Below are 63,265 nucleotides of genomic sequence, written 5' to 3'. Positions count from 1 at the left end.
TACCGGGTCTTTATCGTCCATCTGCAAACCTGCCATGTGTCCTGTACCCCTAAATGAGTGGGATGGGTTCTGCGGGTGGTTACTGGTTATGGTCAGAAACCATCGGCTGGTGCTGGTTTATCTTGTTCAGGTTGAGCAGAACTGAATCTGAACCTTTGGAACTGGACCAGTCAAAGGAAGCGTTAGCTCCTGGCAGCTAGGAGGGCTAAAGGTTTTGTTTACTTCCAGGACATTTTCAAGAGAAACTGACTTTATTCCGACCCAAAAACATTTGTCAAACAGTCACCTGAGATGGTAAAACGTTGCTAAGGCAGCTGTTAGGCAACAAGTCAGCAACTTTACAGAAATCACTCTTACTTACTTGTAGGAAGCAGCAGCTCTGTTCTAACAGCAGGAAGCTTCTATGAGCAGAACCTGGTCAGCATCAGCTGATTAACAGCCAATCACAGAGCAGCTCCTTTGCTCAGACTGCAGCCAGGCTTAAGCCGGTCTGAGCAGCAGAACAAAGCTGCTGGGAAGAGCAACTTTGCTGCATCTCAGTATCTCAGTCATAGACAATCTAAAGCTCTACATCTGGTTTATAGGCCTCAAATTAATTATTTATTACAATTTTTTTGAAAATATAGGTTTTCTGCCAATCATTTCCCATCACAGCCAGAGCATGGGAGCGGAGCGGGATTCCCGCTCAGGAGGAAGTTCGCTCATTTACTCCGCCGCTCAAAGTTGCGACAATTCTAATATTTCTTATTAATTGTCGAAAAAAATCGCATTTAAATTGGATCATAAAAGTTTACAAATTTTATAATCCAACATTTTTAATTGAGGTGAGCTCCGCTCCGCTCACATGCTCTGATCACAGCGAAGCCGCCTCCCCCCTCTGGGTAACACCCATTTTATAGGACTACCATATCAGTCCCGACCTCGAACCTCCAAAAAACAGATTTTTCTACCTAGAAGCTAGCTAGAAAAGAAACATAGCTGCTCTGTGCAGATTATCAGCTAAAATATCTGGTTGGTCTGAACTTTCCTGATCTGCCTGACATCACCGCCGCTCCCTGATCCATTGACAGTGCGGGCGCAGCGTGGTTAGCGTAGATGCTTCATGGAGGGGGCCTTCTGATGTCATTAATTATCACTCAGAGACGCATTAATCAAAGGATAAACGACTATTATACCACTTCTATAAAGGCACTTTAAGGGGGGGGGGGGGGGGGGGGTGCTGCTCTTCATTCACTGCAGCTCTGGGGCCTAATGGCCGACACGAAGCACAAATAAAGGAAGTAGGTTTAAACATAATTTTTCCTATGACACAAAAATTAATATTTAGAATAATTTAATGACCTGCAAGGTTTATGCAGATATGGCTGAACTTTTCTTTGCCTGATAGTCTGTGTTCCTGCTGCTGATCATCATCGTCATCATCATCATCATTACAGACTTAGGCTTTAGGACTGATGGATCAGTGTTATCATTTAATCAGATCATATCTAACGAGTTAATTAATGGTTTTATTTGCTACATAAATGGAATTTTTTTATTTGTCTTTGATGTTTATCTGGTTTAATGGAGACGATATTAGGAAATGAATAATTTGGTCACTTTTTAATGTTGATGATGTCATTATTTCCCCATTAAAAAGCTGACTGCAAAAAATCTTAGGGTTTCCATTTTGATCTTTAATGTTTTAACTTTAAAAACTGTATTTAGAAAAAAATGGAGTCAAATTAACATTTTAAATTCTAAAGGTAAAATTTAGTGAAAATAACAGGGAATGAAGGACCTTCAAAGGTTTGTAGATTAAGTGAGTCAAAATAGTTTTTACAAGCGACTAAAGTAATTTTAAAAACTGCATTTTGATCAAAACTAATCCTGATAATCCTATTATTAACATTTGAATTATACTATTAAATATTCCCCTAATGAAGGATTACTGGATTATTCCAGCAGCCCTGATTGGTCCGTTCCTCTGCTGCAGACGCTGCTGTCTGCTGATTGGTTGTTACAGCTGCGAAAAGCTAAGAGCAGAACTCAGCAGGTCCAGATGTTAGCGCTGACCCGGGTCAGGTCTTACAGGTCCAGATGTTAGCGCTGACCTGTAAGACCTGACCTGGGTCAGCGCCAACATCTGGACCTGTAAGACCTGACCCGGGTCAGGGCTAACATCTGGACCTGTAAGACCTGACCCGGGTCAGCGCCAACATCTGGACCTGTAAGACCTGACCCAGGTCAGGGCTAACATCTGGACCTGTAAGACCTGACCCGGTTCAGTGCTAACATCTGGACCTGTAAGACCTGACCCGGTTCAGTGCTAACATCTGGACCTGTAAGACCTGACCCGGTTCAGCGCTAACATCTGGACCTGTAAGACCTGACCCGGGTCAGCGCCAACATCTGGACCTGTAAGACCTGACCCAGGTCAGGGCCAACATCTGGACCTGTAAGACCTGACCCGGTTCAGTGCTAACATCTGGACCTGTAAGACCTGACCTGGGTCAGCGCCAACATCTGGACCTGTAAGACCTGACCCGGGTCAGGGCTAACATCTGGACCTGTAAGACCTGACCCGGGTCAGCGCCAACATCTGGACCTGTAAGACCTGACCCAGGTCAGGGCTAACATCTGGACCTGTAAGACCTGACCCGGTTCAGTGCTAACATCTGGACCTGTAAGACCTGACCCGGTTCAGTGCTAACATCTGGACCTGTAAGACCTGACCCGGTTCAGCGCTAACATCTGGACCTGTAAGACCTGACCCGGGTCAGCGCCAACATCTGGACCTGTAAGACCTGACCCAGGTCAGGGCCAACATCTGGACCTGTAAGACCTGACCCGGTTCAGTGCTAACATCTGGACCTGTAAGACCTGACCTGGGTCAGCGCCAACATCTGGACCTGTAAGACCTGACCCAGGTCAGGGCCAACATCTGGACCTGTAAGACCTGACCCAGGTCAGGGCCAACATCTGGACCTGTAAGACCTGACCCGGTTCAGTGCTAACATCTGGACCTGTAAGACCTGACCCGGTTCAGCGCTAACATCTGGACCTGTAAGACCTGACCCAGGTCAGGGCCAACATCTGGACCTGTAAGACCTGACCCGGTTCAGTGCTAACATCTGGACCTGTAAGACCTGACCCGGTTCAGTGCTAACATCTGGACCTGTAAGACCTGACCCGGTTCAGCGCTAACATCTGGACCTGTAAGACCTGACCCAGGTCAGGGCCAACATCTGGACCTGTAAGACCTGACCCGGTTCAGTGCTAACATCTGGACCTGTAAGACCTGACCCAGGTCAGGGCTAACATCTGGACCTGTAAGACCTGACCCAGGTCAGGGCTAACATCTGGACCTGTAAGACCTGACCCGGGTCAGCGCCAACATCTGGACCTGTAAGACCTGACCCGGTTCAGTGCTAACATCTGGACCTGTAAGACCTGACCCAGGTCAGGGCTAACATCTGGACCTGTAAGACCTGACCCGGGTCAGGTCTTACAGGTCCAGATGTTAGCCCTGACCCGGGTCAGCGCCAACATCTGGACCTGTAAGACCTGACCCGGTTCAGTGCTAACATCTGGACCTGTAAGACCTGACCCAGGTCAGGGCTAACATCTGGACCTGTAAGACCTGACCCAGGTCAGGGCTAACATCTGGACCTGTAAGACCTGACCCGGGTCAGCGCCAACATCTGGACCTGTAAGACCTGACCCGGTTCAGTGCTAACATCTGGACCTGTAAGACCTGACCCAGGTCAGGGCTAACATCTGGACCTGTAAGACCTGACCCGGGTCAGGTCTTACAGGTCCAGATGTTAGCACTGACCCGGGTCCCAGTCCAAACCTAGAGCGACTCTCCAGACATGAGGAAACCCGAGTCGGGCAAGGCTCCTCAGAACCTGGATCTGTTGGATCTCGGCAGTTTAACCCTTACAGTTCTGGTCCAGACTGCAAAGATTCTCGGTTTGTTTTCTGCAGATCCAGTTCTGCAGCTTCCTGCCTCACAGAGAAAACTAGAACAGGATCTTTAGGACGAACATTTCCTCAGCAGCTGTTTCACTGGTTTGCATGCCTTCAACAGGGAAACTGTCAGGAAATGCCACATTTTGTAGAGCAGTGCAGCAGAGCGTGTACAGGACTCTATTTTTAAGACTTGTCGTCTCATAGAAGGTTTCATCTATGAGGACGGCAGATTTATCATGATTTATGCATCTTTTTCTCATTTTGTTCTTTCAGTTTCTTCTTAGGCTGATTTTTGTAATGCTTGATCTTGTTGCTGTCCCACAGGGAGGGAAGGGTTCGGTTCGGTTCTGGGATTATTGTGATTGTCTTCTAGTGATGATTCTAAATAAATAGAAAATAAAGAACCTTTGGATTATGCTGATGTGTTCTGTTCCAAACCAGTTTCCTCAGACGCGGCTGCAGAGCAGTGAGGGTGACTCTGCATCAGAACCAACAGCTGCATGAAACACAATGATGACCCATTGTATGCTCATTGGTTCTGTTTAACACTTTATTTCTTTGCCATCTTTGTCGTTAAACAGCCACACCCAATGTCAGCCATTAATAAGCCCGTTGGTCGCCACTGATAGCCAATGATACTGTTAGCAAACAAAGGGGAAGGAGGCAGGCATTTAAAGGGTTAAAAACAAATCACACAGCATTCCCCTATACGTCATAAATTCATAGCCTTTTCCCTTCAACCTTCTGGTGCTCGTGATGAAGAGGCCATGATGACCTTGTTTCCATGCAGACATTGAACGCAGCACAGATAATGACTGAAAATAAAGACGACATCGTCTGTGCTTAACAGAATAAATCTTATTTCTCAGCTTCCAGCCTTCATCTCACCTTTTTTCACATTATGGGATTTTAAACACTTGGTTAAAGCACAGATTCCAGTGATGAGCGGATTAAAAATGGGATTATCATCTTGGATCAGATGTTATCTACATGTGTGAGTGAGAAACAGATCCAGAAAGGAGGCAGAGATCAGAACCCTTAACTGTTTGAACTGGTTCAGATTAGTGAATAAAAATCATTACTGGTCCATAAAGACGCCGACCAGCAGAACCAGTTTAAGGTCTGAGACATCCACTTCAACCCCTCCAGTTTGTGAAGACCAGATTATTGGGATAATGTGAAGCAGCTTCCTGTTTACTGATCAGAGGAGATCTGATTGGTTCACGTTGTTTTTTTACATAAAGCTGAAACCAAACATGAAAGAAAGTTAAAGCAGCTTCTGGTTCTGCTGCTTTCAGGGGGAGGGGGTGCATCGCCATCAGTCCTCCTCTTTGGACGTCTCCATGACGACGGCCGCCTCCTCTTGGAAGCAGCGCCTGAAGAAGTTGAGCATGGATGTTAGCATGTAGCGCTCGCTCTCTACGCTGATGATGCGGTGACCTTCATCAGGGAAGATCTGGGCAGAAGGACCAAAATACCACGTTTATTCAAAGCTTCAATCAAGCTCAGAGTCGCTTCATCAGAGTCAGACGCTGAAATGATGAACATCTGCAGAAGCAGAGCCTCAGATTCACCTGCAGGGTGTAGCTAACGTTCAGCGCCGACAGCAGCTGGAGCAGCTCTGCTGAATGCTGGAAGTGAACGGCAGCTGGAAGAGAAGAGATGCAGAGAGAGATTAGCCTGCAGAGGATCATTCATTCATTCATTCATTAGTTTATTCATTCATTCATTTATTCATTAAGTCATTCATTTATTCATTGGTTAATTAATTAATTAATTAATTAATTCATTTATTCATTCAGTCATTCATTTATTCATTGGTTAATTAATTAATTAATTAATTAATTTATTCATTCAGTCATTCATTTATTCATTGGTTAATTAATTAATTAATTCATTTATTCATTAGTTAATTAATTAATTCATTCATTTGTTCATTCATTAGTTTATTAATTAATTCATTCATTCATTCATTAGTTCATTCATTCATTTATTAGTTTATTCATTCATTCATTCATTCATTAATCATTCATTTATTTATTCATTCATTTATTCTTTCATTTACTCATTAATTTATTCATTTGTTCATTTATTAATCCGTTTATTCATTTATTAATTTATTCATTCATTCATTCAGGTTTACCCAGAAAAAACAAAGACTAAAAATGGAAACAGCTGATTCATCCGTTCATATTTCCTTATTTTTTGCTCCGACTGTAAAATAAACGATTTAGAATAAAATTCTTAAGTTAATCAGAATAAAAAATCAAAAGAAATAACTTGATTAAACAGCAGAATAAACACATTAACCCACATATAGAGGAAAAGTAAACAAAAAGGAACAAAAAGGAAACGCTGAATAAAAACTAAAATAAAATAAAAAGATAAATTAAACTAGTTTAAATGAGGCTGAAATGCTAAAATGTTTTTAATTATCTGATAAACTGATAAAGTAAAAGATCATTTAAACAGTTTTTAAACCAGTTTGAGGAACAAAGATCTGGAAAACAGCAGGAACCCCAGAGGGAAACTCGATGGAAGGAAAACATCAACCGGACAGAAAACCTGGATTCTGCAGAACAACAGGAGACCAGGACCAAGAACTGTGCAACCATTAGTCTCACCGTCCGCCGTGCCGTGGACAATCAAGAAGCCTTGTGGACTCGCCGCGGTGACGTCCCTCAGGAGACCGGAGATCTGCCGCAGACAGAGAACCGCCCAGTTTCCTTCTGGTGGAGCTCCCAGCTTCTGCTTCCCTCTAATGAACCAGACTACATCCTCATCACAGCGATGTGGTCCGCCGCGCGTAAAGATGGCGTCTTATTGAAACGGTGAGGAACATCATCAGAGATGCTGTCAGTGATCAGACGAACACATCAGCAGAGCTAGCTTAGGCTGCTATATGCTGGGTTTAACGCGTTTTTCCAGATAATTGAAAGATTAAACTGATCAGACGCTTTATTTGATGATAAGATCTGCAGACATCATGTCAACCATCAGCAGACTTCCTTTAACTTTACACCAATATCTCGTTTTCAGGACGCCATATTTCCAGGTCTATAACCAAACCTGCTGTGAAACACGGAGCTTTAAAAGCTTTCAGACTTTCTCTGGTGTTTGAGGACGGCTGGTTTATAAAATACGTCAGAAACTTTGTATAAATCGCATCCAATAATAGCGACTTTCTCTGTATGTCGTTTAAAGGAAAAGTTTGGCTCATATTCAGAATCCAAACTTCTGAAAGTTCTTTAAATCTGAAATGATTCCATCCTGTTCAATAAATGATCAGTGTTTTTAATTCAGAGTAATTTTCATGTGAATGTGCTTTACTGGAGGCATCCATGTTTGTCAAAGAACACTACTGCCACCTACTGGTTAGTGACATTGTCACGGTGCGGTATCGGCTGTTGATCAAGTCCCAGTGCTGTATCTGGTGTTTGTCACAACGCGCTATTATCCAAGTCATCTTGAAAACATTCTTCTTCCAAATGTTGGCTACATATTACGGGTTTTTTCTCTGGCCAGAAGTTCGATGGCAAATCCTCCCTCTTCAAGTTGGCGATCCAACGACCAACCCGTCCGTGGAGGATCAGGAATCAGAAAGGTGGAATAACTCTTTTTTTCACTTTTACCCGATGTATTCCAGCATCCAGCTGCCATGCACGTGGGCATTGTCAGTTTCACTATAGCTCTGGTGAATTTCAATGGTGAAGTCCTCTGGAAATCTTCAATAATTGTTGTTGATTGCAGATGTGTCTAGTAGTTCCCATTGATTTAGCTTGGAAAGCGGGGAGAATGGCGCTAGGCTTACCGCACCGTGACGTCACTGCTGGAAGATGGCAGGAGGGAGGGGCTACTTTATTTGGGCAAAAATGGCCGCTCCCAGACTCAATGATCGCGATGAAAATAATTTTTTTCATTTACTGATTAACACTAAAGTAATTTTATTACTGCGAACGTCTTAGTTTCAGGTATAAATAATGATCCAATGATTATTCCTGCTGATCGGACTTTTCCTTTAAATGTAAACAAGTAGCACTAAATTGGTGACTTAGAAACGACGCTGTCAAGGAACGCTATGGACAGCAGAAACATGCAAGAGGAGGAGAGTTTAGTGTCGGAGGCCGTGGATGAGTCTCCTCCGTTCTCCATTTTTTATTTAGAGGAGGAAAGCGGGGACGAAGATGTTGTGGAAGAAGACGCCAGGGCGGCAGAAGCTTGGTTTGGTGTAGAAGGCTTCCAGCCGTCCATGTTTGAGCCCTTGCCTCGCAACGCTGCCAGTTCTGTTAGCTCTACGCCTGCCGAAGACACAGACGTCCATCCCCGTGAACACTGGGACGCAACTCAATGGGAAAGGAAAGGATTCTGGTTTCAACCGTTGCGTATATTACTGCGACACATGAATCAAGATGCTATGACTGAAGACATTTGATTGACAGATGACCGTTGATATATGATTGGCCGAATTTAGGTGTTCAGGCTGACGTAGAACTAACTGGCCTGCAGGAGATAACGGAAAAAAAAAACATTTTAAGACAGGATTTTTTTTACATAGAAATTTCTAACTTTTGGGACAATATGGTCTGATAAAGAGAACATTTATATACATGTTTAAACCAGAATGATTTGACACTTAAATATTTTTCTATGACTCTAGATGTAAATTGTCTTGCTTCATTAGCAACGTGTCTCGTTTACCTCCGTATTTTAAGTAAAAATTACTTATTTAGATTTAAGTTTTTTTCAGTGTGTTTGATGGTTCCTTCGCCTTCATTTGTTGCGGACGGATGAGGTCATCACCGAGCGCACCCAGAACGGGTCCGCTAGCTCCAGCAGATCCAGACAGAACCCAGGTCTGCCTGGACCTGGACCTGCAGAGCGGTTCTCACTACCCGACTCAGGATGCATTAGAAAGGAAGCAGAAGGAAACCCAGAACCCACTTTGGTAGAAGATGTTCCAGCAGAACCTCCACAAACTGAACAAAGTCCTACCTGGTAGCTGAGATGTTGTTTGACAGGGAAGCCAAAGTACCTCTCAGATCCGGCGGATCCTGTGGGAGTCCAACAGAACCTCATAAAATCATTCCGTTCAGTTTTTCCTCTCAAACCATCAACTTCAACAACAGGAACTAAAAACATGAAATCTGTCATTTCTGCAGCTTCTGGTTCCCTGAACCACAAACCTCTCAGTGAGCCAGAAGATCTGGGAGCTTTAATTTGAAAGTCCAGGTCAGAACCACTTCCTGTTTGTTTCTAATATGAGCAACAGCCTGCAGTCTGCAGAACCTTAAACCTGGTTCCAATCAGAGCCGATCAGGTAATCTGCAGCTTGTGATATCATCAATCAGAGCGAGAACGTGTGAAAGAAATGATGATATGAAAGCAGGGGACGGGTCCGACTTGCTGCGACCTGTTAGCCTTCAGGTTCTGGTGCTGCTCGCCCTCCCAGTTTGGAACTGGGAGGAAGAAAAACTTGTTTCCTCCTCTGATTCTTTCATTTTCCTCACTTCCTCTTCCTACTTGAGGTGTTTGGTTGTGTTAGCAGCTGCAGAGGCTGCTCCTCACCGTAGAGCCTCCAGTTAGTGATTGGAGCCACGGCGACGCCACATTTGATCTGTGAGCTGTGAGACAGGAGCAGGAGGGAGGACAGGAACCCCCCATACGCCTAGATAAAAAAACATCAGCTTAGAACAAAGAACCATAAAAGGTTCTGATTACCTCAGGATGTTCCTCACCTTCCCATAAACTCCAACTCTGCTGCCGTCAACGAAGGGAAGTGTCACCAGCTGCCTGAGAACGAAATGATAGATGAGAAATTATTAGTGGACAGAAAGGAAGAACCTAAGAACGAGCCTGACATCACTGCTGGGAAGCTGCAGCATCCTGGGAGCAGAGAACAGGCTGAGAACACGCAGAGAACACGCTGAGAACAGGCTAAGAACAGGCTGAGAACATGCAGAGAACAGGCTGAGAACACGCAGAGAACACCCAGAGAACAGGCTGAGAACAGGCAGAGAACAGGCTGAGAACAAGCTGAGAACACGCAGAGAACAGGCTGAGAACACGCAGAGAACAGGCTAAGAACAGGCTGAGAACAGGCTGAGAACACGCTGAGAACATGCAGAGAACAGGCTGAGAACACGCTGAGAACACGCAGAGAACAGGCTGAGAACACGCTGAGAACACGCTGAGAACACGCAGAGAACAGGCTGAGAACACGCAGAGAACAGGCTGAGAACACGCAGAGAACAGGCTGAGAACACGCAGAGAACAGGCTGAGAACAGGCTGAGAACAGGCTGAGAACAGGCTGAGAACAGGCTGAGAACACGCTGAGAACACGCAGAGAACAGGCTGAGAACAGGCTGAGAACACGCTGAGAACACGCAGAGAACAGGCAGAGAACAGGCTGAGAACACGCAGAGAACACGCTGAGAACAGGCTAAGAACAGGCTGAGAACATGCAGAGAACAGGCTGAGAACACGCAGAGAACACCCAGAGAACAGGCTGAGAACAGGCAGAGAACAGGCTGAGAACATGCAGAGAACAGGCTGAGAACACGCTGAGAACACGCTGAGAACAGGCAGAGAACAGGCTGAGAACAGGCAGAGAACAGGCTGAGAACATGCAGAGAGCAGGCTGAGAACACGCAGAGAACAGGCTAAGAACAGGCTGAGAACAAGCTGAGAACACGCAGAGAACAGGCTGAGAACACGCAGAGAACAGGCTAAGAACAGGCTGAGAACAGGCTGAGAACACGCTGAGAACATGCAGAGAACAGGCTGAGAACACGCTGAGAACACGCAGAGAACAGGCTGAGAACAGGCTGAGAACACGCTGAGAACACGCTGAGAACACGCAGAGAACAGGCTGAGAACACGCAGAGAACAGGCTGAGAACACGCAGAGAACAGGCTGAGAACACGCAGAGAACAGGCTGAGAACAGGCTGAGAACAGGCTGAGAACACGCAGAGAACAGGCTGAGAACAGGCTGAGAACAGGCTGAGAACACGCTGAGAACACGCAGAGAACAGGCTGAGAACAGGCTGAGAACACGCAGAGAACACGCTAAGCCGGAGAACCCTGGGAGCAGAGAACACACTGACATACAGTAAATCTTTATTTTCCACATGTAACTAAAATGCCGCCTGCTTCCTGTTTGTTGTGTTTTTTCTCCCGTCTTTCCTTAAAGAAGTTTGCAGCTGCTGTGTCATCCATCCATCTTTAGTGACTGTTGATGCTCAGAGATCAAGGTTAATAAAACCAGCCAGTAAAGGGTTCATAGATCTTCTATCCTGCTGCATGAAAATGAAGAAAACAACCAAACTTGTTCTATCATCTCCATCAAAGTCCAGAAGTTTGTCCAACCTTCAACCTTCCCTGCAGGAAGAACCGCCTCATCAAGTCACAGGTTTTGTACATATTTGGGCCCTGGGGGCCCCTGGGGGCCTCCTTCAGAATGGACCATGGGAACCTACTCCAGCGCTGCCATCTGGTCCTGAACATCAGCCGTCCCCAGGTTCTGATGGACCGCCCGGCCCCTCCTGTCCACTCGGGCCACGACGACTCGGTCCAAAGTGACGAGCACCGAGTCCCAGTCCAGAGCGAAACGGTCGTTCACATCTTGGCCACCAGGGGCGCTGTCTCTACAGACAAACATGTTCAACAGGAAACATTTTAAACAAAGAGAATCTGATCAAAGACACAGAGAAATGTTTCTAATAGGAGGGTAAATGAATCCGTTTCTAAGATTAACACTGAAATCGCTTTGAAACCACTTTGAAACCGCTTTGAGCTTTAGTTTGTTTAAACTTTTAAAGACTTTGGGTTTGAAAGGAAGGACGTACAGGAGGAGTAAAACCGGATGCTTCAGCGTTTCATCCAGGTCTCTGGGAACCATCAGCTCCACACCGAGTCCTGCAGAACAACCCAGAAGGATCACCAAGAAGCGGGAAAAAAGAAAGAACATCCCGTTAAGTTCCTGGTTCTGCTATAGCAGTTAAAACACAAAGTAATCCCACCCTGTCAGTCATTACTAAACCACGATTTATTTCCAGGTATTTCAAATATTATACAATACTTTATGTCATTCCGTCATGAACATAAGACTAGAACTCAAAATGAGACAATGATTAGTATCAGATCCCAAATATCCTACTAAGTGTTCAGCCTGTATTGCACCTGTATTGGCCTAGTCAAAGTCAAGCCCTTGATCTAGACCAGGGGTGGGTAGTTCTAGTTCCTGAGGGTGGCCATCATGCAACTCTTAGATGTGCCTTCGGTTCAACACACCTGAATCAGGTAATTAGATGATTGAGAGGAGTCTGGAAGAACCGACTCCATCCTGAGGAGGCAACTCAACCATTTGACTCAGGTTTGTTAAACCAAGGATGGATCTGAAAGTTGCAGGATACCGGCCCCCAGGAACTGGAATTGCCCGCCTCTGATCTAGTAAAAGCGCTGCTTCCAGTGGTTTAGCTGATAACTTTATTCATAAAGAACTTTACAAATCAACCGACGAGAATAAAGGCTATAAAAACAGAAAGAGGTGAAGGAGTTTCCCTTCCGTTGGTTGATCAAGCAGATGCTCCGGTCCGGTTCTTACCAGATCCGGTTCTTTGCAGGATTCTCCGCTCCCTCCTCGGTACGGTTCTGTCAGTCAGAGCTCTCCTCAGCTCCACATTCGTCTCCACAGCCAGACATCCTGCTGAGTTCAGGACAGAAACCAATCAGTTGTACGGCTGCTAATCCTGGAGATAGAATCCTGGATCTTTCTGCGGTTCTGAAACGGTTGCTGATTGCAGCGTGTTGCAGCAGATCCGCCGCCGACCACGCATGATGCAAGGCAGGGAAAGAGGAGGACGTACCGCTCATGTCCTGCAGCCTGTGGAGGGTGGTCTGAGGTATTCCAGGTCCTGGAGACAAGATGACGGCAGGAGGTCTTAGAGGCAGATCTCAGAAATACATAAAAATGATATTTCTGTAGTTTAAAATGTGTGAAATGATCTATTTATTTCTTTTGAGGCTGAGAAGCAGTTCATCCTGTATGTTTCTGTCCTTTCCTCTGTTGTTTGGGTTTTTTCTCTGCATGCATTGATCATTTCTGATGATGATGGGGGGGGCACCGGCCCTGCCGTGCTCTCCAGGCCGCCCCGGGCAGCCCTCTGCTCAGACAAACTTTCCTTTCTTCTGTTTCTAGATTTATTATCAGGCAGTTTTTCTCCTTTAGATTTTATGAAACTTTTACTTAAAGTTCAACTTAGATTCTTAACGCATTGAGCTTTTACAGAATTAAAACAGTTAAGAGTTTCTATCAATAAGATCAAACAGTTTTTATGATTTTCTAACCCAGATAAATTGTAAGTATGTTTGCAGCTCAGCTGATTTTCTATGGTTTTTACTAAACTGATCCTCATCGTGTCGCGTTCCATTCAGAATCTGAGTATTTTTTATCACCTATCATTTGGTTTGGGCTTGTTTCTAAGCCCTTGAGGCTTTCATGCATTCATCCTTCAGACAGAAGCTGAGCCTCAGACTCTGAATTCAGCGCCGTCTCTTTAATTCAGAATCAATGAAAACATCCAGAGGAAATAAAGCTATAGTGAACGTTCACAGACGTCCTGGTTGGGAATGATTGGGTTTGTACCTCTGCAGTTGAGGAGAACATGTTGATGGTCTGGACTGAGCTCAGCGTCATAGAAGCTGCAGTTGGGTTTAAAAAGAGAGCAGCTCAGACAATCTCTATGGAAAGGATGCTCCTCGGACAGCCTGTTGGAGGAGAACAAACAGCTGAGATCAGATCAATCCCCCCATTAAACCCCGATGCTAGGCAAGGGTTAAACCTAATCCTAGTGGTCTAGATTAGGTTAAACCCAATTCTAGCACTCTAGATGAGAGTTAAACCCAATCCTAACAGTCTAGATGAGGGTTAAACCCAATCCTAACAGTCTAGATTAGGGTTAAGCCCAATCCTAACAGTCTAGATGAGGGTTAAACCCAATCCTAACAGTCTAGATTAGGGTTAAGCCCAATCCTAGCAGTCTAGATTAGGGTTTAACCCAATTCTAACAGTCTAGATTAGGGTTAAACACAATCCTAGCGGTCTAGATTAGGGTTAAACCCAATCCTAGCAGTCTAGATCTGTGTTAAACCCAATCCTACCGGTTTAGATCTGTGTTAAACCCAATCCTATCGGTCTAGATTAGGGCTAAACCCCATCCTAGCGGTCTAGATCTGTGTTAAATCCAATCCTAGCAGTCTAGATTAGGGTTAAACCCAATCCTAACAGTCTAGATGAGGGTTAAACCCAATCTTAACAGTCTAGATTAGGGTTAAACCCAATCCTAGCAGTCTAGATTAGGGTTAAACCCAATTCTAACAGTCTATATTAGGGTTAAACACAATCCTAGCGGTCTAGATTAGGGTTAAACCCAATCCTAGCAGTTTAGATCTGTGTTAAACCCAATCCTAGCAGTCTAGATTAGGGTTAAACCCAATCCTAGCGGTCTAGATTAGGGCTAAACCCCATCCTAGCGGTCTAGATCTGTGTTAAACCCAATCCTAGCGGTCTAGATCTGGGTTAAACCCAATCCTACCAGTGTAGATTAGGGTAAACCCAATCCTAGCGGCCTAGATGAGGGTTTATCCTAATCCTAGTGGTCTAGATTAGGGTAAACCCAATCCTAGCAGTCTAGATGAGGGTTAAAGCCTTTCAGATGTTTTTCCTTCATCTTAAGGTTTGGCGTTTTTATAAAATATTTTCTGCATTTCTTTATGTTCAGGCTGTTGTTTCCATCTCTGGTGTTTTTCTGAGTGGATCTATAAAACTAGCCTGACTCTGAATCTCTAAGCTTAGCTTCAAAGAGCCGATTCACCCCCCAGCGGGGGGGTTGGACTGGATCACTATGCATGAGGGTTGGAAGAGAAGCTGATGTCGTACCTGTACAGGTGCTGCTGAGCCGACCCCTCCTCTGTACTCAGGAAATATCTGGAAAACAGAAGAGCACCGAGAAATCAGCGCCGGGGACGGATCTGCATGGAATTAGGTCCCCTGACAGGAAACAACCTTCAGTGTAAATGTCCTACTGAGGAAAGAAAAATGGGCTCCTCCCCCAAACAGCAGGACATCAGCAGATACCAGGAAGCTGAAAGTCTCACAGCAAAGCTTCTCTATTAGAGAGTCCAGTTCTATTAGAGGAGGCACCTGGTGGACCAGGAACTACTGGTCCTCAAATGATCCTGATATGGATCACTACCATAGATCAGCTGCTATGGGACATAGACCAGTCAGGTGACGTGACCTACCTGCAGCAGAGAGGCAGTCTAAGCACTGCGGTTCTGTTTTAAGCTGCTAGGGAATAGACATAATATTGGGATATTCATATCAGATAGTTACTATAAATAGATATTCAGATGTCTGTTCTAGAGAGGAACATCTGTTGGTTTTCTGGTGCAGAAAAAGAAGGGGAGCGAGAACGGAGCCCTGTGGCGTCCCGTATAAGGTTCCATTCATCCGTACACCGCCCCAAACGGCACCACGGCACCAACAGAGGGGTTCAGCTGAGAAAAATGGACAGAATGGATCCCAGAGTCCAACGTCCAACATCGTCCAACGTCCCACATCGTCCAACGTCCAACAGAACTATTTAAACAGCCTGAAGTTGAACAGATTGAATCCAAAATGATTGATAAGAAACTCCGGTTCTGATACCAATAATTACTGGTAGGTCCTCACAGACAAGCAGCAGACCTGGATCAGGATGGAGTCTGGGAGACCAGAACCGCTTCGTTAACAAACTATTGGATCAGAACTTACATGGATCTGGAGTTCTCATCGTAGGCCAGAACCCGGGAGACCTTCCAGTTCCCAGAGGTGAGCTGCTGGACCCGGACCCGCTCAGCGTCAGACTGAGGACCACGGAGAAGAGACGGCCTGTTAGGATGGGTCCCTGACACCCGGCAGACGGGTCGGGCTGTCAGAGGCATGGATGTTCTGGTCTCACCTGGTCGGAGATCATGGAGATGTGGCTGAAGGCTCCAGGGCTGCTGATGAAGAACCTGCTGAGGTCCCTGGAGAACAGTGGCTCCTCAGTCTGGAGGTCAGATGGACCAGAGCCTTTCAGTACCATGAGGGTGGTTCTGGTTCCAGTTTGTTAAGACCAGAACCTCCTTTTCAAACATTAGACATGACATGAACCCAGATCCTGCTTCTTCAGGTACCAGAGTGGTGTGTTTGGACTCAGGTTCATGAGTCTGAGGTGAAGAGGAACCTCACCTGGCGGTCCAACCAAGCCTCTGATGTCATCACATGTTTCTGATGGAACAAGATGGAGTCAGGTGACCAGAACTTCTGCCATGGCCCGTTTCTGCTGTGAGTTTCCTACCTTCATGCAGTCGCCTGTGGTGGCGTCACACAGGGAGAGAATGGAGACGTTCTGAGCTCGGTTGACCCAGCGGACGCTCAGCTTCTGCCGGGTCACCCATTTCACCATGCTGATGTAGAAGTCGCTGCAGAGACAGAATCAGAACCAGAGTGAATGTTCTCCAGAGTGGATCTTCAGAACATCTGAAGGCAACGTCTGTTTTAACCTGATGGAGGAGAAGCTGCAGATGTCTGGTTCCTTCTGTCAGAACATCCTCAGTTTCTATGGTTACTATAAAATAAATCTAAAATTCAATTTTTCCTAAATCCCTCAATGGGATTTAGGAAAAATTCTTCACATTCAGGAAAAAAAGCTAAATTTAAACAATAAATCTATAATTCAATGTTATATCTAAAAACATCTGTTTCTACATCCTTTATGTAAATGTTAACTCTATAAATCTATATCTCATTTTAAATGTGAATTTATAGATTCAACAGATACATTTGGATGAAACATTCAGATCTAGATCCAATATCTATATTTATCACTTTACTCCTAAATGTTGGGAAGAAAAAGCAATAATTGTTAAATAACAGAAATGTGAGTGATTCTTTAGTTAGGTTGGTCAGTTATTAGCTGATTAACGGTGATATTTACATCATTACTAACTTCATTATAAGGAGCTAATTAAGATGAGAGGAAGGGAAATGAAACAGTGGCAGCTGGCCAGTAGAGGGCGCCACCCCACTCACCCAATGACCTTGATTAAAAGGTCCTTTATTAAAATATATAAATTTGAGATGTGCAGGGTAAATATTTAATCTTTAATGACGAATAAAGCAGTTTTGTTGTTGTCGGATTGGTGACGTATTTCCATAAATCTCTGGTTAAAGTCGTCCATGTGCAGCAGCTCCTCCTCAATGCTAAGATAGGAGCATCGTGAGGAGCAGCTCTCCTGCACCCAGAGCTGAAAGCAGCTTGATTTGCTCACCGCCTCCCTCCACAGCGCTGACATCACAGTCCTCTGTTAGGAGGTGTGGCTGATTGACAGGTTTATAGGATTATTGAGCTGCAAGGCTAGGCTAAGTGCATGCAGCGAGGCTAACTGCCTGCAGCGAGGCTAACTGCATGCAGGGGGCTAACTGCATATAGCGAGGCTAACTGCCTGCAGCGAGGCTAACTGCATGCAGGGGGCTAACTGCATATAGCGAGGCTAACTGCCTGCAGCGAGGCTAACTGCATGCAGGGGCTAACTGCATATAGCGAGGCTAACTGCATGCAGGGGGCTAACTGCATGCAGGGGGCTAACTGCATGCAGGGGGCTAACTGCATGCAGGGGGCTAACTGCATATAGCGAGGCTAACTGCATGCAGGGGGCTAACTGCATATAGCGAGGCTAACTGCCTGCAGCGAGGCTAACTGCATGCAGGGGGCTAACTGCATATAGTGAGGCTAACTGCATGCAGCGAGGCAAACTGCATGCAGGGGGCTAACTGCATATAGCGAGGCTAACTGCCTGCAGCGAGGCTAACTGCATGCAGGGGGCTAACTGCATATAGCGAGGCTAACTGCCTGCAGCGAGGCTAACTGCATGCAGGGGGCTAACTGCATATAGCGAGGCTAACTGCCTGCAGCGAGGCTAACTGCATGCAGGGGGCTAACTGCATATAGCGAGGCTAACTGCCTGCAGCGAGGCTAACTGCATGCAGGGGGCTAACTGCATATAGCGAGGCTAACTGCCTGCAGCGAGGCAAACTGCATGCAGGGGGCTAACTGCATATAGCGAGGCTAACTGCCTGCAGCGAGGCTAACTGCATGCAGGGGGCTAACTGCATATAGTGAGGCTAACTGCATGCAGCGAGGCAAACTGCATGCAGGGGGCTAACTGCATATAGCGAGGCTAACTGCCTGCAGCGAGGCTAACTGCATGCAGCGATGCTAACTGCATGCAGCGGGCTAACTGCCTGCAGCAAGGCAAACTGCATGCAGCGAGGCTAACTGCATGCAGCGAGGCTAACTGCATGCAGCGAGGCTAACTACATGCAGCGAGGTTAACTGCATGCAGCGAGGCTAACTGCATGCAGCGAGGTTAACTGCATGCAGCTAGGCTAACTGCCTGCAGCGAGGCTAAGGCAGACATCCCAAGTCTCCCTGAAGTTCCGGCAGTCTCCCTGATATCGATAGTTGTTCACTGATGTCGGTGAGTCAGATAAATTATCCCGGATTTTAGACTATGGGAGGTGGAGTTTTTTTAATGCCAGTGAGAGCGATCAGGCAATAATTCGTGCATCATGTGCAGATTAGAATTACTGCGATTGCGCAGACACAACAAGAGAGAGCAGGATGTGGGGAGGAGGAGGTTGCTGGTGAAACCTGAGCAGCGTTTCTATCCAAAGCGATGCTCTGATCAACCAGCGTTCCAGACGACTGGTTGATCAGAGAGCTGATTGGATCAGTCCCATAAGTTTCTCTGGTTACTCTCTGCCAGTCACCTAGTTACCACTCAAAGCTGTGCATCCTGGGAAACGGCAGATGTTCAATCCTCCAGTAAAAAAAACAAAATATAGGACTAATTTTACAACAGAATATACTAAAGTATATCCACGTCTAGTGAAGGTGAGGAACAGGGGCGGATCTGGACCAAATGTACCAGGGGGCCAGGAGGGGGCCAGCGTGTTTTCATGGGGGCCCAGAAAAGCATGAAATAAAAAACAGGGCAAGAGATTCAAATATATTAAGAGAGCTGCATGAAGGGAAATTTATTTTCAATTAGGTTCAATAGAAATTCTATTTCTTATGAGGTCAATATAAATTTATAATTTAGGAATTTTACATATTTTTGACTCAATAGCTACGTTTACATGGACACAACTAATCGGATTGAAGGCCTGATCAGATCAAAAATGTTTCATGTAAACATGTCAGACTGAAGATTCTAATCCGATTCGGTCCGATCGGATCTAAATTTAATTCCGAATGAGAGACGTGGTTTTTGCCGATCGCCATTCCGATTGGCGTCCATGTAAACACCCATTCGGATCTTAAGAGTAAAATAATCTTCACTGCGCATGTGTGCGACGTCAGCGTGACGTTTTTCTGCCTTGTCAACAACAGGAAACCACCGGTCGCTCTCGCTCTCGCTTTGAACAACATGGCGGGAGGAGTCTAGGAACGCCGACTTCTACACTCAAGTTCATTTAAAGCTGCAGGAAGCAGGAATTTATCCTCCTCCTCTTCCTCTTTTCTCTCTCCACAGCCCACTCGCTCTCCCACGCCGGTTCAATCGCTCATTCTCTACATTTTCTCTCGTACATTTCGCTGCCAAGCGCTTTTTTCCTCCTCTCTCCTTTTTTCTTTCCGCTCGCTCCGAGCGCATCGTTTGTCAGGCCTCTCAAAAACCAGACGCAGACAGAACTGCCAAGTTTGGCAGGAAGTTCTGCGCATGCTTAAAAGATTTAATCTGATCCAACGCTTGGTACATGTATACACACGTCATGATCGGATCATTTCATTTAGTGTCCATGTAAACGGAGATTTTGAATTTCCGATCAACCAAGGTTTGGATCGGATCGGGGAAATTTTGTGCATGTAAACGTAGCTATAAGTTAGCTAATACTTTAACGTAAGCTTTAAGTTAAAGTATTGTTTTCTATAAAATCTGAATTAGAACTCAAGAATAACTGTTAAATTCATCTGTAAAAATTAGAGGATTATTTTTTTTACTTGTTGTGAAAAAAACATTTATCAGATGAAAACTGGGATCTTATCTCAGCACCACTGAAACTATCATGTTATTGTTTTTGAATAATTAGTAAAACAGAATTTGTAAAGAAAAAGAGGAAAATAGATCCAAAGGACCCATCAGTAACCATGTCTGTTGCAGCGCAGATCATTGTTAGAATTTCTGGCATCTCACTGAAATTAGTTTTTGGAACTTGGGATGTCTGCTAAAGCTTTATCCTGCCTCCCTGCCTCCTTTTTCAGGATCTGAGCCAGCATGGATAGAGACAGCTAGGACTGATTTAAAGAACATTTTAGAATACTGTTTTTTGTTTTTGGCATTCATGTAAATATACTGGCGTGATCCTTTAGTTTACATTTGATTGGTTTTTGGTATACGTCTATTTTGAAGATATAGCGCCCCCTGGAGAAAACTACCAGCCGCCGCTGAAATAAAACCTTTATTTCACATTAGCAGCAGAGCTAACCGTCCTCAGATCCACAGCAGGTGAACCTCAGGAAGGAATCTTCATTTAAGCCCAGCCCCCTAGGCTAAGGCAGAGCTACGGTAACTGTTGGAGCTCTGCAACCATCAGTTACTGCAGCATGAAATACAGAATCATCAGAAGTTCCACCATCAGTAGCATGATGGACATGATGAACATGATTACATTAGGAGGACAAAACCGTCCTGACCTGCTGGACAACGTCCCCCAGCAAACCAGCAGCTAAGCTACATAATGGCTGAAGGACAACAGGGTCCCAAAGCGTGTCCAACAGAACACGGCCTGTTTGACATGAATGAGGGGAATGAGACTCAAACCTCTTGTCCAGCCTGTCAGGAGGCCTGAGTTCGGAGGTGAAGGAGCTGCCATCTAAGGACACCAAATGAAGACTGACGCTGGGGTTGGTCTGGCCCATCTGAACAAAACACAACCAGAAATGCAGTGAGAGACTTACTGAGGCCTGAAGTAGCTGTCGACAGATTCATGCCAGGTCTGGAGGCTCGAAGGGGATTATGGGAAATGTAGGTAACAAACTGACGCTGCCCTGTGGGGGGGTCAGGAGTTCACTTCTGCTCTGAAGGAGGAGCAGCAGCTGTACCTATAAACCTGATTACATTCAGTCAGTCATTCACACACTGATGGTGGTGAGCTGCATAGCAGCCACCGCTCCCCTGGGGGGCGCTGCCAGCAGCCAGCTCTCACCACAATCAGCAGGAAGTCAGGATTGAACTGATAACACTTTGGTTGCAAAGCAAACTCCTGCATCACCGTCGCCCAACAGAGGACCATGGGAGAAAGTCCACAATAATGTCACAGTCTTGTTTTTGTTACGTTTTTGAGTATTCAGTTTTACTTTGCTCCATGTTTTTTTAGTTTTAGTGTTTTAATTCTTATTTTGTTGTGTCTTCAGGTTGTTTTTAGGTTTTTATTTGTTGCCCTCTGCTGCCCTCTTGTGTTCTCCTTTTTCCATAGCTCCTTTCCTGTCTGCTCTGTTCACACCTGCTCCCAATCTGCTCCTTAGACCTCTCTTTGTTTCAGTCTTCATAAATACTCTCTCTGTGCACTTCCTCAGTGCTGGTTCCTCCTCAAACTCCGTCTCACTGTGTCTTCCTCGTCGAGGTTGTTTCCCCCAGATGTCTCCATGGTTTCTGGTTGTTTGACTTTTTTCATATTTGATTTTTGGATATTTGGATTCCTGCCTCAGCTGTCTGTTTACCTTTTATTAAATCCTCAAGAAACTCACCTCTGCCTCCCTGCCTCTGCACCAAATCATGACAAGTAAGAAGAAAGACATTCCTCTGAACCTGCAGCAGCTGCTCCAGATTTCAGCTCTAGATTCAAACTTTAACCATTTAATTTAAGAGGCTTTTCTGCATGAAATATCCCAAGATCCTGCAGAATAATGAGGTCCAGTGCCTGGTGTCTGCTATCACCACGGCTGTTCCATTAAGTCATACCAACAACCTGACCCATCCCAGATCAGCTGGACTTCTGAGACCCACCTTGGGGTACGGGTACTCCATCCCTCTGGGGTAGAGCGAGCCGGTAAAACGAGGCAGAACCATTCTGGGCACCAGGGTGTCATTGATGGTGAGGTAGGCCAGCCTGGAGCCATCTGGTGACCACCAGTGGGCCACCTGGGAGTCCAGCACCTCCTCTGGAGAAACAGACATGTCCAGTTCAGTTAGCATTGTTAGCCTAGCCTGAACCCTTTAGAAGGGGAGCTTCCTCCGTCAGTGAGGCTGTTAGATGCCTCAGAAAGGATGAAGCAAAGGAATGGTCCAAATGAAATTTAAATAAATCATTAAAACTACATCAATAAACAAAGAAATATAGAGGGAGAAATATAGAGAAGCAAAGAAGGACATCACTGTAGAAACTTCAGGAAAAAATAACTTAATACGGATTACAAGAAGAAAATTATTTGAACTGACATTAAATTCTGATGCTTGGAGAAAAGGTTAATTAGGTGAAACTTTGGCTGTAAATTTAGCAGGACCGTCCTGGACGCTGTTTGGCTCAGACTTACCCTCATACAGCCAATCAGCAATGCCATTGAAGACCACGCCCTCCTGTCCAGATGAGGTGAGCCTCCATGAGCTGCTCTGGGTGTGATTCTGGTAGTAGATGTTATTTTCAAAAATATAGATCTGTGGAACAAAGAGATAACCTAAGGATTCTGATTTCAACAAGAAGTCTTTTATTTACAAACCGCCCAACATGGCCCCTCATACACCGTCCATCAAGGCCCCTCATACACCATTTCTATCAGAGCTCCCTCTTGGGTCGCCTCAGAGCTGCAGCTTGCAAACAGATTTTCCTGAATTTATAGTCAGATTTTTTTATCAGTTATTTAGTTAAAAATTAGAAGTTGTATCAACTCAATTTAAAATATTTGATTGTTTATGTGTGAATAAAATCATAGAGTAATTATTAGTCAGCAGAAAGACAGCTGCTGACTGGAAGCATCGGTTTAATGGAGGCTTTTCTCTCACAGAGCCGATCTGAGGCCGTAAAGATGTGCAATAAATGAGGCAGAATGATTTCTGCTCCTTCTGCGCCTCCTTTCTGCTCCTCTGATTGCTCCGCTATTCAGCCTGGAAAATATTGAATAAAAACTAATTGTCAACAATCACCCGTTAATATAATTATTTTTTTTCTAAGAAATAACCATAAAATGTCTAAACATTCAACCACAAATAAATGATTATTTAGGATTAATTATTGATTCTGCTCTTTTAGTTGCTTCTGATTTTCTTCAAAATGCTTTCTTTTAGTTTTTTCTTTTTTTATACATTTAATGGGGGGGGGGGGGGGGGGGGGTGAATCAGAATAAACAGCTTAGATCTGTTTATCAGAGAAGAAACCAAACTGTAAACATGGAGTCTATCCTGGTGGAATAACTTGATGAGTTGATGAGGAAAAATGCCCAATAGTGGTCGTGAAGAGCCAAAGACGCGCCCCCCCCCAGAGCACCGAGGCGAGCGCCAGGGGATCCAAAGCCCCAGACGCCCAAAGGGGCCCCAAGAGCCAAGGAGCCCAGGAGGATCAGACCCAAGAAACCCCACCCCCACCAATGGAGGAGGAGAGACGACCCCGAGGAAATCCCTCAGCCACCGCAATGCCAAAGCCCCCGGGAGTCTGCGGCCTCCACCGTCTGCCAGCCACCCCGAAGTGGAACCGGCCATGGGCCCCGGGGTCCTGAGGGCCAACTATTCCTTTTAACGACCCCCCCCCCTTTCAGAGATGTAAACTGTAAAGTGCCTTGAGATTACTTGTCTTGTGAATTGGCGCTATATAAATAAACTGAATTAAATTTAATTGAATCAGGGTCATCAGGTGGGTGGAGCGCCCTCTATTGGCCAGCCGCCACTGCTTAGAAAAGTCAAACAAAGAGCAGGAAGAAGTCAGCTAGAAAGAAAAGAAGATCGAGGGAAGAAGACTAAATGACCAGATAGCTGATAAACACTATAGAATGATTGATTTTGATTTTAGGAAATATGAGAAGCTTATTGCTGGATTTTAAACTTGTCCAAATGTTAATAAATATGTAAAATTGGATGAAAGAATCACTGTCCCAGTTTCCTATTTTAATTTTGATGAATATCTTTTTATCAATGAGCTGGAAATATCCCCAGATTGGAATTCAGGAATCCTGTCCCTTTAATAAAGAGAGCCGAACTTTGGGTCAGGAAACAGGAAGGAGGTGAAACGGTTCTCACAGAACAAACCCGTCCACCATGAGGTGGGTCTGAACCAGCACTCTGAAATAACCATGGCGGCCTCACTGTCAGACTAAGAACACAGCAGCATGTTTCAGAGGAGGCAAACCCAGGTGTTTCAGAGGAGGCAAACCCAGGTGTTTCAGAGGAAGCAAACCCAGGTGTTTCAGAGGAAGCAAACCCAGGTGTTTCAGAGGAAGCAAACCGAGGTGTTTCAGAGGAAGCAAACCCAGGTGTTTCAGAGGAGGCAAACCCATGTGTTTCAGAGGAGGCAAACCCAGGTGTTTCAGAGGAAGCAAACCCAGGTGTTTCAGAGGAAGCAAACCCAGGTGTTTCAGAGGAGGCAAACCCAGGTGTTTCAGAGGAAGCAAACCCAGGTGTTTCAGAGGAAGCAAACCCAGGTGTTTCAGAGGAAGCAAACCCAGGTGTTTCAGAGGAAGCAAACCCAGGTGTTTCAGAGGAAGCAAACCCAGGTGTTTCAGAGGAAGCAAACCCAGGTGTTTCAGGGGAGGCAAACCCAGGTGTTTCAGAGGAGGCAAACCCAGGTGTTTCAGAGGAAGCAAACCCAGGTGTTTCAGAGGAAGCAAACCCAGGTGTTTCAGAGGAAGCAAACCCAGGTGTTTTAGAGGAAGCAAACCCAGGTGTTTCAGAGGAAGCAAACCCAGGTGTTTCAGAGGAAGCAAACCCAGGTGTTTCAGAGGAAGCAAACCCAGGTGTTTCAGAGGAAGCAAACCAGGGTGTTTCAGACGAAGCAAACCCAGGTGTTTCAGAGGAGGCAAACCCAGGTGTTTCAGAGGAAGCAAACCCAGGTGTTTCAGAGGAAGCAAACCCAGGTGTTTCAGAGGAAGCAAACCCAGGTGTTTCAGAGGAGGCAAACCCAGGTGTTTCAGAGGAGGCAAACCCAGGTGTTTCAGAGGAAGCAAACCAGGGTGTTTCAGAGGAAGGAAACCCAGGTGTTTCAGAGGAGGCAAACCCAGGTGTTTCAGAGGAAGCAAACCCAGGTGTTTTAGAGGAAGCAAACCCAGGTGTTTCAGAGGAAGCAAACCCAGGTGTTTCAGAGGAAGCAAACCCAGGTGTTTCAGAGGAAGCAAACCCAGGTGTTTCAGAGGAAGCAAACCCAGGTGTTTCAGAGGAAGCAAACCCAGGTGTTTCAGAGGAGGCAAACCCAGGTGTTTCAGAGGAGGCAAACCCAGGTGTTTCAGAGGAAGCAAACCAGGGTGTTTCAGAGGAAGCAAACCCAGGTGTTTCAGAGGAGGCAAACCCAGGTGTTTCAGAGGAAGCAAACCCAGGTGTTTTAGAGGAAGCAAACCCAGGTGTTTCAGAGGAAGCAAACCCAGGTGTTTCAGAGGAAGCAAACCCAGGTGTTTCAGAGGAAGCAAACCCAGGTGTTTCAGAGGAAGCAAACCCAGGTGTTTCAGAGGAAGCAAACCGGGGTGTTTCAGAGGAAGCTAACCCAGGTGTTTCAGAGGAGGCAAACCCAGGTGTTTCAGAGGAGGCAAACCCAGGGGTTTCAGAGGAAGCAAACCCAGGTGTTTCAGAGGAAGCAAACCCAGGTGTTTCAGAGGAGGCAAACCCAGGTGTTTCAGAGGAGGCAAACCCAGGTGTTTCAGAGGAGGCAAACCCAGGTGTTTCAGAGGAAGCAAACCAGGGTGTTTCAGAGGAAGCAAACCCAGGTGTTTCAGAGGAAGCAAACCCAGGTGTTTCAGAGGAAGCAAACCCAGGTGTTTCAGAGGAAGCAAACCCAGGTGTTTCAGAGGAGGCAAACCCAGGTGTTTCAGAGGAGGCAAACCCAGGTGTTTCAGAGGAGGCAAACCCAGGTGTTTCAGAGGAGGCAAACCCAGGTGTTTCAGAGGAGGCAAACCCAGGTGTTTCAGAGGAGGCAAACCCAGGTGTTTCAGAGGAAGCAAACCAGGGTGTTTCAGAGGAAGCAAACCCAGGTGTTTCAGAGGAAGCAAACCCAGGTGTTTCAGAGGAAGCAAACCCAGGTGTTTCAGAGGAAGCAAACCCAGGTGTTTCAGAGGAAGCAAACCCAGGTGTTTCAGAGGAAGCAAACCCAGGTGTTTCAGAGGAAGCAAACCAGGGTGTTTCAGAGGAGGCAAACCCAGGTGTTTCAGAGGAGGCAAACCCAGGTGTTTCAGAGGAGGCAAACCCAGGTGTTTCAGAGGAGGCAAACCCAGGTGTTTCAGAGGAGGCAAACCCAGGTGTTTCAGAGGAAGCAAACCAGGGTGTTTCAGAGGAAGCAAACCCAGGTGTTTCAGAGGAAGCAAACCCAGGTGTTTCAGAGGAAGCAAACCCAGGTGTTTCAGAGGAAGCAAACCCAGGTGTTTCAGAGGAAGCAAACCCAGGTGTTTCAGAGGAAGCAAACCCAGGTGTTTCAGAGGAAGCAAACCAGGGTGTTTCAGAGGAAGCTAACCCAGGTGTTTCAGATGAGCCAAACCCAGGTGTTTCAGAGGAAGCAAACCCAGGTGTTTCAGAGGAAGCAAACCCAGCAGTGGCGGCCGGCCCATAGGGGGCGCTGGGGCACCGCCCTCCCTGATAAGAAGAGAGAAACGTAAAATATATTTTTAGAAATTAACTCATAAATGTCAGTTTTACTCTATAGACTGTGTACCTATAAGCAAAACAAATTATATAAACTACATTTCCCTATCTACTGTCATTATTTGTGGATTTCCACAGACAGACTCCTACCGTCTCTGTTCTGGGGGCGCTGATCAGACTGACCCACATTTGCAGAGAATCTGTCAATCATGTACTATTGCTAGGTGAATTTAATGGCCAATCAGCGTCTCGGAACTTTATGGTCTTGGGGCGCTGAAAATACTGCGCTTTAACAGGCTTCTGAACCCAAGCGCAGGTGCAGACAATTAGAGGGAAGATGGCGAATGTAACGACCGAGATGCAGCTTCCACCAAATTCGGTGAGATCCTTATTTATCTACCCGTTTGCCAGAAGAATATCCCTGTTGTAGGATATGAACATTTCCTGTCATGGTTATTGTGACTGTGACGAATCCACCTCGTCGCTTAAAACAACCTCTCTAACTTTGCGCGCCACACACACATTCCTGTTATACTGTGTTTGTGAGGACCAATACACTCGCGCTGAGACCAGTAGCTCCATGAACTTAAAACACACAAGCTGTTCCTGGTTACCTGCTGGCGTATTGAGGGTGCACACTTAATATTTCAGTGGGGTTAGCCGTGTGTGTGTGTGGGTGTGTGTGTGTGTGTGTGTGTGTGTGTGTGTGTGTGTGGGGGGGGGGGGGGGGTGTGGGTGTGTACATGTTTATGCGGGGACTTGTCATCTTCAGTCTGGCTGCGTCTTTGCTGGGTTCAAACCCAGTTTGGTGTAATTGAATAAGTCAATGAATCTGTGTAAAAGAATTAAGTTGTAAAAATTATTTGTTTTTGTACATCAATTGTTTGTGGAGGTAATATATGGACAAAACTGATTAATGAGAAGAAATCAGAAATAAGAGAGCCTGATGTGAGGGGCTTAAACTATTTAATGAGGGCTGTGGGAAGAAGAGCGGCAATTTTTGTTTTCTGTTTCTTTGTTACATTGCTGGTAACTGGAGGGAGGCTGAGCCCCAGAGGATCTTGTACATGTTTAGTTTCTTTTGCACCCTGTTTTGAGTTTTGAGCTCAATAAATCACCAACACCGGTAACCCGACTGAGCCTGGATTCTTGGAGGCCAAAGAACCCCGTCACAGTGACCCAAATCATCACTGTTACTGTTATTATATAGTAAATTAAATCATTACTGTTAAATTGTATGTATTGTCCAATTGTTTATTTGAATTCTTATTCCGGATTAGTTGGAGACATACACTAGGCTATATCAGCCCCACCAAAAATATTTTTCACCAGCCGCCACTGAAACCCAGGTGTTTCAGAGGAAGCAAACCAGGGTGTTTCAGAGGAAGCTAACCCAGGTGTTTCAGAGCGGGTTGTGTAGCTGGACTCACCAGCTGCTGGCCCTGAACGCCCCAAGAGGCAAACTGGAGGACAGAGTTGGACACCTCCGGAGGATTCAGCTCCTGCACTTCTCTGTGACAGGAAAGGAAGCAGACATGAAGCATTTCCCCGCAGGAAGACGTCTGATGCGAACAGGAGGTCGGTGTTACCTGGTGAACAGGTTGTAGATCAGATACGAAGCCAGAAAGGAATGCTTGAAGACCTGAAACCCAAACAGAGAACCATCAGCAAAGGCCTGCAGCTCCAGTCTGAGGAGGACTTCACGCTGTCGGCCATGTTGCTTTCCCACCATCTCCATTACTTTGGGTTCAGGTTCTGGTCTGTGAGTTCCTGGTGTTTGGAACAAGCCTTTTTTCATCCATCAGTTGGCTTTTCCTCATCTCTCTGCTCTGATCATCAGTCCTTCCAGTTCCACAGAAACACAGTGGTTTTTGTCCATTGGAGGGGAGGGGTCCCCACTCAGGACGGTACAGCCTGGTTGATTGATTGACTGATTGATTGATTGATTGATTGATTGATTTACTTTATTGATCTCACAGTGAAGTAATTAACTCTTTCCATCAGTTCAAATAGTCAAAGCAGAAGAAGAAGGAGCCAAAGGAAGAAAAAGGTGCATGATGGGATATATATATACAGGATATACAGTGTGTCCACATAGGACAGCTTTTATTAATTTTTTAATAGCAGTATTATTATACAGGGTTATTGCACATGGTGTTTACATGGGTATTTATATAGATGGGTATTTAACTATATAACTATTGCATAAAAATGGAAGATGGACCATGAGCTCCCAGCCTCAGTTCGTTGGATCCAGAACCATCGCTGCCGATAAACATGAGTTATGTCCTTCCTTCACTGCTGATTGTTTCTAACCTAAACCTAATCTCCATTCATCTCCAGTAAAGTTGGACCATGACTCAGGATGAGCTGCCAGATAAAACTAGTGCAAACACTAGATGGGGACACTGTGCCCCCAGCGCCACCTACAGGTAGCCTAGCAGCTTGGAAACAAAGGTCTGAGATGAAGGAGGTTCTGACACTCACCTGTTGGACGTCATATCCCAGAAGAACAAAGTTCATATCGGGAGAAACGGCAAACTTTGTTGCCTTAAATGTCACCTGTGGAGAAAACAGGAAATGAAGCTGAGCCAGGGGCCTTATAAAGAGAATCAGAGGCTAGTAAAGGCTTCTGGCCACCAGCCCTCCATGCTGACAGCATAGGATTATTATTCTGACTAAAACATCCGTCTTACTCACAAAGGTGGTGTTTTTTATCAGGAGTTCGGTCTCGTTGCTGTAGATGTTGACTTTGAAAACATCTCCTTCCCAACTTCGGAAGAGGATTTCATCCGCTGTAAAGTTTAAGAAATAAAGTCAACACTTTACCTCCTGTCACTGTGTCACAGGACAGATTTAAAAATAAAACCCAGACTAGTCCTGGACTCTATAGCGGCCGATGGGGAAGGCGGCCATAGAAGAAGGTTGATATTTGGGTGGCAGCATTAGTTTGGCTCCTTTAATCTTTCTAGTAACACGTGTGACAATGAAGTGGGGGGGGACTCAGATTTCAGCTTTCAAAAACCTACAAGGCAGCAATCGGGTCAATTCCTTCCCGCCATCATCGCACCCCCACCGCTTCACAGGGAACAGAAGACCTCGCCTGTTCAGCCAGGCCAACTATTCCTTTTAACGACCCCCCGCCTTTCAGAGACGTAGACAGAGACTGTGTGGTGCGAGGGGGGGGGCACTAGGGTGGGAAGGCGTGATTTAGACAGTGTATTTTTTTATTTTTTTTGCATTTGTCCAGTTGGGGTCTCTGAACTCCTCCCTCTCCCAGAACATCTCAAGGTCCATTCCCCCCGTCCTGCCCTTCCTCCACTGGCTGGCGCCTGGGCTCACTGGTGCTCGGTGTTTGGGGGTGGATGCCTGGGGGGCTACTGGCTTATTCCTGGCGGCTGCTCCGCGGGGCCTGGTCTCATGCAGGGGGGTGGGCCACCCCTGGGGCCTCGGGCTCTATGGCCGGATCCCCTCTGGGGTGACAGGCTGCAGGTGGAACCTGCAGATTCGTTCCAGCGGCTCCTGGGGGTGCCAGCATTGCAGTGGCTGGGAGATTTCCTCACGGTCATCTCTCCTCCTCCCTTGGTGGGGGTCGGATTTTCTGGGTTGGCCCCTCCTGGGCGTGTTCTCTTGGGATCCCCCTGGGTGCCTAGGCCTGTGGGCCCCTCGTCGCTGTCCTCGGTGCTCTGGGGGGCGTGTCTTTGGCTCTTCACGACCACTATTGAGCATTTTTCCTTTGGATAAACTTTAAATGCACAAGTTCACTCTCAACAACTACAGGTTCTTGGTTCCAGGTTCTCAGAGATTCACTTCCACACAGAAAGCCCACATTCTGATCTTCAGGTAACAAAGAGTACATCAGATTAAATAATACTACTTATACTTTAGCTATAATATTAAGGTGCTATTTTATTGTATATCTTATATCTATTGGTTGTTCTGTTCTTTTTACGTCTCTTTGGAGGTGATTGAGCAGAATTAAGATATTTTATCATTATCTTGTTTCTTTCATCTTCTTTTCTCCTTATTCCTGTTTTTCCTTTCCTGTTCTACTTCCATTGCAGTGTCCATATATTCTGTAATACTCTCTGCATGAATTATAATAAGGCTATTTATATGCATAAATCCAGCGGAACACTATGGCGATAGCCGTACTGCTCCACTGGTGAAAGTAAAATCTGTTGGGCTCTTTTTGGCATCAAGACAATTATTCTTATTGCCACATTGCCAGACAGGACACTGTTAGAAAGAATAAAAAATGGACAGGTATGGGGTATTGCAGGCTAACAAAAGAAGCCAAATGACCCCCATTCCAAAGGGGGGGACCCGTTCGCCACTTTTTTGGTTGCATGTCTTGTAGTTTGGAGGGGCTCTGAGCAGCTGAAGAAATTCTATCCTTCTTTAGAAAGTTTATTTTCTGCCGTTCTGTTTCTCTGTGTTTGTTAAGAATCCAGTTTCTGTGGCCTGTTTTTGTGTTTCCGTTTTTCACCACCAGGAGGTGCCCTGTCTTTGCTGTCCCTCCCTTCACACCTGCGGCTCGTTGGACCATTATCTGGAGGAGTATTTGAGCAGTGGACTGTCACTACCTCGAGTGTTTGCCAGGTTTGGGTACTCTAGCCAAGCGGAGTTAACGGAGTCTAATCTAACTTCGTTTCTCTGAGTCTAACTTATTTTTGTCTTTGCTCCTCGGCAGGAAGCTTTCCTTTGTTACGGGATACCTGGACCTTCCTTCCCCTGGAAGGAAAATAAAACGTCACACTGAGCAGGGGAAAACCTCCACATGTTCCGTTCAAGTTCCCATCAGAAATCCTAGTGACAGTCTGACTTAGACTTAGACTTCTTTATTTGTCATTTTGTATGCACAGGGTGCATACAGAACGAAATTGCGTTACATACAGCTTATGAACGTTGCATTGATATTTCAAATGGCACGAGTTATAGAAAAATACAAAAAGTGCAGCAGTGGTCAAAGTGTGAACAGTGCAGAGGATAAGAGACAGTGTGCAAGTTGCAGTGGTTCAGTGCAAAATGGCATTTGTGCAAAAAATGCGTTATTGAAAAATACAATGAGATGAACAATTTAAAGGGCTAAAAGTTAAAAGTTCAGCAGCATTTGATGCCCGATAATGTGCAATAGGTGCAGAGTTCGGATTGTGGATCAAAGGTTCAACAGTCTGATGGCAGTGGGGAAGAAGCTGTTGCACAACCTGGTGGATCTGCAGCGGATGCTGCGGAACCTCTTTCCAGAGGGCAGCAGGGAGAACAGTCCATGGTGGGGGTGTGAGGGGTCTTTGATGATATTACGGGCTCGGGACACACAGCGCTGTGATGAAATGTCCTTAATGGAGGGAAGAGGAGCCCCAATGATTCCTTCCGCTGTCCTCACCACCCTCCTCACATTCTTCCAGTCAGAGGCTCTGCAGCCTCCACACCACAGAGAGAGACAGCTGGTCAGAATGCTCTCTATGGTGCTTCTGTAGAAGGTTGTGAGGATGGGCGGGGGCAGGCGGGCTCTCCTCATCCTCCGCAGAAAGTACAAGCGCTTCTGTGCCCTCTTCACTAGAGATGAAGTGTTTACAGTCCAGGTGAGGTTGTCCGTGATGTGCACCCCCAGGAACTTTGTGCTGCTGACCACCTCCACAGCTGAGCTGTTGATGAGCAGTGGAGCATGGTGGGGGCGGTTTTTCCTGAAGTCGACGATGATCTCCTTCGTCTTCTCCACGTTCAGGATCAGACTGTTTTCACTGCACCAGTCCACCAGCTGCTCCACCTCCTCTCTGTAGTCCCGGTCGTTGTCGTCCCTGATGAGGCCCACCACCGTGGTGTCGTCCGCAAACTTCACGATGTGATTGGTGGTGAACCTGGGGACGCAGTCATATGTCATCAGGGTGAACAGCAGGGGGCTCAGGACGCAGCCCTGAGGGGAGCCCGTGCTGAGGGTGATGACATCAGAGGTGTTCTGACCGACCCGGACTGACTGAGGTCTGTTGGTGAGGAAGTCCAGCAGCCAGTTTCGAAGGGGTGTGTTGAAGCCCAGATGTTCCAGCTTTCCCACCAGGTGCTGTGGGATGATGGTGTTAAACGCTGAACTGAAGTCCAGGAACAGCATCCGCACGTGGGTGTTCTTCTCCTCCAGGTGGGCCAGGCTCAGGTGAAGAGCAGAGGAGATGGCGTCCTCAGTGGAGCGGTTTCGCCGGTAGGCAAACTGGAACGGGTCGAGTGTTGGGGGGAGACTGGAGACGATGTGTTCCTTTACCAGCCTTTCAAAGCACTTCATCATGATGGGAGTCAGTGCGACGGGCCGGTAGTCGTTGTAGCAGGTGACTTGAGGTTTCTTTGGCACTGGGATGATGGAGGCAGACTTGAAGCATGCTGGCACTGTGGCTTGCTCCAGCGAGGTGTTAAAAATGTCCGTGAGGACACCAGCTAGCTGACCTGCACACTCCTTGAGCACCCGCCCAGGTATGTTGTCGGGACCTGGGGCCTTCCGCGGGTTGACCCTCCTCAGAGTCTTCCACACGTCGGCTGTGTCAAGGCAGAGAACCTCCTCTTCCTGATGTGGGACAGCCTTCACTGCTGGAGTGCAGTGCTGCTCCATTACTCCTCCGGGTCCTACGCCAGTCTAACCTGTCCGACCTCCAACGTGTGCTACAGTAACCCAGGATTCACCACACAGTCTGGATTCAAGGACTAACAAGCCCCCCCTCAAACTTGAGTTCCAAACCACGCTAAATATCTGAGCTACCAACATTCCCACAGAACCTGAACTCACCATTGTACTTCCCTTCTCACTTCCAGTTCCGGGTCACCAGCTCACTGAGTTCCAGATCCGTACCCGTTACTCCTTCAATAAAGTTTTTCTGCGCTCTCTGAGTGGTTTCTCTGCATGTGGGTCACCGATCATGACGGTGTTGTAGTTCCAGTGAGGAGTCCTTGATATAAAACATCTGGAAGCTGCTGGACATCTGAGGCCCATGAAGATGTTTATTGGTGCAGAAACACACTGACAGGTAAAGGTTGAACAACATACCAGCTGATTTTTAGCCACCAATTCTTCCTGCTGTTGCTCCACTTTAGTTCAGCTTCCTGCATCACTGAACCTGCTGGACTTTGGGTCAGTGGTAACTCTCAGCTAACAAGGTTCTGAAGAGCAAGGTGTGATTTGAGCCTTAGTGTTTGTAGCCAGTGGTTGGCCATGGGACGGTTCTGTTGGTTCTGGTTTGTCTCCTTCTGTCCTGCTTACATATTTCTGCATTAATATTGACTTTATGTTACACCAAAGTGTTTCTGGATCTGATGATTTTTATTTCTTGCCTTGAAATTCTGCTCAGATGTTTGACACAGAAGGTCAAAGGTCATTGGACCCCAGTTACTGTTCTCTGGACTGACCCATTGCTGACTCATTTTATTGGACACTGTCACCAAGGCAACGGGCCCACAGCATCACATCCTGTGGCATCAGGATCTGTTACAGGTTTGTTTACTTTATCATTCCCGTATACCAAAGCTTTATAAGACTGCAGAAAACATTCTAGATTCTCCTGTAATTTTCTAAATGAGCTTTGGATACTTGCTCAGATGTGTCCTAATAGAACCGGGACCAATCTGACTGAGGCTACGTTTCAGATTTCAGCAAAGGAAAACAATAACTCTGTTCTAATCCCAAACCAAGCTCCCAGTCCACAGAGGCCTTAACTCCATTAATTCATCTGACAGATCTGAATCAGTTCAAGCTCCCCGTCTTCTGTAGATGTCAGAGAAGAGGCTGTGAGGCATCAGTATGAGCCAGGAGGCACGCACGCCCAGCAAACACTCCAAGCACTTCAGAGGATAATGACAGGGAAGTAAACATGAAAGACAGATGGATGGTGGCGTTCATATCCTCCAAAGAGCTCCTGTCATGTAAAATCTAAGCTGTATTTCCTCAGATTTTATATTCATGCCAGAAAAACTGAAGGATTATTTCTCTAAACATTCAGTCAGAGAACCGACTGAATGTTTAGAGAAACAAACATCCTGAAAACCTTCACTGTTTGTTGATCCTAGTTAAGGAGTGAATGTCCTGATCTGCCCTGATGGCTGGACTAAATGGTTCACATCTTTCACCTGCTTTATTCTGCCCGGCTCCTAATATCAGTGATCCCATCCACCTGCATGTTCTGCTTTATATTGGGCAAAGTCCAGCTATCGGGGCCAGATCATTGTTTGTCTCATGCCAGTATGTTACATTAGGATGCTGTAAAGCCTGAGAAGGAGTCCTATCCAGCCTGGTTGGCTGGATAGGACTCCTGAGGCACCAAGTCCAGTTAATTATATCATCAGTTCATTCAGTAATGAAGCAGTTAAACATGCAGCTAATACTGAGATGCTGGAAGTTTTTAAAACAATCATTTCCATGCATCAACCAAACAAACTTTACTGCAGAGCGTTGTCCCTACAGACCAAAGTGAAAGGTTGATGCGTTTCTTCCCATGGACATCTCTGGGAGGACTTACAGCTCATCCATGTTGCCTCTGGATCATGGATTTGAAAGTTCCTCTGAAAGAGGTCGTCCAGAGTCAGCGGCGAGCCGCACAGGTTCCCTGAACCATCTGAGGACAGAAAGCAAACAGAAGGTTAGCTGGTCTGTCCTGAAACTAGAGCTTCATTCTTCAATGTTCAGAATAAGTTTAATCATGAATAAAATGACTTGTTCAACCTTAGACCACCGCAGGGTTGTTAAATATAACAGATATAGTTTTTCCAACTCGTACTGTGATGCTAAATGCCAAACGCTTTAATCTCCATCCAATAGTCCATCCAATGTCCATTTTATTAGAATTCTATTCAGGTTATTGTCGTGATGGTTTTCAAATATTTTGCCCACATGCAGATACACCTCAGAGGCGGGAAAAGTTGAACAGATAATGACACTAAGAGGGACATAAACCAAGGATTCTCTGGGGAATATCCAGCGCTCAGGTGAACCAGAAACTCTAGACGGAGATCAGAGAGTTTGCTGCTGAGTAAAGACGACGCTAACTGACGCTAAAGAATGGACTGCATGCTACGCTATGCTACAGGAATATGTGTTGAGCTGTTGCTAAAGCTTAGAGCTTTATTCACTAAGGATTAAACACTGATATAACATTAGTGTTCATGTGTTCCTCAGATGCTCATTACATTTCCATTACCAAGTCTGACCAAGAGTCATTTAGTGGAATCCTGATGTCTATTCACTGCTGGCTATTTCAAAGAGGGTAAAGAATCATTTAACTAAAGGTTATTGGTTCCTGATTAAGCAAATCATTCAATAAAACATCAATAATGTTTTATTCACCTCATGGATTTGCATTGTGAATTGGTCTGAAAACATTCCAACTTCTTTAAAATTAGTGAAAAGCTAATTTGATCAGATCCCAAATTCTTCCAGATAAACTTTGGTTTCAAACACAGAATCCATCTTGAACTGTAATCTGGTTTTCAACTGTTTTCCCCTTCCTCTTTGTACATAGTAGTTAGTTTAGTTTAGTTGAGTTTTACTAGTCTTAGTTGAGAGTGTTAAACTGAAATACGTTTGACTTGGAGCTGAATGATTTTTGTTAATAAAATCTTATATTTTGAACAGAAGTTGTGTTGAATTTATTCCATAAATGTGCAGAAATAACAGTTTGACCATGATTAGTGCTCGAATCACTCTTTCATCTATTGTTCTAACACATAGTTAGTAGGACTGTGTGTCATAAACAGTATATAACAGCTGAAATAATATCTAATTAAATAAGATACCCCCCCCCCTTACTGGGGAGAGTAATAAACATAAATTCCCAGCTGGGAAATCAAACCAAGAAGAAAATAATGAAAATAGTGAACCATACTGGGCACCCTTTGAGCCGGGCGTACACTGTGCGATTTTAGGGGCAATTTTTCAGTCGTGCAAGAATATTTCGATCGGCCCGACTTTCAGCCTGATCGTGCGTCATGAGTCGTGTAGTGTACAAGGGGGGGGGGGGGGGGGGGGGGCGATCAGCCTCTCACAACTGACTCCTGATCAGGAATCGTGAGGTCAGGACCGACCGTCGTGGGCAAATTGCTCAGTGGGCAACAAGGATTCTTCTTCTTCTTCCTTTCAGATGTAAACCCAGCAGCATGGCGGGGGGGCAATGAGTGAAATGAAGTTCTTTCTAGCCACGTTAGCTCAGCCATGTCTTTGTCCAAATATGTCGTCTCCTTTTCTTTTTAGGGCTTTCAGCACTAAATTGCCCAAATATCCAAGGCAGCGCGTTTCACTCTAGTGAGCTTCATGTTCCTCTGCTACTGGTTTGGCTTCAGATAGACGAGTCCGAGTAGCGCCATCCCACTGCGGAGCTGAGTCCCACCTGGTTTTTAGACGTACAGTGTGAGCAGGTAGATCGCATCAGAGCGTCGGGGCCGAACATAAATCGTGAGCTATGAGCTCTCACTGTACGACTAAACCCTGCGGTGAGTCGTACAGTGTGAGCAGCAGCTGCGTGCAACGACTGAAAAAATAGCACAGTGTTCGCCCGGCTTTGTAGAGTTTATCATCAGACTTCATCAACCAGGCTAGTTCAGAAGCTACGGCATTGATGAGACACTAATACCATCTATCGTGTGTTTAAAATCTTGTCAGTGGAAGATGTTTACATGTTTGGATTTAAAGGATAGCTGATGAATCTACGATTACAGACGATGAAAGCAGGAATTTCAGCATTGATTTCTCCACTGTGAGATCAATAAACTCAATCAATCGATCAGTTCCAGTATTTAATAACAGATTAATTAGTGCAATTTCCAATTCATTTTAAAATGTGTAAATTAAATTTAAAATGGCTGGGGGGGGTTCAGCGACTCTCTGCATCCTCAGCATGGATCTTGGGGCCATCCTTAAATCCAATTTGAACATCTGCTATCAGAAACTAACTGTCATGATCTTGGCACTGATGATTGGCTCTAATTATTATTTTCATTCACCTGTCTAACTCTGCCCAGTTTCCAATGACTTCTCCTCTGATCCACCTGCTCCTGCCAGTTATCAGATGAATCTCCATGTGGGGTGCCAGAGGAGAGAGAGGGTTTTTAGCCTTCCATAGAGTTTCTGATTTCCTGACCTGTTCTGCCTCTCAGATGCTGAGCCTTCCTGTGCCCGTCTGAACAGTTTGCCTGACCTGTCTTCAGACTGCATGTTTTCCTGGGCTGCAGCGTCTGGGACGCTCTGGGTGGCGCCCACCACTTCTCGTTGGCAGCCCAGCGGCTGGATTCTAGTGACTCAGACATTCGTCATCTTCCTCCGTCAGGTTTTCATGGTCACTAAGCTGTTTCCTCTTACAGAGTTTCCTTCTATAAATGCTGCTTCAACTACAGTTCTGGGTTTTTTATAAACGCTTTTGAATGATCCCGCTGTCTGTTGTTCCTTGATTTCTGGTTCTCTCTGTCCGAGTCATTTCACTAACCAGATGTTCCTGCATCTGTTTTCACCTGAATACCTTGGTTGCATTTCAGAGAAGGTTGTTAGCTCACCTTTGGACAGCAGAACGATGGAGAGTCCAATGAAGGAAAGCACGACCACAATGACCAGCAGCGAGATGCCGATCCCCTTCCAGTTCCTGTCTGGTCCAACAGGTCCGATGTCCTATCAAACAGACAGGAGAGTCACTTAAAACCTAATAAAATAATCTACTAGCAAAGGTTTAATAAATTCCATCAGATCAGATCCTGCAGATGAGATGAGAAATTCATCAAAGAGGTGAACAGGGGTTAGGGTTAGACTCTGTTTACAGGCTAACAAAGGGCTGACCTTAGTGCCTACTTCCTGTCTTTGTGCTTCAAAATAAAGGCCTCTAGTGTCACTGAGTAAATTGAACCAATTCTTTCATCCAGCAGTTCATATTGCTTCTGTTTTCCTAAAATAGGCAATGCTGAATATTTCAGTGGAAACATTTTAGGGAAAAAATCAGCAACAATCATGAAAAGCTAAAAAGCAGGCAGAATGTTTCTGTTTAGGACCTGATCTGGGTCTGGGTCTCTGTCAGGATCTCCCTGATGGCTCCATTTCAGGTCCGACGTTTTAAATGAATCTGCCTCATTAGCAGATAAATACTCCTCTGCTTTTAATGGATCTACTTTAGGAGCGTTTAACTGAGAGCTGCAGATAAAAACCCTGAATCCACATCGAAAAGCTTCGCTATTCAGCCTCTGAGTCACTTTGTTGCTTAGATGTTTGAGGAGAATTATTTCTAGGAATGACGTCCTGCAGTCATTGAGTCTCTGAGCTGGACAGTTCCATTGTAGACCAGGGAACATCTCAGACCTGCAGGAAAAGCTCCATCCAGCGTCATTCTAAGGAAACACGCTCCTCAGCTTTTGATGGGCTGCAGTTTGCTGAAAGTATTCACTGATTTTCTTTAGATAATGAAATAAACCCACAGAGGAAAGAACCGTTTAAATCCCCACAGAGCAACATTCCACTTAGAGGGAAGCAAAACAACACGATGAAAGAAGAATCTAATTCTCCATCGTCAGGAAATCATGCAGGTAACATGTCTGTAAAGATTCTCAGTCACGCAGGTCAAGCTCCAAAAAGGTGGGTTTAGGCAACTGGACGTAAAGTTTTCTAGAAGACGATTCTCCTCTCATCCAAGAGGCTTTAACTGTCAGGATTTGGTGTTGGATTGAGGACCCAAAAGCAGAGGCAAGATGGCAGAGGTGACTATAGGTGGGTTTAATGAGGTTCACAGATACTGAGGCAGGAATCAAAGATCCAACAAAAATAACAAACGAACAAGAACCACGGAGACATCAGGGAAAAACCAAACTCTAGGAGCCAGGGAGAGACGAGGTAAGCAGACAGACGTTAGACGAGGATCCAGCAAACAGGAGCTGAAGAGGGAGGGCTTTTAAAGGGGACAGAGACAAAGAGAGGGCTAACGAGGGGATTGAAAACAGGTGAGGGCAGAACAGAAAACAGAGCAAGGGAAAGAGGACACAAGAGGGCAGCAGAGGACAACAAATGGAAAACCAGGAAGACAGGAACTAACAAGAAAACAACAAAATAATAATTAAACACTAAAACAAGAGGCAAAGTAAAACTGAATACTCTAAATAAACATAATAAAACCAAGACTGTGACATTAACTAGTGGGGGGGTGGGGGGGGGCTGAGATTCATATACTGTAGGTGGAACAAAGAATTAGGGGGACTAAAGGTGGCTCTGATCCCTAACACCTGGGGGGTTAATGGTCATTAGGGGGTTCTGATGGGTCGTTAACTCCCTCGTCAGAGTGATGTCAGTCACGTGTCTCAGTGAAGTGGGAGTCAGGTGGGGGCAGGTGAGGGCAGGTGAGTGCAGGTGGGAGGTGAATCTTCTGAGTATTGTTCCTAAAATGTCTTTAGAAGAAGGTGAAAAGTTCTGTCTCCTCTGCTGAGAGATGTTTTTCTTTCCAGGTTAACAAAGATGACTTCCTTACCCCCTCTATCAAACCACCTGTCTTCTTTGGCCAGAATATGGATGTTGTCCTCAAACGAGTTCGTTTGTTCAGCTCTCATTACGTTTCCATCCCATAAAGTGCCGAGGTGATCAAATGTAAACAGTGTGGGAGAAAAAACATGGTGAAAAAGTGCATTGATATGGAAGTTCCCAGCATTAATATAGTGTGTTATAACTGTGATGCAGAGTCTCTGACATGATTTAGAGTTTTCTCACATTCATCAGTCTGATGGCGGTGGGGAAGAAGCTGCTGCAGAACCTGCTGGACCTTCTGGGCCCTTTGGACCAGTGAGGTGGTGTTTCCAGTCCAGGTGAGGGTGTCTGTGATGAATGACCACCTCTACAGCTGAGCTGTTGATGAGCAGTGGAGCGTGGTTAGGCGGGTGGAACGGGTGGAATGTTGGCGGCAGACTGGAGACGATGTGTTCTTTAACCAGCCTTTGGAAGCTCTTCATCATGATGGGAGTCAGAGCGACAGGCCGCTAATCATTGAGGGAGGCGACCTGAGGCGTCTTTGGGACTGGAATAATGGAGGCAGACTGGAAGCATGCTGGCACTATGGATTGGTCCAGCCAGGTGTTAAAGATGTCTGTGAGGACACCAGCCAGCTGATCTGACCACTCCTTATACACCTGTCCAGGTGTGTTATCAGGCCCTGGGGCCGTCCTTGGGTTAACTCTCCTCAGAGTTTCTTCAGAGTGGAAGAAGCTGCAGCTAGAAGCCAAACAGTGTGTTGCGTTTCAGATCCGCATGCTGGAGGGATGCAGAGCAGCACCATGGATCCAAACGGGTCCTAAATCCTGCACCTCACCTGCCAAACTGAGCGTTTCCTCACCCGAACTTTTTCCACTGTGAGACAGAACCGTGGGATTCTAGCTTAAAGGGAGATTGTTAAACCATGACAGACATATTTACGAGGATACGAGAAGATGGATTCCACAGGTAGAATAAGCTTTGGGCTGGAAAGCTTGTCAGATTTTATTTCCCAAAGCTTTAAAAGCTGAAATCATTTCATCCCAAAGCTGATCTGTTCTCTAAGGAGACATGAACGCCCAGAGATCCCGTCCGTCATCATTAACAGGTTTTACCTGCATAAAGGATGAATCACTTTTCAATTCCATCTTTCATCAACGTGTTTCTCTGCAGACAATATGTCTAAAGAGGAGTTTTACTGAGCGCTCTGGCAGAGCGGCAAAGGGATGAGAAATATTCTGAGCTACAGTGATAATGTTCCACAGAGCTGTGAGAGCAGAGCAGGAACCAATTGACATTTCTGTCACATCAAACCAGCGAGCAGCGCTCTGCTCCAGCAGTTATTCAGGACAGCGAACGCTGAGAGGAGTCCAGAGAGGGAGACGCCTGCTGGCTCTGAAAGGCTCATCGTCAACATCAGAATCCCAGCAAACACATCTTCAGAGATTAAGAAACCAACGATTCATCATTCATTATAAAAATGGCCTCATCTGCATCAGGCAGGTGGGGAGATGTTTCCTTCTTTCATCTGAGGAATATTGCAAAAATGAGCAATCTCCTGTCCAGGGGTGATGCTGAGAAACTAGTCCATGCATTTGTTACTTCAAGGCTGGACTATTGTAATTCTTTACTATCAGGAAGTCCACAAACTGTAGTTAAAAGCCTTCAGCTGATCCAAAATGCTGCAGCCAGAGTTCTGATGAAAATTAAAAAGAGAGATCATATCTCTCCTATCCTGGCTTCTCTTCATTGGCTTCCTGTTAAATCCAGAATAGAATTTAAAATCCTCCTTCTCACATATAAAGCCTTAAATGGCCAAGCTCCATCTGATATCAGAGATCTGATTGTTCCTTATGTTCCTAACAGAGCACTTCGATCTCAATCTGCAGGTTTACTAGTGGTTCCTAGAATTTCTAAAAGTAGAATGGGAGGCAGATCTTTTAGTTCTCAGGCTCCAGTGGGCCTCAGCAGATGGCCGCTCACACTGAGCCTGGTTCTGCTGGAGGTTTCTTGCTGTTCAAAGGGAGTTTTTCCTCCCCACTGTCGCTACAAGCATGCTTAGTGTGAGGGATTGCTGAAGAGTCAATGAGTCGATGCAATCAGCTGATTTTCCTTAGATAGAAAACTTTGAATCAATCTGACTGGATGATCTGGTGAACTGGAAAGTGACCTGAGATGACATGATGTGAATTGGAGCTATAGAAATACACTGAATAGAATTGAATCAAAGCATCCTCAGAGTCCGGGCACTGAGCTTCCCAGCATCTTTAGCAAACCACAGATTGTTTATGACTTTCCTGTCATTTAAAGATGAGAGATAAAGATAATTAAACCTGTTAATCTGATAAATCTGTCGGAGCTACAGGAGGAAACTTAACGAGCTTTAATTCACTGGAAGGAATCCAGAGTTCAGAATCTGACCTCAGTGAAGATCTGAACCGGATTAGAGGCGGACCTCTGAGGCACCTGGCAGCATCCAGAGGCCTGCAGGAGAAGCTCTGCAGCTCTTAGATGTGGAGAAGAAGACGCCGCCCCGCAGCAGACTGATGGCAGCTTCTACCGATCAGCTCCTCTGAGGCTGACCTGATGATCTCCCTCCTGTTGCTGCTGGTAATGAACTACTGGGCCTCCAGCTGCAGCTGAGCTGCATCATCAGACCAGATGAACTGGAGGAGCTGCTGCTGCAGCCTGAGATGAAGGAACCAGCAGCACTAATGATCCCAGTCTGCTGGTGGCAGAGACCGACGCCAGCTGGCAGCCAGTCAGGCTTCAAAGGGAAACATGGCCGCCGTCCATCTTCATCATGTCAGACTCCAGTCTGACCAAACAGGCAGAAAACAACAACAAGCTCACTGCTGATCCATGAATTCTGGATATTTTCTCACTTTCTGAAGGCTGGAAATGTTCTAATAAACGATCAAAGTGCTGATAGCTGTGGGAGGAAGGATGTTTCTCTTTAACGGTCGGCCTCTTTAGGTCACCGATCGATAGTTTATGGTTTTATTAATAATATGTTTTCATTTCCCATAGAGACTCGTGTGTTTAGCTCTATATTTGATGCAGCGCTGCTTCCAGGGTCTAATCTGAACGTTTTCAGCCACCAGATCACCGTTTTACTAACAGCCACATTAGCTCCGCCCACAGGAACATAAACGACTCAGAAAAAGCTTTAGAACGTTCAGGAACTACTGCAGAATAACGTGTTTTAGGTTATTAACAAACTCTTTCTCACTTATGAAAAGACGTACGTCATGCCGACGGTATTTGACCTGGTGTGAGCAGCTTCTAGAAAAGAAAATGGCAGAAATAGAAACATCGTTTATTTAGCAGCTGCTCATCTAATCGACTGTAGAACAGATTTTTTGTCACTGTTTGCATCCAGTTTCAACTCTTTACTTAATTTGTTGTTGATTTTTATTTTTCTTATATTTATAATGAATTAATATAAAATATTTGTAATAAAAACTCCAGAATCAGAAAGGCAGAGTCATTGGAGGAAAACAGAATCCAGTCGTTTAGCCTCTTTCTCAGATTTGCTGAACTTTTATTTTGCATCTTTTATTGTCATTCTACTGCCACGAGTGCAGAGCATCAAAATTCCCTTCCTGCATTTAACCCTTAGGGGAGCAGTGGGCTGCCATGGTGCGGCGCCCGGGGAGCAGTGTGGGGTTAATGGTCTTGCTCGGGGACCCAGAGGGGCGTGCTGTGGGAGTTGAACTCAGAACCTCTGGATTCTAAGCTCTATGTCCTGACGTTTATGAAGTAGGTGTCCAGGTCAGGTGATCCAGGGCTGCTGGATCACTGGTGCGTCGTTGCATCAGCCGCTGTTGGTGTAAAAACAGATTCCTCCACTTTACCGTGGAGTTGAGTGTCTCGCCGCTGTGTGGAGGTGGAAGCCTGGAAGCCTGGAAGCCTGGAAGCCTGGAAGCCTGGAAGCCTGGAAGCCTGGAAGCCTGGAAGCCTGAAAGCCTGAAAGCCTGGAAGCCTGGAAGCCTGGAAGCCTGAAAGCCTGGAAGCCTGAAAGCCTGGAAGCCTGGAAGCCTGGAAGCCTGGAAGCCTGGAAGCCTGGAAGCCTGGAAGCCTGGAAGCCTGGAAGCCTGAAAGCCTGAAAGCCTGAAAGCCTGGAAGCCTGGAAGCCTGAAAGCCTGAAAGCCTGGAAGCCTGGAAGCCTGGAAGCCTGAAAGCCTGAAAGCCTGGAAGCCTGGAAGCCTGGAAGCCTGGAAGCCTGGAAGCCTGGAAGCCTGGAAGCCTGGAAGCCTGGAAGCCTGGAAGCCTGGAAGCCTGGAAGCCTGGAAGCCTGGAAGCCTGGAAGCCTGAAAGCCTGAAAGCCTGGAAGCCTGGAAGCCTGGAAGCCTGGAAGCCTGAAAGCCTGAAAGCCTGGAAGCCTGGAAGCCTGGAAGCCTGAAAGCCTGAAGCCTGGAAGCCTGGAAGCCTGGAAGCCTGGAAGCCTGGAAGCCTGGAAGCCTGGAAGCCTGGAAGCCTGGAAGCCTGAAAGCCTGAAAGCCTGAAAGCCTGGAAGCCTGGAAGCCTGGAAGCCTGAAAGCCTGAAAGCCTGGAAGCCTGGAAGCCTGGAAGCCTGGAAGCCTGGAAGCCTGAAAGCCTGAAAGCCTGGAAGCCTGGAAGCCTGGAAGCCTGAAAGCCTGAAAGCCTGGAAGCCTGGAAGCCTGGAAGCCTGGAAGCCTGAAAGCCTGGAAGCCTGGAAGCCTGGAAGCCTGGAAGCCTGGAAGCCTGAAAGCCTGAAAGCCTGAAAGCCTGAAAGCCTGGAAGCTTGGAAGCCTGGAAGCCTGGAAGCTGCAGCGCAAACAAATTCCGAATATCGGACTCGCCATGTGGAGCCAGGAAGAAAAGACTTGAGGCTGAACATTCCTGTGCAGCCTGCTCCCCAAACAAAAAGGGTTATTTTGGGTTCCGCCCCCCCTCCTTATCAGATCTCTCCTGGATGTTACGCTGGAAGAACCCAGAACTGCTACTGTCTGCAGAGAGAACATAAAAATAAGGAAGTATTTGGTTCTAAAATAAGGTTTAGGTTTAGGGTTAAGTTTAGGTTTAATCCTGCAGAGCTCAGCTGTTTATCACTGCAATAAAATTAAAACTCTAAACATGATCAACGTTTAAATGACTGATCTCTTATTCTGACCGTGGGTAGTACAACGTGCTGTGAAGTCACCAGCCGCCATATTGGTACTCCCTAGTTAGACCGGTTGGAATATAAACAATACTTTCTAACAACGATGATGTTCTCATTTTAAACGACCTGAAGACTTTTAAAATAAAGATAAATTTATTACTTTGACACATTTGGTGTTTCATAGCATCAGTAGATTATGATTATTTATATTAAATAAATAAGTCCATCACGTTTTATCGTCATTATCAGCGAAGTTTATAAATCATGTAATTTAACATATTATACAAATCATCTCAATAACATTAATGCGTTAATGGAGCAGAATTAATACTGAAGTCAGATTGTGTGTGTGTGTTTTATACATTTATTATGTATTGATTACATTGTTAATGTAATTACATTATATTACAAGGAATTTTGATGCGCGACTCCATGAAAGTGGGGAGTACCAAGATGGCGGCAGGTGACATAATTTTTCTTTTAGCCTATCAGTGATGGAGATCAGGGGTGTAAATCTACCGTCTACTACAGGTGGAACGGATGGAACGTCTCAGATCATCTAGATTTTCCTTATTTAGTAGCAGCCGTTACGTCACCTCTTTATCAGCATGTAAAGAAGCAACAAAGAAGTAGAAATAATAGATATTTCTGTTTAAATATGGAGTAAACGTAAAAAGTCCTCAGAAAAATAAAGAACCAAGTAAAGTAAATATCCTGAAAATGCCTCTTAAATGCAGTAATTAGGTAATATTTACTCTGACACCTCTGATCTTCCTCAGGGCAGCTGAAGGTAACTGGTCACCTTTCAGCACCATGATTGGCTGATTGTCACCTGGAGCGTTTCCCCTATCGACCCTCGAAGCGGAGGCCCCTATCATCTATCAGCCGTTCATCGCTTTTTATTGAGCTTTTAATTTAAAGGTAGTTTTCTCATCCTGCAAACTTGCTGAAACTGAAATTAAAGCAATTTTCCAGACGAATATCATTAATCTGATTAATCTGCTTCGTTAATTCAGATGGAATGTTGGAAAATTAAACATTTAAAGGCACACTATGCAACATTTTTCAGTTAATTAATGTGTTCCATAACGTTTTGGATGATTAAATGAGTCATTTTAGGTTGAACAAAGGTATTCTCGGCCGCCCTGGTGGTCTGTGGGGGAAATACCGTACTTGCAATAGCAGGAGCACCGACCCGCACCCACAGGCTCAGAAGTCTCCTGGAGGCCCGTCAGTTAGAGGAAGGACTTCTTAAAGATCAAGGTAGAAACAGGAAAAACATGAAGCTCATTATTTTCACTGCATTAACACTCCAGACGGTTCAGGACGGGCTTCCCTGTGTGACCCCTGACCTCCATTCCCCAGACTGAGGCTGGCAGGATGAACCAGAAAGGTGACATTATTCTGAGTAAAGCAATTAGCCGGTCAGATCATAGTCTTCCTCCGTGAGGAAGGAGCCTTCAGTCAGCGCCGCTCTTTCCATTTAAATATGCCATCATCTGGAAGGGTCCCGATCCGCCGCCACACAGCGACTCCAGGGTTTGTTTACACGCCGGCGGCGGCAGGAGGGCGATCGATTCAGAAAATCAATTGAGCTCGTCAGTTTATAGCTCTGCAAAACAGCCTGGAGCACAAACTGTTCATTTATTCCAGCAGCAGCAGTTAGGATGAATGTGGAGAATCTAATGACTCTGAGCATCCAGAGGCCTGCAGAGCTGCAGACCAGCAGAGGAACCTTCAGCCGTCAGAAGCTCAATCCAACCTGGACACTTAAAGAAAACCAACTCCTTCATCTAAAGTCAGGAAAGGCTTCAAGCCCCATAAATATTTCATCTGCTTTATTCTAACTCCTCCTAATGAGGGTTAGGGTTATAATGAGTCCCTCTTCTCTACCAGCATCATGTAATTCATCCTGCTCTGGGGCGCCACCATCAGGGCGCCACCTCCAGGGGATTTAAGGCGTCTGCAGGAAGGATCTATTGCTCACATCATGATTTCACTTCTTCCCATTTTAATAATTTGGTGCATGATTCCTCCTAACTGCTTTCAGAACCACTGGACCTTTATAAGGTTTTATTAGGAGGTTCTGATCTGGCCTCATAGACGCTTCTGCTTCCTTTAGCTCTATAGTTCTGCTGCTATAGGCTTAGACTGCTGGAGGACATAGGGACCCCTTTTTCACCATTCTGCTTCATTCTATCTCTATTCTCCCACTCTGCAGTGTATTTATTCAATAACCTGATAAGTCCCAGTTTTGTTTTATTTAATAAATACGTAAAAGTTTAATAACGTTAAAAAAGCTTCATATAAAAACCAATTTAAGAATGATTGAAATATAAATTCAGGTTGATTTCAAAATGAACCTTCTTGTTTTCTTAAGCGGCTCTGATGATCAGCTAATGGAGGCCCTCGTCCATCCGCAGCGTTCAGTCCTTTCCTTCATCAGTGAAGATGATCTTCATGCTGCAGGGACTTTCTGACCAATGAAAGAGAAGCTGAGCTCCTGTCCGTCTGCTGCGCTGCACCGGCCTCTCCTCAGCACCAGCCTGTTAACTCTGATGTGTTATTTCATGCTGGACCAGCAGCAGCAGGTCCTGCTGTGCTGCAGCAGAGTTCAGCAGGTCGACCGACTCGGCAGAACCTCTGGGACCCGATCATACCGAGCAGCAAACCACCACAATGAGCTGGTGAGGGGCACTAAGTGCTGATTCCCAGGGAGAGACCAGCAGAATGCTGGCGCTGGAGGTCCAAACAGATCAGAACCGAAGACCAACAGCTCCTCATTTTCCACTGGAAATCTTAACAAAAACACAAAAACAGTCTGATTCACAGAAGCAGCAAGAGAGGAAGGAAATAAGAGCCCAAACATCATCATGAGGTTCAATATGAGCCTGAAGCCCACCTAGAAAGTTCTGTAGAACTTTATAGTCCTCAGATTTTCAACCAGGACCACCTGCAGCAGCGTGGACCTCCAGGCAAAATCTGAGAACAGCATTCTGGTGCCAGAGCATGGCGGTGGCAGCATCATGCTGTGGACAACATTCCTCAGCATCCATGCAGGTCCTGGAGGCTGACCCGGTTCCACCGGTTCTGTCTGGAAGAACGGACCAGAATTTCAGCTTCAGAAGATCCAGAACATCAGACCCAAACCAGGCGGTTTAAAGGTGATTCTGGCTGTACGGATGGAGGCCTTCAGAAGAACTTCAGGAAGGAGTCGATCATTTTAGATTCTAGAAATTATTTTCACCTTTAGAATCAAACCGTTATTGATCCAAAGTCTGGATCAGTGGTGGACCAATGAATTTAAACTGGGAACCAGTCTGAACCCAGAGGATGATCGTAAAACCATTTATACCGACGGTGGAACAGGAAGCAGATATGAATCAGAAGCTGCTGGTTTCTGTAGCTTCGCCTCTTTAAAGTGAGAAGCTCAGCTGAGAGCAGCTTCATCTGCGGCGCCATCAGAAAACTGCTCCAACCGCCATGATCTCTGCCTTCTGTAGGAAAAGCTGCTCGTCTTCAAATGAAAGCTGGAGAGTAAATATGATGCAGGACTCGCTCCGCTGCGTCCGGCTGGAAGCAGGAGGGAGCTGGGCAGGAAGCTTTGGCTGCAGAAAACCCATTTCCATAGATATGAGGGCGGCGGCGGCGGCACTGATATTTCATGGAGCATTTCTTTACCCATTTGATTTCTGATAAGGCTGGAATCAGCAGCAGCAGGCGGCCAATCACAGAGCCTCTTTTCCTCAACAACAGAAACCAATTACAGGCAGCAGCTGAGTGACCCAGCATGGAAACACAGCTGCTGGAGTTTACCCAGATCAGGCCGGAATAATGGGATGGAGGAGGAAACAGATGGCTGGACTGGTTTCCATCTCAGAATGGGAGGAAGAGGAGGAGGAAGGGGAGGAGGAGGAAGATGAGGAGGAGGAGGAGGAGGAAGCTGATTACATTTTGTTTAAAGAATAAAAAGTTTGCAGAGCTGAGCTGAGCTCTAAATGCTTCAGTCTCCCACCATCAGATATCAGCTCATGAAGCTGTCCTCCTCTAACTCTTCATTTTATTTTCGTTTGTTTAGAATATTAATATATTTTCAATTAAAAACTTGATATTTAGTGTTGGTCTTTATTCGCCTCCCAGGCTCCATGATGAACCAATCATCTGATGCTAACATCGGGAAGTTTAACCGTTAGCGTTAAATAACACTCTGCCTCGTTTTCAAACGTCATCGTCGGAGCATGAATTAAATCACCTATGACTGATTTAAAGAACTTTATAGAACATTATAGAATGTTGCCCCCCCAGGGCTGCGTTCTGTCTCCGTTCTTCACCCTTTAATCCTCAGACTTCACCCCCCCAGGTTCAGCTGCCATCTGCAGACGTTCCATCATAGGCTGTGATTCTGAAGGAGCTGGAGGATCCATCAATCATCAGGAACTTTGTGGACTGGTCTGAGAAGAACCACTGAACACCAGTAAGACCAAGGAGATGGTGATGGACTTCAGGAGTCCCCCCCACCCCCCTTCCAGGGGACGTCCATGCAGACACGTACATAAATATTTATATCCTGTATAGAACCTCTGCATAGATGCAAACTATATTTCCATGCTTTGTACTTGTGACAGTTTAATGACAATAAAGTCTAATTCTATTCTATTCTATTCTAAAATCCTCCTTCTCACATATAAACATTACCCAGAGACCACTAAGGTTTCTTTCTCCTTATCCTGTTTCTTGCTGCTCTAATTTATTTCTTGCATCAGCTGCATGTTTAGCTTTAAATAAGTTAAGCTTTAACTGTAGCTAAAGAAACGACGTTTGCAGAAAGAGAAGCTGAAAACCTGCGGCTCTTCCAAACATGACCAGAGATTTCTGAGGAGAGAAGCATGGAGCATCCAGGATCAGCAGAGGTTACATCCCAGAGCCCAAACCTGGCCCAAACTGGGCCAAACTGGGTCAAAATGAGCCAAGCTGGGCCAAACTCAGCTATACCTGGCCAAACTGGGCCAAAATTTGCAAAAATGAGCCAAACTGGGCCAAAATGAGCCAAACTGGGCCAATATGAGCCAAACTGGGCCAAACTTGGCTATACCCAGCCAAACTGGGCCAAAATTTGCAAAAATGAGCCAAACTGGGCCAAAATGAGCCAAACTGGGCCAATATGAGCCAAACTGGGCCAAACTTGGCTATACCCAGCCAAACTGGGCCAAACCGGGCCAAGCTAAGCAGACCAAACGGACCAGAGAAGACCAAGTTTTCTTATAAAGCCGAGCAGAAACTGATCAAAGCAACAAGAATCAAAATGAAGTGAAAAATATATTCAATGGTTAAAAAGAAGCAGCAGAAAATTCCCTGCGTTTCCTGGAGGAACGAAGCAGAGAACCTGGAACTGGGAGAATTAATTTCCAGGTTTTCTCTTTTCATTTAGCGACATTCGGCTCCTCGTTGAGAAAAACCAAAGTAGATTTTCCTGCTCAGCCTGCAGCTGCAAACCTGAACTGGGCTCTGCTGTAATCAGCGTTCGGTCGATTAATATGGATGTTTAATGGCTGCTGCTATTAGCATCAACTGGTCCTGGTCCATCTGGGTTCATCTGCTGCTCATTAAGGGTTTGCTTTAACACGGAAAGGGAGGGAGGCAGAATAATAGGGGGGCGTTCCTACAATCCCTGCATGCCTCCTCATTGCTGAACTCCACCAGGTGTTTGTTGATGGAGAAGAAGGAGAAAGAGCTCCTCTCCTCCTGGGAGCAGGAGTTTATTCTCTCTCCCTGCAGGTTGGTATTCCTATCAGATTGTGCTGGATTATGATGCGCATGGAGCCACTGGATGCATTCATAGATAGCCTGGATGCAGCCTGTCATATCTCCCTCCATGGATTTAAACTCTCCAGCAGCAGATAGAGGCGGCCATCATCTTATAGAAACATTCTGCATGTCAAAGAGAAACGGCTTCTTCTGTCTTTTCTTCAGGCGGATTAACAGAAACATTCAGACTCAGATTAAACCACAAGGATCTAAATTAGCTGCTTCTGAACGGTTGCTGCTGGTTATGTCTTTAAACTAACATTACCTGCTGCATTTAGAGCGAAAGGGAGACTGCCCCCTGCTGGGGGCACTGCAGTATTACCGGTTTAGACTGTGACCTAAATCCAGGTCCGGAGTCTGCTGCTGCAGATATGATTCATGAGACACGCCTGGGGGCCATGACAGCTCAGCCTGTGTGGGATCCGTTCAGCTGACAGCATCAGATAAAACAGGTTTAATGAGGGATAGACAGGAATGCAGACACGCAGCGTAGAAAGCTGCATGCAGATGTTTTCATCAAATATTCAACATCTGTGTTTGAATCATCCATCCATCCATCCATCTTCCTCCGCTTATCCGGGGTCGGGTCGCGGGGGCAGCAGCTTAAGAAGGGAGGCCCAGACTTCCCTCTCCCCAGCCACTTCTTCCAGCTCTTCAGGAGGAACCCCAAGGCGTTCCCAGGCCAGCCGAGAAACATAGTCTCTCCAGCGTGTCCTGGGTCTTCCCCGGGGCCTCCCCCCGGTGGGACGTGCCCGGAACACCTCACCAGGGAGGCGTCCAGGAGGCATCCTAAACAGATGCCCAAGCCACCTCAACTGGCTCCTCTCGACGTGGAGGAGCAGCGGCTCTACTCCGAGTCCCTCCCGGATGACCGAGCTTCTCACCCTATCTCTAAGGGAGAGCCCAGCCACCCTACGGAGGAAACCCATTTCGGCCGCTTGTATCCGCGATCTCGTTCTTTCGGTCATGACCCAGAGTTCATGACCATAGATGAGGGTAGGAACGTAGATCGACCGGTAAATCCAGAGCTTCGCTTTTTGACTCAGCTCTCTTTTCACCACGACGGACCGGTACAGCGCCCGCTTCAGGGCAGACGCTGCACCAATCCGCCTGTCCATCTCCCGCTCCCTTCTTCCCTCATTCGTGAACAAGATCCCAAGATACTTAAACTCCTCCACTTGGGGCAGGACACCCCCCCTGACCCAGAGAAGGCACTTTACCCGTTTCCGGCTCAAGACCATGGCCTCGGATTTGGAGGCACTGATCCCCATCCCAGCCGCTTCACACTCGGCTGCGAACCGATCCAGCGAGAGCTGCAGATCACGACCTGATGAAGCCAACAGGACCACATCATCTGCGAAAAGCAGAGACGCAATCCTAAGGCCACCAAAACGGATCCCCTCAACACCTTGGCTGCGCCTAGAAATTCTGTCCATGAAGGTAATGAACAGAATCGGTGACAAAGGGCAGCCCTGGCGGAGGCCCACTCTCCCCGGAAATGAGCCCGGAATTGAATCGGAATTGAATCATTTAAAATAGAAAAACATCCATTTTCTAAAGCGGAACAATTCTGGAATCTTTCAAGATTCTGTCTGGAGCTCATTTCCTCCTGATGACCTCAAACTAAAGAAGCTTAAATCAGGCGAAGATTCACCATTAGGCAATACTAGGCAGCTACTAGGCAGCTGCCAGGGGCCCCAAGTTCCTGTCTCCATGTATGGTTAATACAACTATTCCTTATTTCTGCACATTAATTATGTTTTTGATTAAAATCCTTTGTTTAAAATGCCATCAGAACGCTGATAATATTAAGTGTGTCTCAGCCCCCCCTTCAGTGTCCACCATATTGGATCAGTCCATTTGCTGCACATGTTCAGAAAGGTCCAAACAGACAGCAGCAAACCATTTGAAAACAAACCATGCAAAGAGCAGTGTTGCCAACTTAGCGCTTTAGTCGCTATATTTAGCCACTTTTCAGACCCCTCTAGCACTTTGATTTCTAAAAAGCTCCTAGCGCCAAATCTAGAGACTTTTTTCTGCTACTGGAGACTTTGGAGACAACATCTAAAAGCAGCGAACTCTGCTCTCCAGAGCGAGTAGATTGGTAACCCCGCCTCCTGCTCTCCTCTATCTTGTCTGCTGTCATGATTCATGCAGCTATTATTTCATCCAAATGAAAAATGGAGAACAGAGAAGCAGATCATGGCTTGTCTACAGTGAAAAGAAGGACTGGGTTATTTACTTTGGCCTTTTTGGAAACACAGGAAGGAGCAATCAGCTAAGTGAGCTTAGTGCTTGGAAAAAATCTTTCATTCCTTTAGAGACAGCATGAAAAGTCAGCTGAGTACAAAACATAGAGAGGAAAACAAGAAGAAAAGGGACAAGAAGAGAGGGACACAACCTAGAACAGATAATGGATGTCTATTCTAATAACATTTCTACATCTGGAGAATGGGACTGTTTATGTGTTGTTTCTCCATTCAGAGGGGCCCCTGCCTGTCTCTTCCTAGGGCCCCAGATTTCCTAAATCCGCCCTGGCTTAAAGCTTAATATCCGTCATTAAAAAAAGCTGTTTTCTCCGTATTTCCAGAATTAAAGAGGCTGTTTGCGGATTTGAGGAATCCAATATTTGAATTCTGAAAGTTAAACTAAGTTGGTTCATTATTCAGTCGCACCTCAGGGACCTTTAATATTCTGATTCGGTGCCAGAAACAAGAAAAATACCTTTTCTGCTTTAAAAATGACCCTCAGTCCCCAAAGTGACCCTAGATCTAGTAAACTCTGTCTGGTTTTGTTCTTTTCAATAAACTCGGTTCTCCTGCCTCTTTCTCTGCCGTCCGGTTCTGGTTCTGGTTCTGAACATGCTGGTTGTGACTGAGATGCAGTCGTATCTCACAGATCATCATCCTCCCCAGCTTCTCCCAGTTTAGGATTCCTCAGGGCTCCACATCAGGTCAATCAGACCTTATCTCTCACATAGAGCTTCTAAAACTAGAAAGGAAAAAGTGTTTTCCTTTCAGGTCCTTCTGCCGGTGAAGGAGCTGAACCTGGATGAGTCTGACCCGGTTTGGATCCATGTTATGGAACAAAAAACCCAGAAAACTCTGATCTATGCTGAATAAAAGTCGCTGTTAGAAGTCTTTGCTCCCATCTAGTGGTCAGGTTAGGAACTACAGCTGGTTATGATGGAAGATTCACTGAACAAACTGCAGCTGATAGACTTTAACCTCTAGAACCCTACGGACCCGCCGGCGGGTCCAGCTGCTACATGACCTCGTAACTTTACCAAACCCCCAGTATTGATGTAAAAAACACATTTTGCAGTTTGGTGACATTTATGGATAAATGTGCCAAAATGGCCTCTCCGCCTAAGAAATTTCTCACTAATACCATTCTAAAATAAATATGATTCATCTGATTGAGTCCACATTTTGTATATTTTTACACAACATTTAGATTTGAAAGTCTGTACTACTTTTTTGTGCTATACATAATATTTTGGTAGTGTTTTGCATTGTTTATTTCAAAGAAAATTTTGGCGAGGTTCAAAAAATGCAAAATATTTTGTATTTTGTCCCTAATATTTCAGGCAGGGTCAAAGCTACAATGGTGCTGACACCAGAACACCATTCTATGACATCTTACCTTTACAGACGTACCAAAAGTTTCTTCTTAAATCTAATAGCTTTGAGGCTATAAGTTATTTACTTTTGTGTGTTTTTGTCAGGCAGAAATTTATTTATACCCCCTTAGGGTGTAAGAGGTTAAGTGGTTTTTAATCTTAGGTTTATGGCATATTTATTACTGTTATGTATTAAACATCAGTAAAATAGTGAAATAAAGGATATATTTTGGTTGAAATGCCTAAACTGGAAATCTAAATATGTATTTTGTATCATAGATGGAAAATGTATGAATATAAATAAAGGAACAATAAATGAATTGAACCAGGAAATGTTTTCCCGTCACGTTTTGCGATCAGGAAAGAATAACGCTGATGATCTAAGGACTTATTTTAATGGTTCCAATCTCCCACCAACATCCCTGAGGACTAACTGGGAGTTCCCAGTTCCCACCTGCCTCTCCCATCAGACAGCGTGAGGCTGAATGCGAGCGGCCTTGAAGGTTAATGCCCTGCAGCACAGCTTTCCTCTGACATTTCTCTCAGGTGTGAACAGAGCTTCCATCACTGATGGGTGACATTTATAAATAAACCAGGCAAAACGCTCTTTCCTGATTCGCTGTTTCCTGCTGTGTTCAATAGGTTTGCATGATGCAGAGGAATGAATGCACCTGGGGAGAGGAGGGGGGGGGGGGGATCTTTGTGTTTCAGGGAGAAACTATGATGAAAGTCAGCAGCCAGGAGGCGAAGCATCCTCCCTCCTGCTCCAGGACTTTATCTGCTGGATATTAATGCTGAACTGATGGGGAAGTTTTCTCAGGAGAACAGAACAAAAACCTCACAGCAAGTTAGAAACAAACTGAATCCCTTAAAGCTGAGAAATACTTCCTGATGTCTGCAGCTAATGTTGCTAAGCTAACCGACTGTTAGCTAACCCTGTCTGGGTGGGAACTTCTGGCTGATGGTTCTGGATCACAGAGGAAGTTCCCTCCTTCATAGTCTTGGAAACCGTTAGTGAGAGAAAAACAGTAAAACAACTTTCCTACTTTTTTTTCCTGTTGTTGAATCTCTGATGTGTGAAGTGAACCAGTCCCTCCCGCAGGATGATGCTGCAATCGCTGTACCTTCCTTGCTGGAAGGTACAGCGTTGGCAGCGTTCCCCTTCCTGTGACAGCAGTTAGGGTAACTGGTTCCTAGTTAACTGGTTCCTAGTTAAATGGTTCCTAGTTAAATGGTTCCTAGTTAACTGGTTCCCAGTTAACTTGTTCCTAGTTAAATGGTTCCTAGTTAACTGGTTCCCAGTTAACTGGTTGTAAGGTAACTGGTTACTTGGTAACTGAATCCTCGATAACTGGTTCCTAAATATTTGGTTCCTAAGTAACTGGTTCATAGTTACCAAGGAAAAAAAACCTTCTCTTGCTCCTCTTCTCCTGTTAATACGGTAAAGCCCTGGGGAGCGTCCGGCTCCAGGCTGCACGTGATCCAAATGAGCCAATGAGCTGTCAGTCTGGGTTGCTGCTGCTGCTACTTTTAGACACAGCAGGCAAACCTGTGGCAAGCCGGGCGATGGGAAAGAAGGAGAAGACCATGAGAAAAAGAGAGCAGAGAAAGTGTGGACTGCTGGAAGAACTGCTGTGAACTGGTGAAAGAAAAGTGAAATGGCGTGCTCAAAGATGACCCTGCACATTTAGAGGATGTTTGGCTCAACCTGCTGCTGTGAAGCAGGATTCTCCACCATGAACAGAATCAACAATAAATCTGGATCCAGGCTCAAAATGAGCTCCTTGATCTGTGCTTGAGAATGGCTTAGTCTCCGGTTAAACCCAGGTTTAAAGCCTTGCAGGGCAGCCTAAAGCCCACTGCCAACATTAAGACAGAAAAAAGAAAGAAAAGAACAAACCATCAGTTCAGGGGTTTGAGAAAATATGGGAATCAGGAAATTATCTATAAACCAAACGATTTGAAATATTTAATATTTTATTAAAAAAATCAATGTTTATCATGGATGCCTAAAAACCTCATTTTATTTCAGTGTTAAATTCTGTTTAAAGTAGCAAAAATATAATTATTATTCTCATCCAGCAGGGGGCAGCATCACCCCACTGAGTAAACCTCCTTAATCTGTTTCTTCACCTTTCATTCAGTTGTTGTTGTGCTTTAGTCAAGCATGGAAATGTTTTTCCAGATTTTTCCAGCAGGGATTCGGATTATTTCCTCTGATGAGTCGGCGGCCATTCTTCTCACTGGATCATCAGAACTATAGGTTTCCATGCAGCTGTCAGCCTTTGCAGGACTTTGGAGCATTATTTAAGGTTCATCTGTGCTTCTGAGCGGCAGTTGGTTTTATTTATGTCTGAATCCAGGCAGCTTCCATCACATCCCTTCTGGCTGTGGTTCATCTGACCCAGATTTACACTGAGAGCAGCAAGCTAAAGCATGAACAGCACCTGGACCACCTGAGCGGGCCCCGGTCCTTTGGACCCTGAACCGGTTCGTCAAAAGGAGTGGGCACTGTTCCTACAGCGTCTCCTTCATGAATTGACTTTGGTTTTTCTCACCAGGATCTCAATCTGTGAAACAGGTCAAAATAAATTAGCTCTGCTCCTCAAATCCTCCTGCCTCAGGATTCTGCATCATGGTAATCTTTTGATTTCAGGTATGAAGAAACAGAGAGACAATAAACCAGAGTCCAACCAGAGTGGAACCAGATTCGAACCAGAGTCGAAGCAGATTTAAACCAGAGTCGAACCAGATTCAAACCAGAGTTGAACCAGAGTCGAACCAGATTTGAACCAGATTCAAACCAGAGTCGAACCAGTCGAACCAGATTCGAACCAGATTTGAACCAGAGTCGAACCAGATTCAAACCAGAGTAGAACCAGATACAAACCAGAGTCGAAGCAGATTTAAACCAGAGTCGAAGCAGATTTAAACCAGAGTCGAACCAGATTCAAACCAGATCCAAACCAGATCCAAACCAGAGTCGAACCAGAGTCGAACCAGAGTTGAACGAGATTCAAACCAGAGTCGAACCAGATTCGAACCAGAGTTGAACCAGATCCAAACCAGAGTTGAACCAGATTCAAACCAGAGTCGAACCAGAGTCAAACCAGAGTCGAACCAGATTCGAACCAGATTTGAACCAGAGTCGAACCAGATTCAAACCAGAGTCAAACCAGGTACAAACCAGAGTCGAAGCAGATTTAAACCAGAGTCGAAGCAGATTAAAACCAGAGTCGCACCAGATTCAAACTAGAGTTGAACCAGATCCAAACCAGAGTCGAACCAGAGTTGAACCAGAGTCGAATCAGAGTCGAACCAGATTCGAACCAGAGTCAGACCAGATTCGAACCAGATTTGAACCAGAGTCGAACCAGATTCAAACCAGAGTCGAACCAGATACAAACCAGAGTAGAACCAGATTCAAACCAGAGTTGAACCAGATACAAACCAGAGTTGAACCAGATTCGAACCAGATTCATGAACAGACCACCCAGAATACCTGTAAACTAAGGTGGGACACAGCGCCCCCTACAGATGGGCCGTAGGGCCGGTTTTAGGCTCCATTATCTGAGGGGGGCAGGTAGGAACGTCCAACGACAGGGGGGGGTGGGGGTAAGGGGCCAATGGTCCAAATGGTCTGACCAGGGTAAACGGCGGGCTGCAACTTTAAAAGTTAGTTTCTCTGCAAACTAAGAATGTCAGGTTTTCAGGAAAAAGACATAAAAAGGGAAGATGACACCAAAGGCTGGAGGGTCCAGGGTCCCTCTGGCCTCTGGTGTCATCATGCAGGTGGAGGCGCTTTCTGCCCGATCGCAGAGTCTGAGCTTAGTGTGTCAGAGACGGATAATTTCTATGATCCTGCGCTGATGGAGTGAATGTGGTACGTTTAACGGCAAAAAGGAAATCAATTCAATTCAGTTTATTTATATAGCGCCAAATTCACAACACATGTCATCTCAAGGCACTTTACAGTTCAACCAGATCATCCAGTCAGATTGATTCAAAGTTTTCTATCTACGGAAAACCAGCTGATTGCATCGACTCATTGACTCTTCAGCAATCCCTCACACTAAGCATGCTTGTAGCGACAGTGGAGAGGAAAAACTCCCTTTGAACAGGAAGAAACCTCCAGCAGAACCAGGCTCAGTGTGAGCGGCCATCTGCTGAGGCCCACTGGGGTCTTTCCTTGAGACGGGAAATGAACTTCCAGCAGATTCAGAGGGCAGAGAATCGAACCTATCCTACCTCCCAGAATGGAAGGGATGAATGTTAGGCACTGGCTGATATACAGCAGGTTAAAGAAAGGCCACATTTAGCTCAGCATGCCTGATGATCTCTACAGAAAAGAGCAAAACAAAAATCCTTAAGTTTTCTTTTTTATTTTTTATTTTTCCAGGGAACTGGATGGCGTTCACACTGGGAACGTCCTGCATCAACATCTCTGGTGGTTTCCAGTCCAGATCGTAGAATGAACTGCTCAGATGTAACAGCAGGTTCTGCAACTATGTAAATAAAAAAAACAGCCTGAGCAATTACTTCAGTTGGAAAATAAATCCTTTAATCACCCTAAAATATTTTTTTTTTTACCACATTTGTACAGAAAAATTTCTTAATCACAGTCATGTGATTAAGAAATGCTTCCGCTAACAGGCTGACCACAGGTAGATTTTACCAAATAGATGCTGCATCTGTAGAGTCAACCGTTTCTAAACTGTTTCACAACTTCATGGAGTTTTTCTGTATCCTCAGAGTTTAAAGTTTCTGACGATGGCAGCTGGTCAGGCTACTGGTTGGCTCATTGATTGCTGATTGGTCAGCCACTGGAGGGGGCGGGGCAAAGAGATGGGCTCCCCGCTGACTGCAGACTGACAGGAGAAGGTCACGCCCTCCCTGAGCGATGTTCAGTTACTGCTGCAAAGCTTTTAAATGAGGGGGTGGTCCCGCTGGAGGCATCAGAGACGTTCTCCGTAAGCACCGCCTCTGCAGGGACGGGTTGGAACATCTGTCGGGCCCCGGGAGCCGCCGCGGGGCCCGGGGCCCTCTCCTCTGAGTCAAACTGATGTTTCTAAGATGGAACCAGAAACAGGACATGATGCATCAGAAGAAGCTCCACCACCAACCAGAACCCTGAATGGGACCGACCCTCAGAGGTTCATCTCCAGACTAAAGGTCTGTTTTATAGGAGGTCTTCAGCTCAGACTGGATGGAGAACATCTGTCAGGCCCCAGGGCAGCTGTGGCTGCCATGTAGCTCACCACCATCAGGGACTGACTGAAAGCAAAGAGTGTTTATAAGAACAGAACATTTATCATGTTACTTTGACTAGGCCCTCCAAGCTGGTTCTCCTGCATGAAGGTGAACCTCCATCCAGTCACAGGTTTTCCTCCAAATGCATCCACCTCTGACCAGCCTCCATGTCCCACAGAGACCTTCTGATCCACTAATGTTCTCCACCTTCAGAACTTCCAGTCCATCTAACCTTAAACCTCCAGTGAGGCGGAACAGAAACGGCTCGATATTAAAAGTTTCTCCCTGTCAGTGTTTGCAGGATCCCATGAATCATTGAAGCAGGATTCACTCAGAGAAGATGTTCCACAGCGTGATGTTCTGTCCCATGATTGAGGAGAACCAGCAGAACCTTCTCAGACGCTGTTCCTGCAGCTCCATCACAAAGCTCCGAACTTTGCTGAAAGTTTCTGTGACTTTGGGGAGAACCTGCAGCAGCAGCAGCAGCAGCAGCTTACCTTCTCGTCCACGGAGAACCTCCGGGTGTGCTGCACGGCTCCTGCGCTCTGGTTCATGGCTCCGACAGCGTGGCTCCTCTGCTGGGAGTGAAGCAGCAGGATGTTCTGCCTCCTCTCTCCTGCACGCCTGTTTTTTTTTATCTGGCTGCAGCCAATGAAGCGCTCTGACTGTGCAGCCTGCTGCGCCAGCTGTTCCTCCAGCTGATGGAAGATTAACCTCCACAGAACCAGGCGCTCAGGGAATCAAGAGATTATATAAGCAGAAACAAATGACAGCAGCGCCACAAAACAATAATAATAGTAGCAATAATTATTAGATTTACACAAAAGGTAGAAATAGACCAATTAGATTGGGAGGTTACTAACGTAGATCAGCTGCAGTAGAATCACCAGCTTCAGTTTTATTCTTTGTTCTTCAGCCGAGTTTCCAGTCAGATAAACGTTTCCTTGTTTAGCAGGAAGCAGTCAGCATGAAACAGCCGTTTAGTTGGAACTAAATGAAGAAAAATATTTTATTTGACAGGGCCCCTGGCCCCTGTCTTGGCCCCTGTTCTGGCCCTTGTTCTGGCCCCTGTCCTGGCCCCTGTCCTGGCCTCTGTTCTGGCCCCTGTCCTGGCCCCTGTCCTGGCCCCTGTCTTGGCCCCTGTCCTGGCCCCTGTCTTGGCCCCTGTCTTGGCCCCTGTTCTGGCCCTTGTTCTGGCCCCTGTCCTGGCCCCTGTCCTGGCCTCTGTCCTGGCCCCTGTCCTGGCCCCTGTCCTGGCCCCTGTCTTGGCCCCTGTCCTGGCCCCTGTCTTGGCCCCTGTTCTGGCCCCTGTCCTGGCCCCTGTCCTGGCCCCTGTCCTGGCCCCTGTCTTGGCCCCTGTCTTGGCCCCTGTTCTGGCCCTTGTTCTGGCCCCTGTCCTGGCCCCTGTCCTGGCCCCTGTTCTGGCCCCTAACCTGGCCCCTGTTCTGGCCCCTGTCCTGGCCCCTATCCCGGCCTCTGTCCTGGCCCCTGTCCTGGCCCCTGTCCTGGCCCCTGTCTTGGCCCCTGTCCTGGCCCCTGTCTTGGCCCCTGTTCTGGCCCCTGTCCTGGCCCCTGTCCTGGCCCCTGTCCTGGCCCCTGTCTTGGCCCCTGTCCTGGCCCCTGTCTTGGCCCCTGTCTTGGCCCCTGTTCTGGCCCTTGTTCTGGCCCCTGTCCTGGCCCCTGTCCTGGCCTCTGTCCTGGCCCCTGTCCTGGCCCCTGTCTTGGCCCCTGTCCTGGCCCCTGTCTTGGCCCCTGTCTTGGCCCCTGTTCTGGCCCCTGTTCTGGCCCCTGTCCTGGCCCCTGTCCTGGCCCCTGTTCTGGCCCCTAACCTGGCCCCTGTTCTGGCCCCTGTCCTGGCCCCTATCCCGGCCCCTGTTGGCCCCTGTTGATGCTCTTCCTGGATGTTTCGGTTCTTTGTTTCATCCCACCTTCGCTGACAGAAGCTGTTTCCTGTGGCGTTTCCAGGTTCTTCTTTCTGAGCATCAATAAATAAAATCCCTTTCAGAGCCTTCTTCCCTTCAAAGAGTCCTTCTGCTTCCATGGAGCAGCAGATCTTCCGATGCGTGAAAGGTGGAGGTGAGAGAGGAGATTCTGTCCTTCAGACGTAGAGCTAGATGCCAGCAGCAGCAGATGGGACATGAGCAGAGATCCTTCCTGCAGCCTCAGGCTTCTTCCTCGGTTCTCTTTCAGCAGATATTTGTCTCCAAACAGAGAACAGCTGCAGCTCAGGGAGAAAATCACTTTTAAACCTGATTAAATGTTTTAGGTGAAACTAATATTCCTGGCAGATGAAGATAACTGGAGAGAAAAGGTTTCACTGATCATTTTATCCAAAGAAATATGATCAGCCTCACTGTTCCGGAAACATTAAAACTTCTGAAAATTAAGTTTATGTACAATTAAAATACTGCATTTCTCTAACGGGTTAATCCTTTTTCAAAGCAATAAAATAATTTATTATTTATTAAATATTCTGATTTATTGAAAATAAGAAACATCATACAGATGACATGGCTTCTATCGTTTGGCTGGATGGGATTCTTACTCATTCTAAATCAACTGAATCAGCAGAATGAAGAAAAAGGGGTCCCTATGTCCTCCGGCAGTCTAAGCCTATAGCAGCAGAACTATAGCGGTGTTGTGAATAACTGTTATTTTTAATTCCCAGCCAGCTGGAAGTTCATATCTGTTCATATCTGTTAGAATCTGTTAGTTCAATCTCTAACGTTGTAATGAGGGATTCTAATATTTCAATTAAAACTGGTTGTGGGAATGGTTATCGCTGTGAAGCATTAGTCAAAATGCTTGATGTCCAAAATGTTGTGGTTTATTCACCATCAAAGAAGATCCATACAATATTTGTATACTGGTGGGTTTAAAGCAGATACAGAGTGTGTGTGTGTGGTTCTACAAACAGAAAAAAGCAGAAAATAAACCTAATTAGCATTGCCATGTGGCTGGCTGGACATCATAATTACAATTACCAACTATCATCAAAAATATAATAAAAATACACATCTATCTGTAAATAATAATGTCAGTAATTTACTTACATATCCTTGGACGCACACAGAACACAAAAAACAGTGGATGGCGAACTAAACCAAAGATACAAAGCAGATTGTGTCTTCAACTATCCTTCATCTGAACTGCCATCTTAGTAATGAAGGAAATTAACAGAGAACATGACTGGGCAA

General features: G+C 45.9%; 1 protein-coding gene across 2 annotated transcripts; it reads right to left on the bottom strand.

Annotated features, from left to right (window-relative positions):
- Positions 1 to 4,486: 4,486 nt before the first annotated feature.
- LOC119772721 (inactive dipeptidyl peptidase 10-like) lies at positions 4,487 to 60,731 on the bottom strand. Of its 2 annotated transcripts, XM_038269272.1 has the most exons (26): positions 60,566 to 60,731; positions 38,325 to 38,436; positions 35,303 to 35,398; positions 29,508 to 29,602; positions 29,295 to 29,369; positions 28,397 to 28,449; positions 28,238 to 28,319; positions 22,574 to 22,694; positions 22,047 to 22,201; positions 20,862 to 20,959; positions 16,337 to 16,460; positions 16,228 to 16,266; positions 15,956 to 16,045; positions 15,769 to 15,860; positions 14,893 to 14,940; positions 13,600 to 13,721; positions 12,821 to 12,868; positions 12,559 to 12,657; positions 11,801 to 11,870; positions 11,432 to 11,599; positions 9,690 to 9,744; positions 9,520 to 9,619; positions 8,947 to 9,005; positions 6,579 to 6,651; positions 5,529 to 5,602; positions 4,487 to 5,410 (listed from the first exon to the last, which is right to left on the bottom strand). In XM_038269272.1, the coding sequence occupies exons 1-26, from the start codon at positions 60,620 to 60,622 to the stop codon at positions 5,273 to 5,275; spliced, it is 2,343 nt and encodes a 780-aa protein (XP_038125200.1). In that variant the 5' UTR covers positions 60,623 to 60,731; the 3' UTR covers positions 4,487 to 5,272. The 2 variants fall into 2 exon arrangements, with proteins under 2 accessions (XP_038125200.1, XP_038125199.1); XM_038269271.1 differs by lacking the exons at positions 4,487 to 5,410; positions 5,529 to 5,602; positions 6,579 to 6,651 and adding an exon at positions 6,703 to 6,773 and having other exon boundaries at positions 12,559 to 12,660; positions 60,566 to 60,730.
- Positions 60,732 to 63,265: the final 2,534 nt, after the last annotated feature.

Source organism: Cyprinodon tularosa, unplaced genomic scaffold, assembly GCF_016077235.1.
Source record: "Cyprinodon tularosa strain WSP-4 unplaced genomic scaffold, ASM1607723v1 ctg727, whole genome shotgun sequence".
NCBI lineage: Eukaryota > Metazoa > Chordata > Actinopteri > Cyprinodontiformes > Cyprinodontidae > Cyprinodon > Cyprinodon tularosa.
Note: the sequence above shows the minus strand (reverse complement) of the source record. Positions and strands in the feature narration are given on the sequence as shown.

What these genes read in the sequence shown, in the direction of transcription:
- LOC119772721 (XM_038269272.1), bottom strand. Translation starts at nt 60,622, where the DNA reads ATGAACCAGAGCGCAGGAGCCGTGCAGCACACCCGGAGGTTCTCCGTG. An exon ending in AGGCTTGGTTGGACCGCCAG is followed by an intron (nt 16,046 to 16,227) that starts GTGAGGTTCCTC and finishes TCTGACCTCCAG; the next exon opens with ACTGAGGAGCCACTGTTCTC. An exon ending in TCTCCATGATCTCCGACCAG is followed by an intron (nt 15,861 to 15,955) that starts GTGAGACCAGAA and finishes CGTGGTCCTCAG; the next exon opens with TCTGACGCTGAGCGGGTCCG.